The sequence below is a fragment of the Ranitomeya variabilis genome, chromosome 5 (genome assembly GCF_051348905.1).
Source record: "Ranitomeya variabilis isolate aRanVar5 chromosome 5, aRanVar5.hap1, whole genome shotgun sequence".
NCBI lineage: Eukaryota > Metazoa > Chordata > Amphibia > Anura > Dendrobatidae > Ranitomeya > Ranitomeya variabilis.
This window is the reverse complement of record NC_135236.1, coordinates 8,113,506-8,185,594: the sequence shown is the minus strand read 5'-3', so window position 1 is coordinate 8,185,594 and position 72,089 is coordinate 8,113,506. Positions and strand designations below refer to the sequence as shown.

General features: G+C 49.5%; 1 protein-coding gene across 1 annotated transcript; it reads right to left on the bottom strand.

Moving 5' to 3' along the window:
• Positions 1-30,464: 30,464 nt before the first annotated feature.
• On the bottom strand, positions 30,465-50,593 carry SLC12A9 (solute carrier family 12 member 9). The gene is made up of 14 exons (XM_077261535.1): positions 50,440-50,593; positions 45,208-45,414; positions 44,193-44,327; positions 43,749-43,880; positions 43,357-43,650; positions 39,470-39,577; positions 37,239-37,350; positions 35,930-36,087; positions 35,767-35,849; positions 35,544-35,668; positions 35,261-35,453; positions 33,489-33,663; positions 32,822-32,968; positions 30,465-32,713 (listed from the first exon to the last, which is right to left on the bottom strand). The coding sequence occupies exons 1-14, from the start codon at positions 50,456-50,458 to the stop codon at positions 31,878-31,880; spliced, it is 2,724 nt and encodes a 907-aa protein (XP_077117650.1). The 5' UTR covers positions 50,459-50,593; the 3' UTR covers positions 30,465-31,877.
• Between the last annotated feature and the right edge of the window lie 21,496 nt (positions 50,594-72,089).

Sequence of the window (72,089 nt, the reverse complement as noted above, 5' to 3'; positions counted from 1 at the left end):
CGAGAGGACCCTGCCCGCGAGGGCTCACAATCTACAAGGGATGGGTTCCATGAGTCTCTGATCAATTCGGATGCACAATTGAATAAAGTCCTCTAAATTATCAGTGGTCTCGACCCTCGTAAGTTCATCCTTTATTAGCGCTGATAATCTTCGGCGAAATTGACTCCTCTGGGCAGCTAAATTCCATGTGGTGTCTGCCACCCAGCGGCAGAATTCAGAGGTATGTTCAGCGACAGAGCGCAGCCCTTGACGTAGCTTATGCAATTTGGTTTCAGCTGTAGCACAACAAATCAGATCATCAAACACTTGATCCATAGCAATGATTAAAGAAACTAAGTCATTCAGGAGGTCAGAATTCTTCTCCACATAAGGTCAGGTCCATGTGCAATACCCCAGGTAACCGGTTGTTACAGTGATGTTGCCTTCCCTTCGGGGAGGGTGAGGTCACGCTTGGAGGCAAGGGGGACTCTTTCTATCAGGTAAGGCACTCGCATTCAACACATCTGAATCTAGGCCAGGAGGGGGAGCTCAGCACCTAGATTCAGGGGAGCTTCCTTACACTTTATGTATCGTGGTCTGGAGGAGGAGCCAGTCAGTTTGTAGTGAGTCTGAGAGGAGTGAGGAGAGGAGAAGGACGTCTGGAGCAGACATAGGGACCGATCAGCCACGAGGGAGCTGCTACCCCTGGAAAGAGTGAGAAGTAGAAGGAGAGTTGAATTGTGGAGGAGCTTAGAGGGAAGAAGCACAGAGGAGGAAGAGGCTCAGCAGGGGAACAGCGGAAGGACACCCTAGAAGCCAGAGCGCAGATGCCGGGTACCGGGAGCCCGAGGTTGTGTTGCTCTCCAGGACGCGCGACAGAACTGGAGGGCATAGGACTGTATGTCATTTGCCTACATCAAGTCTGAGGTGAAGCAGTAACCTTAGAGCCCAGGTCATGATAGAGACCCTATAAACAGGCTCAAACTGCCTATCGTACAGACATCTGTCTTAGGACAGGAGAGAGGGGACTTGCACTGAGCTTCAAGCGGCAGGGACCTTGCCAACTAAACAGTGCAAGAAGGAAAGGCTTACGGACCTCACCTGGGAGGCCTCCAAGCCAGCCGGACCACAGCTACCCTGCGCTTGGTACCCTGGACTGAGGACTACTACTACCATCAGTAAACCAGGTAAAGACTTTGCAAACCTGTGTCCTCATTCTATGCTCATTTATCGGCTTACACCATCTTGCCATACACTTGGGAAGCCCTAGAGACCCCGCTTCACCTGTGGGAAGCATCACTATCTTGCTGCATACCATCACCCCAGAGGACCCCTTTAAGCAGTGTCGGTCCTCACTGAAAGAAAACCACAGGTAGCATCACGAACATAGACATTACAAATTCCCTTAAAAAACCTTCCCCTTTAACCCCTTTCTGACATTGGACGTACTATCCCGTCGAGGTGGGGTGGGCCCGTATGACCACCGACGGGATAGTACGTCCAGCGCGATCGGCGGCGCTCATGGGGGGAGCGCGGCCGATCGCGGCCGGGTGTCAGCTGACTATCGCAGCTGACATCCGGCACTATGTGCCAGGAGCGGTCACGGACCGCCCCCGACACATTAACCCCCGCCACACTGCGATCAAACATGATCGCGGTGTGCCGGCGGTACAGTGAAGCATCGCGCAGGGAGGGGGCTCCCTGCGGGCTTCCCTGAGACCCCCGGAGCAACGCGAAAAAAATTCCTAAAAAAAAATTCCTAAATAAAGGAAAAAAAAAAAAAATATTCCCATAAATACATTTCTTTATCTAAATAAAAAAAAAACAATAAAAGTACACATATTTAGTATTGCCGCATCCATAACGACCCGACCTATAAAACTGTCCCACTAGTTAACCCCTTCAGTGAACACCGTAGGAAAAAACGAGGCAAAAAACAACACTTTATTATCATACCGCCGAACAAAAAGTGGAATAACACGCGATCAAAAAGACGGATATAAATAACCATGGTACCGCTGAAAACGTCATCTTGTCCCGCAAAAAACGAGCCGCCACACAGCATCATCAAAGAAAAAATAAAAAAGTTATAGTCCTCAGAATAAAGTGATGCCAAAATAATTATTTATTCTATAAAATAGTTTTTATCGTATAAAAGCGCCAAAACATAAAAAAATGATATACATGAGGTATCGCTGTAATCGTACTGACCCGACGAACAAAACTGCTTTATCAATTTTACCAAACGTGGAATGGTATAAACGCCTACCCCAAAAGAAATTCATGAATAGCTGTTTTTTTGTCATTCTGCCTCACAAAAATCGGAATAAAAAGCGATCAAAAACTGTCACATGTCCGAAAATAGTACCAATAAAAACGTCAACTCGTCCTGCAAAAAACAAGACCTCACATGACTCTGTGGACCAAAATATGGAAAAATTATAGGTCTCAAAATGTGGAGACGCAAAAACTTTTTTGCTATAAAAAGCGTCTTTTAGTGTGTGACGGCGGCCAATCATAAAAATCCGCTATAAAAAATGCTATAAAAGTAAATCAAACCCCCCTTCATCACCCCCTTAGTTAGGGAAAAATAATAAAATAAAAAAATGTATTTATTTCCAATTTCCCATTAGGGCTAGGGTTAGGGCTAGGGCTAGGGTTGGGGCTAAAGTTAGGGTTAGGGTTGGGGCTAAAGTTAGGGTTTGGATTACATTTACGGTTGGGATTAGGGTTGGGATTAGAGTTAGGGGTGTGTCAGGGTTAGGGGTGTGGTTAGGGTTACCGTTTGGATTAGGGTATCAGTTATAATTGGGGGGTTTCCACTGCTTAGGCACATCAGGGGCTCTCCAAACGCGACATGGCGTCTGATCTCAATTCCAGCCAATTCTGCATTGAAAAAGTAAAACAGTGCTCCTTCCCTTCTGAGCTTTCCCGTGCGCCCAAACAGGGGTTTATCCCAACATATGGGGCATCAGCGTACTCGGGACAAATTGCACAACAACTTTTGGGGTCCAATTTCTCCCGTTACCCTTGGGAAAATACAAAACTGGGGGCTAAAAAATCATTTTTGTGGAAAAAAATATTTTTTATTTTCACGGCTCTGCGTTGTAAACTGTAGTGAAACACTTGGGGGTTCAAAGTTCTCACAACACATCTAGATAAGTTCCTTGGGAGGTCTAGTTTCCAATATGGGGTCACTTGTGGGGGGTTTCTACTGTTTAGGTACATCAGGGGCTCTGCAAATGCAACGTGACGCCTGCAGACCAATCCATCTAAGTCTGCATTCCAAATGGCGCTCCTTCCCTCCTGAGCTCTGCCATGCGCCCAAACAGTGATTCCCCCCCACATATGGGGTATCAGCTTACTCAGGAGAAACTGGACAACAACTTTTGGGGTCCAATTTATCCTGTTACCCTTGTGAAAATACAAAACTGTGGGCTAAAAAATCATTTTTGTGAAAAAAAAAAGAATTTTTATTTTCACGGCTCTGCGTTATAAACTGTAGTGAGACACTTGGGGGTTCAAAGCTCTCAAAACACATCTAGATAAGTTCCTTAGGGGGTCTACTTTCTAAAATGGTGTCACTTGTGGGGGGTTTAATGTTTAGGCACATCAGGGGCTCTACAAACGCGACATGGCGTCCCATCTTAATTCCAGTCAGTTTTGCATTGAAAAGTCAAATGGCACTCCTTCCCTTCTGAGCTCTGCCATGCGCCCAAACAGTCGTTTACCCCCACATATGGTGTATCGTTGTACTCAGAACAAATTGTACAACAACTTTTGTGGTCTAATTTCTTCTCTTACCCTTGGGAAAATAAAAAATTGGGGGCGAAAACATAATTTTTGTGAAAAAATATGATTTTTTTTTTTACGGCTCTGCATTATAAACTTCTGTGAAGCACTTGGTGGGTCAAAGTGCTCTCCACACATCTAGATAAGTTCCTTAGGGGGTCTACTTTCCAAAATGGTGTCACTTGTGGGGGGGTTTCAATGTTTAGGCACATCAGGGGCTCTCCAAACGCAACATGGCGTTCCATCTCAATTCCAGTCAATTTTGCATTGAAAAGTCAAATGGCGCTCCTTCGCTTCCGAGATCTCTCATGCGCCCAAACAGTGGTTTACCCCCACATATGGGGTATCGGCGTACTCAGGACAAATTGTACAACAACTTTTGGGGTCCATTTTCTCAAGTTACCCTTGGTAAAATAAAACAAATTGGAGCTGAAATAAATTTTGTGTAAAAAAAAAGTTAAATGTTCATTTTTATTTAAACATTCCAAAAATTCCTGTGAAACACCTGAAGGGTTAATAAATTTCTTGAATGTGGTTTTGAGTACCTTGAGGGGTGCAGTTTTTAGAATGGTGTCACACTTGGGTATTTTCTATCATATAGACCCCTCAAAATGACTTCAAATGTGATGTGGTCCCTGATAAAAAAAGGTGTTGTAAAAATGAGAAATTGCTGGTCAACTTTTAACCCTTATAACTCCCTAACAAAAAAAAATTTTGGTTCCAAAATTGTGCTGATGTAAAGTAGACATGTGGGAAATGTTACTTATTAAGTATTTTGTGTGACATATCACTGTGATTTAAGGGCATACAAATTCAAAGTTGGAAAATTGAAAAATTTTCTAAAGTTTCGCCAAATTTCTGTTTTTTTCACAAATAAACGCAAGTTATATCGAATAAATTTTACCATTATCATGAAGTACAATATGTCACGAGAAAACAATGTCACAATCGCTAAGATCCGTTGAAGCGTTCCAGAGTTATAACCTCATAAAGGGACAGTGGTCAGAATTGTAAAAATTGGCCCGGTCATTAATGTGCAAACCACCCTTGGGGGTAAAGGGGTTAAGTGGGCGCCAGGGCCACGGACCGGGTCGCAGCCACCGTGACATCCCCTTTAAGACCAGACCCGGTGCCGAATACCCCACGGCCCTGGCAGGCGTTCCACGTGCAAGAGTCTCATAAGTCAGGAGATTAATGATGAACAGAACCTTTTCCTATCATTGGTAAATGGAGAAGGTTACATCTGAAAATCGATACGACATTGATTAAGGAATCCATGATAATGAGAATGATCCCCACTGAACTTTGCGGGCAGCGGCATGTGTGCATTTGATTCCAGGCCTGAGTTGCACAAATTCAGAAGTTGCCTTTGTAACTCAATAATTTTCTTTATGTTGACCCAACACCTGAGTTTGCAACTTAGAAAATGTTTCTTGTTTTGTGTCCCCAAAATTCTGAAGTTCAGCGACTTGTTGCTGCAACAGACTATTTTGTGCACAAGATTATTCTGTTATGGACTAACCTGGGTTGGAGTAGTGCTATTGCAACCACTAGGGGCAGCAGTGGCAGGTAGCATCGTCAGGGATAGCCGAGGAATCGGTACACAGGAGCAGAGGTGTGATCTTAGAATGAAGGAGCAGGTGAAAGAAAGCTTGACTAGAGGCTGGTAGCTCAATAATCTTGCAAGGAAGGGAGCGCTAGGCCAGGTTTAAATAGGGTGTTCAATTAAGGTAGAGCCAATCAGGAACTTAGGGTGGAGACAATCAGAAACTACACAGGTACAAGTGTCTGGGTTAGCAAGGAACTGTCCAGTGAGCTGAATAACTCAGGAGGAAAAGCTGCCTCCTGGTGCACAAGAGCTGCTGGGTTCGAGTCCTGACAGGTACACTGACAAGGAGGGAAAAGTTTTGGAAGATGTTGAAGGAGAGCCTTGCTGACCATATCCACATCATCTGTGATTCCTCTGTGCCTTACAACTATTGGGTATCCAAGCTGGACACGTGGCATGAATGGACTCTCTATGCCTTGGAGGTCCTGGCTTGCCCTGCAGTTAGTGTTTTGTCAGAGCAGGTTTTAGTGCCTCTGGGGTATTATAACTGATAGGCACATCTGCCTGTCAACTGAAAATGCAGACAGGCTAACTTGTCAAAATGAACAAGGGCTGGATTGGCCCAGATTTCTCAACACCACCGGATGATAGCAGTGGAGCATAAACTCAAATCCTGGGTTATTTCTTTTCTGGTCTAAACCCATGTGCCCCTTCCCATCCAAACATGGATATACGCTTCAGAATTTAGTCTTTTTGATCTCATCCCCCTTCTCCACTACCATATCAACAGGGTGATCATGCTACCCTCACTATAATTTTTATTGTGAATCTCCCCCAAATGTTTGTCTGGCCTTTTCTTAACAATCTTTCAAAGCTACGGTTATCCTGGTTGCTTGTGCACCTTTTCAACTTTTTCTACCGCACTTTTTATCTATATATCGTGACGATGACTACTGTAACCGCCTGCTCTGTGAACACTCATGCTATAATAATAAATAAGAATAGGGGGCAGTATTATAGTAGTTATATTCTTGTACATGAGGGGCAGTATTATAGTAGTTATATTCTTGTACATAGGAGCAGTATTATAGTAGTTCTATTCTTGTACATAGGGGCAGTATTATAGTAGTTATATTCTTGTACATAGGAGCAGTATTATAGTAGTTATATTCTTGTACATGAGGGGCAGTATTATAGTAGTTATATTCTTGTACATGAGGGGCAGTATTATAGTAGTTATATTCTTGTACATAGGAGCAGTATTATAGTAGTTATATTCTTGTACATAGTGGCAGTATTATAGTAGTTATATTCTTGTACATAGGAGCAGTATTATAGTAGTTACATTCTTGTACATAGGAGCAGTATTATAGTAGTTATATTCTTGTACATAGGGGGCAGTATTATAGTAGTTATATTCTTGTACATAGGAGCAGTATTATAGTAGTTATATTCTTGTACATGAGGGGCAGTATTATAGTAGTTATATTCTAGTACATAGTGGCAGTATTATAGTAGTTATATTCTTGTACATAGGAGCAGTATTATAGTAGTTACATTCTTGTACATAGGAGCAGTATTATAGTAGTTATATTCTTGTACATAGGAGCAGTATTATAGTAGTTATATTCTTGTACATAGGAGCAGTATTATAGTAGTTATATTCTTGTACATGGGCAGTATTATAGTAGTTATATTCTAGTACATAGTGGCAGTATTATAGTAGTTATATTCTTGTACATAGGAGCAGTATTATAGTAGTTACATTCTTGTACATAGGAGCAGTATTATAGTAGTTATATTCTTGTACATAGGGGGCAGTATTATAGTAGTTATATTCTTGTACATAGGGGCAGTATTATAGTAATTATATTCTTGTACATAGGAGCAGTATTATAGTAGTTATATTCTTGTACATAGGAGCAGTATTATAGTAGTTATATTCTTGTACATGAGGGGCAGTATTATAGTAGTTATATTCTTGTACATAGGAGCAGTATTATAGTAGTTATATTCTTGTACATAGGAGCAGTATTATAGTAGTTATATTCTTGTACATAGGAGCAGTATTATAGTAGTTATATTCTTGTACATAGGGGGCACTATTATAGTAGTTATATTCTTGTACATAGGGGCAGTATTATAGTAGTTATATTCTTGTACATAGGAGCAGTATTATAGTAGTTATATTCTTGTACATAGGAGCAGTATTATAGTAGTTATATTCTTGTACATAGGGGCAGTATTATAGTAGATATATTTTTGTACATAGGGGCAGTATTATAGTAGTTATATTCTTGTACATAGGAGCAGTATTATAGTAGTTATATTCTTGTACATAGGGGGCAGTATTATAGTAGTTATATTCTTGTACATAGGGGCAGTATTATAGTAGTTATATTCTTGTACATAGGGGCAGTATTATAGTAGTTATATTCTTGTACATAGGGACAGTATTATAGTAGTTATATTCTTGTACATAGGAGCAGTATTATAGTAGTTATATTCTTGTACATAGGGGCAGTATTATACTAGTTATATTCTTGTACATAGGGCAGTATTATAGTAGTTATATTCTTGTACATAGGGGCAGTATTATAGTAGTTATATTCTTGTACATAGGAGCAGTATTATAGTAGTTATATTCTTCTACATAGGAGCAGTATTATAGTAGTTATATTCTTCTACATAGGAGCAGTATTATAGTAGTTATATTCTTGTACATAGGAGCAGTATTATAGTAGTTATATTCTTGTACATAGGAGCAGTATTATAGTAATTATATTCTTGTACATAGGAGCAGTATTATAGTAGTTATATTCTTGTACATAGGAGCAGTATTATAGTAGTTATATTCTTGTACATAGGAGCAGTATTATAGTACTTATATTCTTGTACATAGGGAGCAGTATTATAGTAGTTATATTCTTGTACATAGGAGCAGTATTATAGTAGTTATATTCTTGTACATAGGGGGCAGTATTATAGTAGTTATATTCTTGTACATAGGAGGCAGTATTATAGTAGTTATATTCTTGTACATAGGGACAGTATTATAGTAGTTATATTCTTGTACATAGGAGCAGTATTATAGTAGTTATATTCTTGTACATAGGGGCAGTATTATAGTAGTTATATTCTTCTACATAGGAGCAGTATTATAGTAGTTATATTCTTGTACATAGGAGCAGTATTATAGTAGTTATATTCTTGTACATAGGGGCAGTATTATAGTAGTTATATTCTTGTACATAGGGGCAGTATTATAGTAGTTATATTCTTGTACATAGGGGCAGTATTATAGTAGTTATATTCTTGTACATAGGGGCAGTATTATAGTAGTTATATTCTTGTACATAGGAGCAGTATTATAGTAGATATATTCTTGTACATAGGGGCAGTATTATAGTAGTTATATTCTTGTACATAGGGGCAGTATTATAGTAGTTATATTCTTGTACATAGGAGCAGTATTCTATTAGACACAGAACCAGCTTCAGCTCACCCAGGGTTGGATCCTCCTTGCATAGAACCTTGCAGAACACCACAGAATAAACGGCAAAGAAAAAAAGTCCAGCAAAGGGATGAGAACCATAAACTTGAAGTTTATTGATAAATCCACAAATCCATAAAACCTGTAGAGTGATTTCTGAAAAGTGCTTCTGGTTCACTATCCTACAGGCTTTTATGGATTTGTGGATTTTTCAATAAACTTCAAGTTTATGAGTTTATGGTTCTCCTCCCTTTGTTGTATTTTTTTTCTTTGCAATATTATAGTAGTAATATTCTTGAAACAGGATAAAAGTAATCATCTCACCCTTATCTAACAAAAATACATTTATTTCAGCCATCGGTGTTCCTGGACTTGGGAAAATTGGCCCAGAATCTATCAAGATCAGAGATTTGCTTAAGGCTGTGTGCACACGTTCTGGATTTTTCACATTTTTTTTCGCTATAAAAACGCGATTAAACCCGCGAAAAAACTTTCACATTAAGCATCCTATTAATAGAATGCAATCCGCATTTTGTATGAACATGCTGTGTTTTTTTCCGGAGCAGAAATGCATTTCGTAAAAAAAAAAAAGAAGCATATTCAATAATCTTGCGGAATCATGGGGATTCTGCACACATAGGCATTAGTGATGAGCGAATATACTCGTTACTCAAGATTTCCCAAGCACGCTCGGATGACCTCCGAGTATTTTTTAGTGCTCAGATATTTAGTTTTCTCACCTCAGTTGAATGATTTACATCTGTTAGCCAGCTTGATTACATGTGGGGATTCCCTAGCAACCAGGCAACCCCCACATGTACTTATTCTGGCTAACAGATGTAAATCATTCAGCTGCGGCGATGAAAACTAAATCTCCGAGCACTAAAAAATACTCGGAGGTCATCCGAGCGTGCTTGGGAAATCTTGAGTAACGAGTATATTCGCTTATCACTAATAGGCATGCATGGATCCGCTTACTTCCCGCATGAGGCTATGCCCACCATGCGGGAAGTAAGCAGATCATGTGCGGATGGTTCCCAGGGTGGAGGAGAGGAGACTTTCCTCCACGGACTGGGCACCATATCAATGTTAAAAAAAAGAATAAAAATAAAAAATAGTGATATACTCACCTTCTGATGGCCCCCGGAGTCCTCCCGCCTCTCAGCGGTGCACGCGGTACCTTCCGTTCCCAGGGAAATTTGTGCGAAGGACCTGGGATGACGTCACGGTCATGTGACCGTGATGTCATCCCAGGTCCTTCGCCCAAAGCATCCCTCGGAACGCAAGCCACCGCGTGCACCGCTGAGATCGGGGGCCGTCGGAAGGTGAGAATAACCTTTTTTTTTTTTTTTTTATCATTTTTAACATTATATCCTGAATGATTCTTCCTCAACAATCTAAGATGACTCTCATTTTGTTACTCACCAGTCCAATATGTCAGACAATAACTCAGTTTTTCCACCTACACCTAAATTGTCATCAACAAGTAAATAAACTGACAAGAAAATAGGGGAGGCATGAATAGAGGACCCAGAAGTAACCCAAACCACAGAAGAACTGCACCAAACAGTACAAATATTCACCTTCTTGGACTAGATGGGAGGATAGGTCAAGATGGACGTGTTGTTCCAGTAGTTTTGAGGCATAGGGGAAAAGTGATATAGGGCCATAGCTAGATACAGAGGATGGGTCAAGAGAGGGCTTTTTGAGGATAGGTGTGATTGAGGCATGTTTAAACCTTGAGGGGAAAACACTAGTGATGCAAGATCTTATGAAGAAGAAAGTGTAGCAGCACTGCCCCATAAGCGAGATCAAACATGAAATTCAGAGGTCACTATTAGAGCCCAGTATTCTCGGGAGGTGCTCGCATCCAGAATGAAGACGGGAATATACAGCAGAGAATAGAAAAGAATGCGGCAACACTCACCGGACCTGTGATTCAGACTTTTTCCTTTTATTGAAGAAACTGTGAACACATCTTCACGGCACGGGGGAGACGACAAACAAGTGAGGTGAGCGGGGAGAGGACGACGGCCGTTTCACGCCAACACCGGCGCTTCCACGGGTCCATTTTTCTCATTAATGTACACTCTGCACCCCATCTTGACTGAAAACAACAGAAATGTAGTAATTTTTTTATAATGCCCGAATTCTTCGTTTTTCCCCCATCTCACGCGACCCCCCCAACGAACCTATCCATTACAGTAAATGGCTTCCCACTCTCCCCAGTCCCACAAGCTCGCTGCCTCGGGGTAATCCTTGACGCTGATCTCTCCTTCAAACCACATATCCAAGCCCTTTCCACTTCCTGCCGACTTCAACTCAAAAACATTTCACGAATCCGTTCATTCCTCAACCAAGAATCTTCAAAAACCTCTAGTCCATGCCCTCATCATCTCTCGCCTTGACTACTGCAACCTCCTACTCTGTGGCCTCCCCTCTAACACTCTCGCACCCCTCCAATCTATTCTAAACTCTGCTGCCCGACTAATCCACCTGTCCCCCCGCTATTCTCCGGCCTCTCCCCTCTGTCAGTCCCTTCACTGGCGCCCCATTGCCCATAGACTCCAGTACAAAACCCTAACCATGACGTACAAAGCCATCCACACCCTGTCTCCTCCATACATCTGTGACCTCGTCTCCCGGTACTTACCTGCATGCAACCTCCAATCCTCACAAGAAAATAAATGAAATCACACTTTCCCCTGTCCCCAAAATCCGCTGCCTCGGAGTAACCCTGGACTCTGCCCTGTCCTTCAAACCGCACATCCAAGCTCTCGCCACCTCCTGTCGCCTCCAGCTCAAAAATATTTCCAGAATCCGTCCTTTCCTCAACCCACACTCTACCAAAATGCTTGTGCATGCCCTAATTATCTCCCGCCTCGACTACTACAACATCCTCCTCTGTGGCCTACCTTCTAACACTCTCGCACCCCTCCAGTCCATCCTTAACTCTGCTGCCCGTCTAATTAATCTCTCTCCTCGCTACACTCCTGCTTCCCTTCCCCACTTTGCAAATCCCTTCACTAACTCCCAATTTCCCAGCGTATCCAGTTTAAATTACTAACACTGACCTACAAAGCCATCCATAATCTTTCTCCTCCGTATATTTCCACACTAATCTCTCAATATCTTCCCTCACGTAATCTCCGGTCCTCCCAAGACCTCCTCCTCTCCTCCACGCTTATTCGCTCCTCACCCAATCGCCTCCAAGACTTCTCCCGAATATCACCCATCCTCTGGAATTCTGTGCCCCAACACATCCGGTTATCCACTACTTTTGGATCCTTCAAAAGAAACCTGAAAACCCATCTCTTCAAGGAAGCTTACAGCCTGTAATGACCACACGGCCACCTCAACACCACTGGAGCTACTGCAACCCTCGACCTACTGTCTCCTTCCCCAAAATCCTGTAGATTGTAAGCCCGCAAGGGCAGGGTCCTCTTCCCACTGTACCAGTCTGTCATTGTTAGTTTTGTTTACTGTGATATTTGTATTTTGATGTAACCCCTTCTCATGTACAGCACCATGGAATTAATGGTGCTATATAAATAAATAATAATCTCCTTCTCTACTCACCTGTTATGTCCTCTTCCCACATTCGCATAGAAGATTTCTCTCGTGCTTCCACCATACTCTGGAACTCTCTACCACAACATATCAGACTCTTGCCTACCATCGAAACCTTCAAGAAGAACCTGAAGACCTACCTCTTCCGACAGATCTACCCTCACCTACTGTATTCTCACCCATCCCTTGTAGATTGTCAGCCCTCGCGGGCAGGGTCCTCTCTCCTCCTGTACCAGTTGTGACTTGTATTGTTTAAGATTATTGTACTTGTTTTTACTATGTATACCCCTCCTCACATGTAAAGCAACATGGAAAAAATGGTGCTATAATAATAAATAATAATAATAACTCTTTTACTGGATAGTTCACCCTGACCAGACATTGTTTTATCCAGTCTACAGTGGGTACGGAAAGTATTCAGACCCCTTTAAATTTTTCACTCTTTCGTTTGCAGCCATTTGGTAAATTCAATAAAGTTCATTTTTTTCTCATTAATGTACACTCTGCACCCCATCTTGACTGAAAACAACAGAAATGTAGTAATTTTTGCAAGTTTATTAAAAAAGAAAACCTGAAATCTCACATGGTCATAAGTCTTCAGAGCTAGTACAGCCATGAGTCTTCTTGGGAATGATGTAAGAAGTTTTTCACACCTGGATCTGGGGGATCTTCGGCCATTCTTCCTTCCAGATCCTCTCCAGTTCCATCAGGTTGGATGGTGAACGTTGGTGGACGCCATTTTCAGGTCTCTCCAGAGATGCTCAATTGGGTTTAGGTCAGGGCTCTGGCTGGGCCGGTCAAGAACACCACCAGGGATAAGGCTCTCGTAAGGTCCAATTCAGAACCTTCTCCCATGACTGTGGATGTCCACTCTCAGTCTGATTCTCTACCCTCTCATCATCGGGGCCCGACCACTGAGACCTTCTTTTCTTTAGTCTCTAATGACACCCGCATCTTAACCAATTATCATAAAGCAGCAGATAATCTATCCAGAAGGAGGAACTGAGGAACGTGTCTAAGAACATAAAATTTGTGGTGAAAGCGGCAGATACAGGGGTTAGACCAGTCACCCAGAACAGGAAGGACTTTGCGGCTGAGGCTCATAGGATATTATCAGACACTGAGCTCTATGATCCTCTTCCAAGCAATCCGTTAAATCACTTCATTATTAAATATGAATATAGTGACCGACTACTAATTAAAAATAGAAAAGACACCAAAGATCCATAAATGAGCACATAACATCCCAGGATGACTGATCACTTCTGCCAAAAAGAGACCCTGATCCAATGTATCATATTGCCTGGCTCTACACAAACAGAAATGGGTGACACCATGACCTTCATATAGAAAACATTTCGAACTGCAGTCCTTCAACACCATTAGATCGGGGCCAATCAGTTTTATTACTGCAGATGTCCCAGCTGTCTACACAGACACATTGCCAGGGCTCAAGGCAGTAGATCATGTCCTGTTACTGGACTCCAATGTGCCCAAGCAGAGGAGTTCTTACTCGGTAGCATGGACTTCATTTTGGAGCATAATATTCCTGAATTCCAGACCTCGCTATATATACAGAAAAGGCTGTGCAATGGGTTCTAAATTTATACTTTATGACAACCTGTACATGGGCCTATATGAAACACAACATATATGGAACCCACAAATGTATCTGAAAATATCCTGTTATACCGTCGATACATAGATGATCTGCTATTCTTGTGACAAGGCCCCAATGAGAAGCTGCGCAGTTCACAGACCCCCTTTATAATATCACCGTTGGGGTCTCCTTAACTCATCATTTCTCTAAGTAGTGTCGGATTCCTTCACCTTTGAATCTCTATAGATAATGCAGGGTTGATAAAGATAAGTACTTTATTTCAAAAAGGTTGATGTGAATAGCTACCTCCTTTATGACCATGCACATTATTCACCTTGGCTACATAATATATCATTTGGTCAACTTAAAGGGATAATACCAAAAAAGTGGTGGTGATGCCAGAGAGGTTACCTCCAATCACCAATCCCTTCTACTCACAAATATGTATCTTCAGCAAATAAGCGAGGCTGTTAAGCTAAAATATAACTTTTAATAGTTACTTGTTAAAACATAGACAAATATAAAATGTTATCTTATAGGACAAAAAAGACAAATCGCTGAATTTTTCTCCTTTTTATGGCTATATAGGTTTACACTGTACATCGGACATTTACATCTAGACTCAGTATATATATATATATATATATATATATATATATATATATATATATGTGTGAGCTGAGCCATTGTCAATATCACACGAGCAAAGTGAGTTACACCATAACAATCTCGCTGGCAGAAAGTTGACTGAATATGCTGCGGGTTGATGATTGCTAGTCATATTGCGCACTGTGTAGGGTATCCTCCATATTAGGTGCTTCTCACAAAATCAAAAGATCATCAAAAAGTTAATTCATTTCAGTTCTTCAATACAAAAAGTGAAATACATATATTATTGGAGATCACAACGCCAGACACACAGAACACAGAATGAGCCCAAGGCTCCACACTTACCTTTAGAACACACCCTGGGGTGGAGATATGATGAACAGCCGCTCACCCACTATTCATCTGTTCACTGAAAACCCAGCCCGTTTATGGCCGATTAACCCCTCTCAGCACATAACATACAGGAGCTTCTCACAAGATTAGAATATCATCAAAAAGTTAATTTATTTCAGTTCAATACAAAAAGTGAAACTCATTATATAGTCATTACAAACAGAGTGATCCATTTCAAGTGTTAATTTTTGTTAATGTTGATGATTATGGCTTACGGTCAATAAAAACCCAAAAGTCCTTATCTCAGTAAATTAGAATACTTTATAACACCAGCTCCAAAAGTGATTGTAAAATCCGAAATGTTGGCCTACTGAAATGTATGTTCAGTGAATGCACTCAATACTTGGTTCGCAGCTCCTTTTGCATCAATTACTGCATCAATGCGGCGCGGCATGGAGGCGATCAGCCTGTGGCACTGCTGAGGGGTTATGGAAGCCCAGGTCGCTTTGATAGCAGCCTTCAACGCATTGTTGGGTCTGGTGTCTCATCTTCCTCTTGACAATATCCCATAGATTCTCTATGGGGTTAAGGTCAGGCGAGTTTGCTGCCAATCAAGCCCAGTGATACTGTTGTTTTTACACCAGGTATTTAGTTACATAGTTATTAAGGTTGAAGGAAGACTTTACACTATGTTCCAAATTATTATGCAAATTACATTTTTCTCAGATTTTCCTAAAAGGTTGGGGCAAATGACAGTCAGTCTAATAAAAGTCATCACCCGTTAAAATATACATTGAATTTTATTGAAGAAACCTCCGAATGATAACAGTATAATCTCCAAAATGAATAAAAACTCACAATGCACTGTTCCAAATTATTAGGCACAGTAGAATTTCTAAACATTTGATACGTTTTAAAGAACTGAAAAGTCTCATTTGTGGAATTTGCAGCATTAGGAGGTCACATTCACTGAACGAAAAGCTATTTAACTCCAAAACCTCCTAACAGGCCAAGTGACATGTTACCATAGGAGCCTTCTTTGTTGTCACCTTCACAATTCTTGCATCCATTGAACTTGTGAGTTTTTGGAGAGTTTCTGCTTGTATTTCTTCCCTCCCAGAGCTGCTGTTTGGATGTGAACTGCCTCCCACCCTCATAGATCTTTTGCTTGATGATCCGCTAAAGGTTCTCTATAGGGCTGAGGTCAGGGGAAGATGGTGGCCGCACCATGAGTTTATCTCCTTTTATGCCCATAGCAGCCAATGACTGAGGTTTTCTTTGCAGCATGAGATGGTGCATTGTCATGCATGAAGATGATTTTGCTCCTGAAGGCACGTTTCTCCTTTTTATACCATGGAAGAAAGTTGTCAGTCAGAAACTTTATATACTTTGCAGAGGTCATTTTCACACCTTTAGGAACCTTAAAGGGCCCTACCAGCTGTTTCCCCATGATTCCGGCCCAAAACATGACTCCTCCACTCCTTGCTGACTTCGCAGCCTTGTTGGGACATGGTGGCCATCCACCAACCATCCACTACTCCATCCATCTGGACCATCCAGAGTTGCTCAACACTCATCAGTAAACAAGACTGTTGGAAAATTAGTCTTCATGTATGTCTGGGCCCACTGCAACCGTTTCTGCTTGTGAACACTGTTTAGGGGTTGCCGAATAGTAGGTTTATGCACCACAGCAAGCCTTTGAAGGATCCTACACCTTGAAGTTCGAGGGACTCCAGAGGCACCAGCAGCTTCAAATATCTGTTTGCTGGTTTGTAATGGCTTTTTAACAGCTGCTCTCTTAATCCGAAGAACTTGACTGGCAAAAACCTTCCTCATGCTGCCTTTATCAGCACGAACACGTCTGTGCTCAGATTCAGCCACAAATCTCTTGACAGTATGATGATCACACTTAAGTTTTCGGGAAATATCTATTGTTTTCATCCCTTGACCAAGGCATTGCACTATTTGATGCTTTTCAGCAACAGAGAGATCCTTTTTATTTCCCATATTGCTTGAAACCTGTGACCTGCTTAATAATGTGGAACATCATTTTTAAGTAGTTTTCCTTTAATTAGAATCACCTGGAAAACTAATTATCACATGTGTTTCAGGTTGATTTCAGTGATCCATTGAGCCCCGAGACACAATACCATCCACGAGTTTATTTGAAAAACAAAACAATTAAATCTTTACGACACTTAAATCCAATTTGCATAATAATTTGGAACACAGTGTAGGTCCATCTAGTTCAACCCATAGCCTAACCGAACATGCCCTAACGTGTTGATCCAGAGGAAGGCAACAAAAACCCTATGTGGCAAAGAGTAAGCTCCACATTGGGGAAAAAAATTCCTTAAGGTATTGGTACTTTTGTCAGTGTGGACAGGGGCCAAGTCCTGCTGGAGAATGACATTTCCATCTCCAAAAGGCTGGTCGGCAGAGATAAGCATGAATTGCTCTAAAAATTCCTTGTAGACGGCTGCACTGACTTTGGCCTTGATAAAACACAGTGGACCTACACCAGCAGATGACATGGCTCCCCAAACCATCTCTGATTGTGGAGACTTCACATTAGATCTCCAGCAGCTTGGCCTCTCCACTCTTCCTCCAGACTCCGGGACCTTGAAGCCCATTTCAGGAGGCCAACATTTCAGATTTTACAATCATTTTTCAAGCTGGTGCTATAAAGTATTCTAATTTACTGAGATAATGACTTTTGGGTTTTCATTGGCTGTGAGCCATAATCATCAACATGAACAGAAATAAAACACATGAAACAGATCACTCTGTGTGTAATGACTAATATACGAGTTTCATTTTTTGTATTGAACTGAAATAAATTAACTTTTTGAAGATATTCTAATTTTGTGAGATGCACCTGTACATACTTCTGGGTTCAGATTAGTGAGGCTAACATCCTCAGTGACGCACATCTCTCCTTCAGTATTTTACCAGTGACCTTCACATTCTCGTTATATATGTGGTAATAAGCTGAACTTGAACCATTGGGAATTACTTTGTGAATACGAGCAGATCACAGATAGAGGAAGGAATCTGTGGATTTTGGTAAGACTGTGACCAGTTTTTAAGGAACACATTTATCACGTTTAGCACCGCCATGGGTACGACGGTAGGGCCAAATTATACAAATCTCTTCGTAAAATAGAAATGATAAAAACCATCATTAAGTCTGCCAACACAAACACCTTTCTCAAATTCAATACCTGCCAAAGAGCACCAGTCATCAGGAACGCAATGGAACCTAAGAGGTTGAAATGGCTTTCTATTTCAAAAGAGAAAGTATGAATGGATGACGTCTGCCATATTAGTGATGCCCATACTATTAGATCAGAAGGGCTGCCCAGCACTATTTAGATACATTTAGATACATCCCATGAGGGCAGACACCCTAGTTTACAAGGCCAAAAAATACCAACGACGTCCCAATGTGCCCAGTGGAGACAAGTCCGTAGATGCTGCTGGCAGCTCCTGTGTAATCACAGACTAATGATATATTTATCAACGACATTAGGGACATCATTGGTCTGTGATTACACAGGAGCTGCCGGCCGCATCTCTGGACTTGTCTCCATAGAGCGGAGCACATCGGGGATGTAATTGGTTCGGTGATTACACAGGAGCTGCCGGCAGTATCTCCAGATTTGTCTCCATTGAGGACATCAGGTATGTCATTGGTCAGCGATCATACAGGAGCTGCCAGCCATGTTTCCGGACTTGTCTTCATCGAGCACATCAGGGACAAGTCCGGAAATGCTGCTGGCAGTTCCTGTGTGATCACTGACCAATGACGTCCTCGATGTGCTAGATGGAGACACTGCTGGCAGTTCCTGTGTAATCCCCAACCAATGACTACGATGATGGAGACAAGTCATGAGACACTGCCTGCAGTTCCTATATGATCACCAACCAATGATGTTCTCGGTGTATTCAAAAAAGACCAGTCCATAGATGCTGCCGGCAGCTCCTGTGTGATCACCTACCAATGACTACCATGATGGAGACAAGTCAGGAGATGCTGCCGGCAGCTCCAATGTGATCACCAACTAATGATGTCTCCAGTGTATTCAATGGAGACAAGTCCATAGACGCTGCCGGCAACTTCTGTGTGATCACCGACCAATGACTACGATGATGGAGACAAGTCACGAGACACTGCCTGCAGTTCCTATATGATCACCAACCAATGATGTTCTCGGTGTATTCAAAAAAGACCAGTCCATAGATGCTGCCGGCAGCTCCTGTGTAATCACCTACCAATGACTACCATGATGGAGACAAGTCACGAGACACTGCCTGCAGTTCCTATATGATCACCAACCAATGATGTTCTCGGTGTATTCAAAAAAGACCAGTCCATAGATGCTGCCGGCAGCTCCTGTGTGATCACCTACCAATGACTACCATGATGGAGACAAGTCACGAGACACTGCCTGCAGTTCCTATATGATCACCAACCAATGATGTTCTCGGTGTATTCAAAAAAGACCAGTCCATAGATGCTGCCGGCAGCTCCTGTGTGATCACCTACCAATGACTACCATGATGGAGACAAGTCAGGAGATGCTGCCGGCAGCTCCAATGTGATCACCAACTAATGATGTCTCCAGTGTATTCAATGGAGACAAGTCCATAGACGCTGCCGGCAACTTCTGTGTGATCACCGACCAATGACTACGATGATGGAGACAAGTCACGAGACACTGCCTGCAGTTCCTATATGATCACCAACCAATGATGTTCTCGGTGTATTCAAAAAAGACCAGTCCATAGATGCTGCCGGCAGCTCCTGTGTGATCACCTACCAATGACTACCATGATGGAGACAAGTCACGAGACACTGCCTGCAGTTCCTATATGATCACCAACCAATGATGTTCTCGGTGTATTCAAAAAAGACCAGTCCATAGATGCTGCCGGCAGCTCCTGTGTGATCACCTACCAATGACTACCATGATGGAGACAAGTCAGGAGATGCTGCCGGCAGCTCCAATGTGATCACCATCTAATGATGTCCCCAGTGTATTCAATGGAGACAAGTCCATAGACGCTGCCGGCAGCTTCTGTGTGATCACTGACCAATGACTACGATGATGGAGACAAGTCACGAGACACTGCCTGCAGTTCCTATATGATCATCAACCAATGATGTTCTCGGTGTATAAGACAAGTCCATAGACGCTGCCGGCATCTCCTGTGTGATCACCGACCAATGACTACCATGATGGAGACAAGTCAGGAGATGCTGCAGGCAGCTCCTATATGATCACCAACCAACGATGTCCCCGGTGTATTCAATGGAGACAAGTCCTGAGACACTGTCGGCAGCTCCTATATGATAACCAACCAATGACATCCCCAATGTGCTTGATGCAGACAAGTCCGGAAATGCTGCCAGCCGCTCCTGTGTGATCAGCGACCAATTACATCCCCGATGTCCTGAATGGAGACAAGTCCGGAGACGCAGCCGGAAACTCCTGTGTAATTATCAACCAATTACCACCTTGATGGAGACAAGTCCAGAGACGCTGCTGGCAGTTCCTATGTTATCACCGACCAATGATGTCCCTGGTGTATTGAATGGAGACAAGTCTAGAGAAGCTGCAGCCACGGGAGCAGTTGTCGCTCATGCAGGCGACTTACAGCAGTGACTGGGGTTATGGTGTTGGGAAACAGCTCCAGGGACACTTTAGAGAAATGGTCGAGCCACTGCTTTCAGCACCAAATCAGTGTAACCCCGAGCTGTTAGTGCACCAGAAATGAAGACGAGGGGTCCGGCTATCAGACATTATACCTCCCACACACACCATAATCCAGGTACTAGGACCGGTGTGACATTCATTGACCTCACCCCGCAGCTCTTTAACCCCTCTCTGACCTTAGACGTACTATCCCGTCGAGGTGACCTGGGCCTATCTGACCCTCGACGGGATAGTACGTCATAGCGATCGGCCGCGCTCTCAGGGGGTTATCGGCCGGGTGTCAGCTGACTATCGCAGCTGACATCCGGCACTATGTGCCAGGAGCGGTCACGGACCGCCCCCGGCACATTAACTCCCGGCAGACTGCGATCAAACATGATCGCAGTGTTCCGGCAGTATAGGGAAGCATCGCGCAGGGAGGGGGCTCCCTGCGGGCTTCCCTGAGACCCCCGGAGCAACATGATGTGATCGCGTTGCTTCGAGCGTCTCTTACCTCCTATCCCTGCAGGCGCCGGATCCAAAATGGCCGCGGGGCTGCATCCGGGTCCTGCAGGGACTACTTCCGGGTCCAGAGCAAGCGCTGGTAAGCCTGCAGCGCTGTAAGTCAGATCGCTGATCTGACAGAGTGCTGTGCAAACTGTCAGATCAGCGATCTGTGATGTCCCCCCCTGGGACAAAGTAAAAGAAAAAAAAATTCTACATGTGTAAAAAAAATAAATAATTCCTAAATAAAGAAAAAATATATATATTATTGCCATAAATACATTTCTTTATCTAAATAAAAAAAAACCAAAACAATAAAAGTACACATATTTAGTATCGACGCGTCCGTAACGACCGAACCTATAACACTGTCCCACTAGTTAACCCCTTCGGTGAACACCGTAAGAAAAAAAAAACGAGGCAAAAAAACAACGCTTTATTATTAAAAGTGGAATAACACGCGATCAAAAAGATGGATATAAATAACCATGGTACCGCTGCAAACGTCAACTCGTCCCGCAAAAAACAAGACCTCACATGACTCTGTGGACCAAAATATGGAAAAATTATAGGTCTCAAAATGTGGAGACGCAAAAACTTTTTTGCTATAAAAAGCGTCTTTCAGTGTGTGACAGCTGCCAATCATAAAAATCCGCTATAAAAAACGCTATAAAAGTAAATCAAACCCCCCCTTCATCATCCCCTTAGTTAGGGAAAAATAATAAAATTAAAAAAATGTATTTATTTCCATTTTCCCATTAGGGTTAGGGCTAGGGTTAGGGTTGGGGCTAGGGTTAGGGTTGGGGCTATAGGGTTAGGGTTGGGGCTATAGGGTTAGGGTTGGGGCTAGGGTTGGAGCTAAAGTTAGGGTCAGGGTTGGGGCAAAAGTTAGGGTTAAGGTTGGGGCTAAAGTTAGGGTTAAGGTTGGGGCTAAAGTTAGGGTTAGGGTTTGGATTACATTTATGGTTGGGATTAGGGTTGGGATTAGAGTTATGGGTGTGTCAGGGTTAGGGGTGTGGTTAGGGTTACCGTTGGGATTAGGGTTAGGGGCGTGTTTGGATTAGGGTTTCAGTTATAATTGGGGGGTTTCCACTGTTTCGGCACATCAGGGGCTCTCCAAACGTGACATGGCGTACGATCTCAATTCCAGCCAATTCTGCGTTGAAAAAGTAAAACAGTGCTCCTTCCCTTCCGAGCTCTCCCGTGCGCCCAAACAGGGGTTTACCCCAACATATGGGGTATCAGCATACTCGGGACAAATTGGACAACAACTTTTGGGGTCCAAGTTCTCTTGTTATCCTTGGGAAAATAAAAATTTGGGGGGCTAAAAATCATTTTGTGGGAAAAAAAGGATTTTTTATTTTCACAGCTCTGCGTTGTAAACTGTAGTGAAACACTTGGTGGTTCAAAGTTCTCACAACACATCTAGATAAGATCCTTGGGGGGTCTAGTTTCCAATATGGGGTCACTTGTGGGGGGTTTGTACTGTTTGGGTACATCAGGGCCTCTCCAAACACATGGTGTCCCATCTCAATTCCAGTCAATTTTGCATTGAAAAGTCTAACGGCGCTCTTTCCGAGCTCTGCCATGTGCCCAAACAGTCGTTTACCCCCACATATGGGGTATCAGCGTACTCAGGACAAATTGCACAACAACTTTTGTGGTCCAACTTCTTCTCTTACCCTTGGGAAAATAAATTGGAGGCGAAAAGATCATTTTTGTGGAAAAATATGATTTTTTATTTTTACGGCTCTGCATTATAAACTTCTGTGAAGCACTTGGGGTTCAAAGTGCTCACCACACATCTAGATGAGTTCCGTAAGGGATCTACTTTCCAAAATGGTGTCATTTGTGGGGAGTTTCATTGTTTAGGCACATCAGGGGCTCTCCAAACGCAACATGGCGTCCCCATCTCAATTGCAGTCAATTTTGCATCGAAAAGTCAAACGGCGCTCCTTCGCTTCCGAGCTCTGTCATGCGCCCAAACAGTGGTTTACCCCTACATATGGGGTATCGTCGTACTCAGGACAAATTGTACAACAACTTTTGGGGTCCATTTTCTCCTGTTACCCTTGGTAAAATAACACAAATTGGAGCTGAAATAAATTTTGTGTGAAAAAAAGTTAAATGTTCATTTTTATTTAAACATTCCAAAAATTCCTGTGAAACACCTGAAAGGTTAATAAATTTCTTGAATGTGGTTTTGAGCACCTTGAGGGGTGCAGTTTTTAGAACGGTGTCACACTTGGGTATTTTCTGTCATACAGACCCCTCAAAATGACTTCAAATGAGATGTGGTCCCTAAAAAAAAAATGGTGTTGTAAAAATGAGAAATTGCTGGTCAACTTTTAACCCTTATAACTCCCTAACAAAACAAAATTTTGGTTCCAAAATTGTGCTGATGTAAAGTAGACATGTGGGAAATGTTACTTATTAAGTATTTTGCGTGACATATCTCTGATTTAAGGGCATAAAAATTCAAAGTATGCAAGTTATATCGAATAAATGTTACCACTATCATGAAGTACAATATGTCACGAGAAAACAATGTCAGAATCATCAGGATCCGTTGAAGCTCCAGAGTTATAACCTCATAAAGGGACAGTGGTCAGAATTGCACAAATTGGCCCGGTCATTAACGTGCAAACCACCCTCGGGGGTAACGGGGTTAAAAGGCATTTATGGTGCAGCACAATACAGCAATGGAAGCCGTAATGGAGGTCTGTCTTGGATGCAATGATAGTCGGAGATTGGTCTGGAGCCCACATGGGCCACGCCATGAAGAGGCCACGTCACACCGGTCCTACTCCTAGGATTATGGTGTGTGTGTGTGGGGGGGGCATAATGTCCAATAGCCGGACCCCTCTAGTCTTCCTTCCAGATGCACTAACAGCTCGGCGTTGCAAGGGGCGATGTGCTGCCGAGAATGATGATCTTTAAGCAGCCTCACACCTAATCGCACCTGATGAATGTTTCGCCCGTTCGTTGGGGCAATTACCGGCCTCTTTAAATGTCTCGATAGTTCCAATGAACAATTTTCTCACAATTATTAGATCTTCTAAATCCTCCAGCTCCAAACACGTGATCCTAGACTATGTGGATCCGCAAGATCTCCACTATACAAAGGCGCCATCTAGTGGAGTCACTGGTCACGGCGGATGGCCAGGTGACTGCTCCGCTCCGGCTCTGGTGGTGCTGGTGTTCTACTTGATACTGTACATGAGCAATGAAAGCTGCAGGAGAAGAGGGGCCGCTGGTTAAAGAGGGGCCGCTGGTTAAAGAGGGGCCGCTGGTTAAAGAGGGGCTGCAGGAGAAGAGGGGCCGCTGGTTAAAGAGGGGCCGCTGGTTAAAGAGGGGCTGCAGGAGAAGAGGGGCCGCTGGTTATGGGAGGGTCCGCTGGTTACAGAGGGTGCGTCGATTACTGAAGGGCCGCAGGGATTCGTTTTGGTGCCCATCTTTTCTTCGGACCCCATAATAAGTATCGGCCCGTCTGCTTCCGTTTGTGTTACTGATGCACAGGACCGCACGCTCGGCGCAGCCGTCTGCCGCAGGATCCAGTCTACACAGCTTCTTGTTACTTTTTTTTTTTATTAAGTGTCAAATTGTTACATAAAAACTCAGGTTAAAAAATAATAAACAACAACAACAACAATGTAACAGTCACAACTGGGAATAAGCCTCCGACCCGCACCCCCGGGGCAAAGGCAGAAACAAGAAGGCACTGACCATCCACAAAGCCCCCCGGACCCCACTGTACAGGAGCAGGTCTGAGGTGGGGGGAAGAAACGAAAAGCAACAACTACCGCACCTTCTCCAGGCAGCACAGCCAGCAGCGATGCAAGGGTTAATCCTCCGTATATCACCGAGCAGAAGTATGGGACTGATTCCGAGTCACATCGGGTCACCAGTCACCCCCAGAGCTGCGGTCACTATTCTGCTGTTACATCAGGTCTTATCCTCCAGAGCAGCACTCACTATTCTGCTGTTACATCGCGTCTTATCCTCCAGTCACCTCCAGAGCAGCACTCACTATTCTGCTGTTACATCGCGTCTTATCCTCCAGTCACCTCCAGAGCAGCACTCACTATTCTGCTCTAACTGCATATGACTGTAGATCTGATGTAACAGCAGAATAGTGACTGCAGCTCTGGAGGTCCGTGGAGCATAGGGTTTGATGCAACCTGGGATTAATACATGGTTATGGATCCGGGTATATACCGACGGCCGGGTGTACACAGTGCACTGGATCCGGGTACATACCAACGGCCGGGTGTACACAGTGCACTGGATCCGGGTATATACCAACGGCTGGGTGTACACAGCGCACTGGATCCGGGTATAAACTAACGGCTGGGTGTACACAGCACACTGGATCCGGGTATATCCCAACGGCCGGGTGTACACAGCGCACTGGATCCGGGTATAAACTAACGGCCGGGTGTACACAGCGCACTGGATCCGGGTATATACCGACGGCCGGGTGTACACAGTGCACTGGATCCGGGTATATACCAACGGCTGGGTGTACACAGCGCACTGGATCCGGGTATATACCAACGGCTGGGTGTACACAGCGCACTGGATCCGGGTATATACCAACGGCTGGGTGGACACAGCGCACTGGATCCGGGTATAAACTAACGGCTGGGTGTACACAGCGCACTGGATCCGGGTATAAACTAACGGCTGGGTGTACACAGCGCACTGGATCCGGGTATATACCAACGGCCGGGAGTACACGGCGCACTGGATCCGGGTATATACCAACGGCTGGGTGTACACAGCGCACTGGATCCGGGTATAAACTAACGGCCGGGTGTACACAGCGCACTGGATCCGGGTATATACCGACGGCCGGGTGTACACAGTGCACTGGATCCGGGTATATACCAACGGCTGGGTGTACACAGCGCACTGGATCCGGGTATATACCAACGGCTGGGTGTACACAGCGCACTGGATCCGGGTATATACCAACGGCTGGGTGGACACAGCGCACTGGATCCGGGTATAAACTAACGGCTGGGTGTACACAGCGCACTGGATCCGGGTATAAACTAACGGCTGGGTGTACACAGCGCACTGGATCCGGGTATATACCAACGGCCGGGAGTACACGGCGCACTGGATCCGGGTATATACCAACGGCTGGGTGTACACAGCACACTGAATCCGGGTATATACCAACGGCTGGGTGTACACAGCGCACTGGATCCGGGTATAAACTAACGGCTGGGTGTACACAGCGCACTGGATCCGGGTATATACCAACGGCCGGGAGTACACGGCGCACTGGATTTGCTTTAATAGAAAACAACAAAAACAGAGAAAAATTAGAAAACTGACAAAAATCCAAAACGTGTTAGTAATTAGCAAACGTGAAGTGATGCGAGCGCCGGAGGGGCACCGATGAGAAATGTACATGAGGCGGCGGGACCCCCTGTGCGTACGGAGAAGTGAGTACATGTCATGTGACTGTCGGCCATCTTCACCAGGACCAGGGTGGACGGCGCGCTGCCATCAGGACCCCACCCCATCACCGCGCCTTGTGCAGGGACTAGAGTACAGGGGATCGGGGTCACCCATGAAGACTGTCGGCCATCTTCGCCAGGACCAGGGTGGACGGCGCGCTGCCATCAGGACCCCACCCCACACCATCACCGCGCCTTGTGCAGGGAGTAGAGTACAGGGGATCGGGGTCACCCATGAAGACTGGAGGCCATCTTCGCCAGGACCAGGGTGGACGGCGCGCTGCCATCAGGACCCCACCCCACACCATCACCGCGCCTTGTGCAGGGAGTAGAGTACAGGGGATCGGGGTCACCCATGAAGACTGGAGGCCATCTTCGCCAGGACCAGGGTGGACGGCGCGCTGCCATCAGGACCCCACCCCACACCATCACCGTGCCTTGTGCAGGGACTAGAGTACAGGGGATCGGGGTCACCCAGGAAGACTGGAGGCCATCTTCACCAGGACCAGGGTGGACGGCGCGCTGCCATCAGGACCCCACCCCACACTATCACCGTGCCTTGTGCAGGGACTAGAGTACAGGGGATCAGGGTCACCCATGAAGACTGTCGGCCATCTTCGCCAGGACCAGGGTGGACCGGCGCGCTGCCATCAGGACCCCACCCCACACCATGCCTTGTGCAGGGACTAGAGTACAGGGGATCGGGGTCACCCATGAAGACTGGAGGCCATCTTCACCAGGACCAGGGTGGACGGCGCGCTGCCATCAGGACCCCACCCCACACCATTACCATGCCTTGTGCAGGGAGTAGAGTACAGGGGATCGGGGTCACCCATGAAGACTGGAGGCCATCTTCGCCAGGACCAGGGTGTACGGCGCGCTGCCATCAGGACCACCCCACACCATCACCGCGCCTTGTGCAGGGACTAGAGTACAGGGGATCGGGGTCACCCATGAAGACTGTCGGCCATCTTCGCCAGGACCAGGGTGGACGGCACGCTGCCATCAGGACCCCACCCCACACCATCACCGCGCCTTGTGCAGGGACTAGAGTACAGGGGATCGGGGTCACCCATGAAGACTGGAGGCCATCTTCACCAGGACCAGGGTGGACGGCGCGCTGCCATCAGGACCACCCTACACCATCACTGTGCCTTGTGCAGGGACTAGAGTACAGGGGATCGGGGTCACCCATGAAGACTGGAGGCTATCTTCGCCAGGACCAGGGTGGACGGCGCGCTGCCATCAGGACCACCCCACACCATCACCGTGCCTTGTGCAGGTACTAGAGTACAGGGGATCGGGGTCACCCATGAAGACTGTCGGCCATCTTCGCCAGGACCAGGGTGGACGGCGCGCTGCCATCAGGACCCCACCCCACACCATCACCGCGCCTTGTGCAGGGACTAGAGTACAGGGGATCGGGGTCACCCATGAAGACTGTCGGCCATCTTCGCCAGGACCAGGGTGGACGGCGCGCTGCCATCAGGACCCCACCCCACACCATCACCGTGCCTTGTACAGGGACTAGAGTACAGGGGATCGGGGTCACCCATGAAGACTGGAGGCCATCTTCACCAGGACCAGGGTGGACGGCGCGCTGCCATCAGGACCCCACCCCATCACCGCGCCTTGTGCAGGGACTAGAGTACAGGGGATCGGGGTCACCCATGAACACTGGAGGCCATCTTCGCCAGGACCAGGGTGGACGGCGCGCTGCCATCAGGACCACCCCACACCATCACCGCGCCTTGTGCAGGGACTAGAGTACAGGGGATCGGGGTCACCCATGAACACTGGAGGCCATCTTCGCCAGGACCAGGGTGGACGGCGCGCTGCCATCAGGACCACCCTACACCATCACCGTGCCTTGTGCAGGGACTAGAGTACAGGGGATCGGGGTCACCCATGAAGACTGGAGGCCATCATCGCCAGGACCAGGATGGACGGCACGCTGCCATCAGGACCACCCTACACCATCACGCCTTGTGCAGGGACTAGAGTACAGGGGATCGGGGTCACCCAGGAAGACTGGAGGCCATCTTCACCAGGACCAGGGTGGACGGTGCGCTGCCATCAGGACCCCACACCATTACCGTGCCTTGTGCAGGGACTAGAGTACAGGGGATCGGGGTCACCCATGAAGACTGGAGGCCATCTTCGCCAGGACCAGGGTGGACGGCACGCTGCCATCAGGACCCCACCCCACACCGCGCCTTGTGCAGGGACTAGAGTACAGGGGATCGGGGTCACCCATGAAGACTGGAGGCCATCTTCGCCAGGACCAGGGTGGACGGCACGCTGCCATCAGGACCCCACCCCACACCGCGCCTTGTGCAGGGACTAGAGTACAGGGGATCGGGGTCACCCATGAACACTGGAGGCCATCTTCGCCAGGACCAGGGTGGATGGCGCGCTGCCATCAGGACCCCACACCATCACCGCGCCTTGTGCAGGGACTAGAGTACAGGGGATCAGGGTCACCCATGAAGACTGGAGGCCATCTTCACCAGGACCAGGATGGACGGCGCGCTGCCATCAGGGCCACCCCACACCATTACCGTGCCTTGTGCAGGGACTAGAGTACAGGGGATCGGGGTCACCCATGAAGACTGGAGGCCATCTTCGCCAGGACCAGGGTGGACGGCACGCTGCCATCAGGACCACCCTACACCATCACCACGCCTTGTGCAGGGACTAGAGTACAGGGGATCGGGGTCACCCAGGAAGACTGGAGGCCATCTTCACCAGGACCAGGGTGGACGGCGCACTGCCATCAGGACCCCACACCATCACCGCGCCTTGTTCAGGGACTAGAGTACAGGGGATCAGGGTCACCCATGAAGACTGGAGGCCATCTTCGCCAGGACCAGGGTGGACGGCGCACTGCCATCAGGACCACCCCACACCATCACCGTGCCTTGTGCAGGGACTAGAGTACAGGGGATCGGGGTCACCCATGAAGACTGGAGGCCATCTTCACCAGGACCAGGGTGGACGGCGCGCTGCCATCAGGACCCCACCCCACACCATCACCGTGCCTTGTGCAGGGACTAGAGTACAGGGGATCGGGGTCACCCATGAACACTGGAGGCCATCTTCGCCAGGACCAGGGTGGACGGCGCGCTGCCATCAGGACCACCCCACACCATCACTGTGCCTTGTGCAGGGACTAGAGTACAGGGGATCGGGGTCACCCATGAACACTGGAGGCCATCTTCACCAGGACCAGGGTGGACGGCGCACTGCCATCAGGACCCACCCTACACCATCACCGTGCCTTGTGCAGAGACTAGAGTACAGGGGATCGGGGTCACCCATGAACACTGGAGGCCATCTTCGCCAGGACCAGGGTGGACGGCGCGCTGCCATCAGGACCACCCCACACCATCACTGTGCCTTGTGCAGGGACTAAAGTACAGGGGATCGGGGTCACCCATGAACACTGGAGGCCATCTTCACCAGGACCAGGGTGGACGGCGCGCTGCCATCAGGACCCCACCCCACCACCGCGCCTTGTGCAGGGACTAGAGTACAGGGGATCGGGGTCACCCATGAAGACTGGAGGCCATCTTCGCCAGGACCAGGGTGGACGGCGCACTGCCATCAGGACCCACCCTACACCATCACCGTGCCTTGTGCAGAGACTAGAGTACAGGGGATCGAGGTCACCCATGAAGACTGGAGGCCATCTTCACCAGGACCAGGGTGGACGGCGCGCTGCCATCAGGACCCCACCCCACACCATCACCGTGCTTTGTGCAGGGACTAGAGTACAGGGGATCGGGGTCACCCATGAACACTGGAGGCCATCTTCGCCAGGACCAGGGTGGACGGCGCGCTGCCATCAGGACCACCCCACACCATCACTGTGCCTTGTGCAGGGACTAGAGTACAGGGGATCGGGGTCACCCATGAACACTGGAGGCCATCTTCGCCAGGACCAGGGTGGACGGCGCGCTGCCATCAGGACCACCCCACACCATCACTGTGCCTTGTGCAGGGACTAGAGTACAGGGGATCGGGGTCACCCATGAACACTGGAGGCCATCTGCTGCTGCTAACTCTCCGGCTGCGAACCTCCCGCGTCGCTGCGGCCTCCATCCAGAACAGAGCTGCTGCGAAGCATTGTGGGAGATGGAGTGCGGGTTCTCCACTTCCCAGTGCATTGTGGGAGCTCAGCGGTTTGCCCAATAGATTCATGCAGCTTTGGGTGTAATTGGAGTGCAAAAAACTAGAAAGAATTATGCATGAAGTTCTGGCTGTGAACGGAACACAAGACGAGGAGTGTAAGAAGTGACTGCAACAGCAGAAATCTAAACGCAGCTCTGGGTGTGATGCAGTCAAATAGCAAAATGGTGATTCCAGCTCTGGCTGTGATTGTGAGACCCAGCAGAGGAGGACATGTTGTGACTAGAGCAGGAGACATCTTGTAAGAGCAGAATTCTGAACGCAGTGCATGTGACAAGATTAAATTGTAGTATTGTGTCTGCAGCTCTGGCTGTGAATGGGATGTGACTTAACGAATGCAGCTCTGGATGAGCACAGAAGAGGAACGTATGCTGCGACGTCTGAATGCTGCTCTACGTGTAAATGGAGAGTGAGAGAGGAGTGACTCAAGTGCTGCTTCGGGTGTGACTGGAGTATCAGACATATAACAGAAGAATTGTAAACTTTGTGACACGTTTGATCAGTGGAACCGTGACTGCAGCTCTGGCTGCGAAACATTAGAAATACTAGTGCTGCAGATTTGGGTGTGATTGGAGTATAGGCATGATATAACACTATGTTAAAAGATGAGGTTCCTGTTCATCCATAAATAAATAAAACAGCCTGAACCCCTGGGGGGCGCTCTCACGCCTGGAAATACAGGGGGCTGTGCCACTCATTCTTTGCAGCCCGGCCTTCAACCAATGACCGAACAAAAAAAAAAAAAAATTACAAAATCCAAAACTCTCCGTCCGTGTGAAGTGCAAAAAGAACACCGTTCATAATGCAAATAAAGGCGAAACGCAGAAACCGAGACTGAATCCTGGGCAAAACGCACGACTCCCCCACCATCGGGACCAGCTACGGGCATGTACAGCCTCGGGCGGGATCAGGAGCACTGGCCACTGATCTCCAGCTCCACATCCATGGGATGATCACTGGGGACCAGCAGTGGTTTCCAAGGGGAGAACTACAACCAAATATGGAGGATGGAGTGGCATCGAAACGGGGATCATTATTGCACTGGAAGGTTCTAGAAGCCGTCGGAATGGTTGATGCAGTGGGTCCGTCACAGTTCGGTGCAGGTAACGGGGGTGAGGCCATGGATCAGTAGAGTGGGGCCTAGCCCCTCTGTCAGAGTGTTCAGTTCCTCCAAGTATCGGTCATGTATGGTGGGGTCAGCAGGAGGCCGGGGGAGATAGAGGAACCGCACAGCGGACTCCACGCCTCCTTCCTCCAGCACCGCCTGGTTGGCCGCCTTCAGATACTCCACAGAGATGGGCTCCCGCGTAAGGCCTGTGTGCGCTCCACCCTGGCCCCGCAACACTGCCACCCTATCCCAGTCCACCATCCGGATAGCCGCCCGGATGCGCAACTTGACAAGCAGCTCGCGGAACTTGATTTCTGCTGCTAACAAGCCATTTCCACCAGCACTGCTGCCACCTGATGACTCCACACAGAGAAAGACCCGCAGCTGGTACCGACGCCACGAGGCTGCCATGTTCAGAATGCATGCCATCTGTAGCAAAAATAAACTGCAAACATCCACGTAAGCAGAAGCCTGAGGCCGGAGGAGGTCCAGGGGCCACACGTCAATGTACAAGGCGGCATTAGAGCCGCAGGTCTCCGGCCTCACCAGTGAGGGGAAACCCCGCGCCAACACAATGTTCTTATGCATCTTCAGGGCATCGCAGATCATGGCTACATACTCCATAGGTGGCAAGTGGTGAGGAGTCTCTGGACCCCGAACAGGGGGAAAGTGGGCCTGCAAAGACGTGGCATCTACACCAAAGGGGTCGTCATGTGGAGAGAGACCAGGAGTGAAGGCCGAGTCCTGTAGAAAAAAGTCTTCTGGGGTCGTGTCATCGTAGAACCCAAGCACCAGGGTGTTGGGCTTCATCCCACCTGCAAGGAGGGAAAACAAAAGGGTGAGGGGAATACAATACGGAGGTGATCGAGCATGTGAGGTCAGTGCAGGAAACGAGTGGGCGATGTAACGTGCACTGTACATACCAAGCCCTGTGATACGTAGAAGCTGTTGGGTCCCGTGTCGTACTGATGAACTCAGGGTCAAATCCACAAAAGCTTTAACATTTAATTTATCCACCAGACTCATCCAGAAGCTGTAATGTGCCTGAACAGGGTCAGAAGGGAGCATATCTGAAGACGGAAGAAGAGGAGAACGTCGCATCAGAGCAGCTAACTTATCAGGCTGCCCATCATGTCCTAACACCTGTACTGTCAAAGCACCCGTCCTACCAAACCGCCCAACGTGTCAGAGCGCCCATCCTTACAAACCACTCAACATGTCAGAACACCCATCCGGTCAGACTGCCCAACGTGTCAGTGCGTCCATCCTACCAGATTGTCCATATCAGAGCACCAATCCTATCAGGTTGCCCAACGTGTCAGAGCAGCCATCCTATACGACTGCCAAACTTCTCAGAATACCCAACGCATCATGACATCTATTCATGAATCAAAGCATTCATCCAATAAGAACAACCAACAAATCAGGCAAAGTATCAGTGCACCAATCCTGTAACACTGCCCAACTTACCGCCCAAGAACACTGTATATCCTGACAGATGACCCAACATATCAGAGCACCTGTCCTATGGAACCACCTAAATTATCACTTGTGCCTCAGGACCCGCTAACACAAAATGGACCATCTCACCTAGATCTCCAGTTTCTACGTGACCCATAATGTACAATCCCCCTTTCTTCAGATCGTTGATGAACTTTATGAGTTGGCATGAACTCCGTGGGTTGGACACCATGAGCAGAATCTGTGGCCTCCAGAATTTTACATGCTCTTTACGTACATCCAAAAGAAGTAGATATTTCCTGACCTGAGGAGAGAAGCAAGGAGACCAACTGTCTTAGAATTAAAAGAAAAACAAAGAAATCTGCTGCTTCTATTTCCATTTTATCATTCATAATAGTGTGACCATAAAGTGTTCTTTAACCAAAATAATATCCCTCTTCAAGGTGGACCTCACGAGTCTCATCGCTATCATTGTTCATGATGGACTTCCTCGTGTCTCATCACTATACTTCATCATGGTGGACATCGTCATGGATCATCTAACTCATCACTATTATTCTTCATGGTGTGTAGTGAAATATGTATAGGTTCACATGTGTAACTTGCAGTGGTTTAGCATCTGCCCTGAAGGCTGCAGGTCTCACCAAGGTGTTAATATGTATTATCCTGAGAAAGCAGCCTTCTGTCTCCAATCTCGCCAGGGGACCTAGCTAAGGACCATGCCAGGAAGGAGAGGAAGCGCTTCACATCTTCGGCTCTTTTGAAGAGAGCTGTCAATTACAGCCTGACACTATCTATCTGTGAGAAACTTGCACACAGGGAATCCCAGAAGAAAATAATATATTCATTGGAGGCGCGGCCATGGTCCAATCAGAGACAAGCAATTATAATATCAACATGAGGGGCTGGTATAGAAATCTGACCTCCAGAGTAACTCTATAAATTAGGCTTGTATAAATACAAAATTGTTCACAGATTGAGGGGCAGCCTAGCTGATGTGATCCAGTCCATATTCACCCCCTCAGGGAGCAGAAGCAGACAAGTTAGCTATTTCTGTAAGTTTTCTCCTGTTTATTTTATACTGTTTTGCATATTTGTATGTCTTTTTATTACCATATTTTTATATTCTTTTTATTTGTAAGCACTGTACCTTTTATATTAAAGCATAAAACTTTAATAAGTTGAACCTTGTATGTTCTAAAGAATCCATAGCCTTAAACTGTTTGATCCTTATGAGTGGTAGACAGTAGTAGTAATATTTCCAGGAATCACGCGTGTGTTCAGCGAGTGGTGGCAGCGTGTATGAGCGGGTGTGTGGCCTGGGTCGGTGTGTGATGTATGCTCCCATTACAGCATAGAACAGAGGTTGAATGCTGGACTGAGAGGGGAGATAAGATTAACCCTTGAAGGCACGACCCCAAGTCACGTGCTGGGAGCGGGTACGTGACAAATTAGTTACACCACGGAGGGATCCGTGACATGGTGGATTTCCACGTGTCATCAATAGTATTCTTCACGGTGAACCTTCTCAATGCTCAACTTCCTCACCACTATCATTCTTCATGGTGGACCTAATATCATTTATCATCTACCTCATCACCATTATTCTTCATCGAGGACCTCCTGGTGTTTCATCTACATCACCACTATCATTCTTCATGGTGGACCTCATGTCTAATCTGCCTCATCACTACCATTCTTCATGGAGGACCTCCTAATGTCTCATCTGCCTCATTACTATCATTTTTCATGGTGGACTTACACATGTCTCATCTACCTCATCACTATCATTCTTCATGGTAGATCTGCTCATATCTAATCTGCCTCATCACCATCATTCTGCATGGTGGATCTTTCCATGTCTCATATGCCTCCACTTTCATACTATGGCCAGGTCTCACCTGATGGAAGATAAGTGCTTGGCTGATGTATCCCCAACTGCTGCTGCTACTCCTGAAGTGAATAAATCCCAGCAGGAGGAGAAGGAGGACAATGCTGCCAGAGGCATAGGCAGGGTTAATGAGAAACATCATTACCAGGCAGCTCACTATGCCAAGCAGGCACGTGTGCCAGGAGAAGAATCGGAATGTGGGTCTAAGGAGAATAAGGAAAAAATCAGCACAATATGAAGCTTGAAAAAAGAAAAGGAAACCTAAAAAAGAAATTGCAAGTCAGAAAACTTACCTAAAATTTGGAGCAGACGCCCATTCAAGTGCCAAACAGGCAAGGTCTATTGCTGCATATGCCATGAGGTAGAAAACAGTCACTATTCCAGCAATGGTGTTCAACTTTCCGGCCAGCAAGACCAGCTAAGAAGGATAGAGATGAGGCAGATTGTGCAGCTGATTTTCTGTGGAGACATTACTTAGCAACCAACAGCACAAAAAGGATCCAGGAAACATCTCACCTGCACCAATGCCCAGGTGTACACCACCGCACCCAAAGGATTGCCTCCCTTTGTCACAAGCTTTGCAGGAGCTAGAAGGATTCCTGAAAAAGCCACAAAGTTAGATGGACTGGAAACCACAGAGCTCTGAAAATAACAGAGTATCAACAAATAGAAGTCTCACCAAACAGGTCATCCTTGGCGAGAGCGTGCAAGATGCGAGATGCCCCAATAAGTGTGCTCATGGATGCTGACAGAGAGGTGGCGTAAACTCCAATCAAGACAAACGGAGGCCAGAAATTGATTGGACGGAAGAAGCCATAGTCTTCTCTAAGTAACGTCCTGAGATAGGGGAAAATGATCACAAATAATGTCAAGAGTGGACCTCAAGAATCATGTCCACTGGTGGTGCCGCCAGGTCTCAATCCAATCTCACTACTTATACTTTACTAGAAGTACAGGACTGATGTATTCAACTCTTAAAATAATCAGATCTACTGAAGTACAAGTGTAAAAATGATGGGAGCTCGGCTGATCTACTGGGAACCCTTTATCAGGATGGGCACTAGATCTTCTCATCAGTACAACCATGCATTCTCTCATTTCTACATGGGCGCGTCCTAGAGCAAGCTTAGAAAAGAATCTGATTTCACAATACTCTGCCGAGAAAGGTTTATGCTACGTGTGTCTGCGTGTAGACTCTTAGTGATTGTGATGTAAATGGTAGCACATCATGTGTTTTGCAGGTATGTCATGATGATGTAGTACAATTATATCAAGAGCTACTGATGTCCTTAAAGGGAACCTGTCAGTTGTTTCATCCTTCCCTTACCATGGTCATCATGAATCAGATCCTGGCACCACAAATGCAGTCAGGTCTTACTCTATAACGTTCCGGCATCTCAAGGAAAACATTGAAGAACCAACCCAGCTTCAACCACAACTGCAGTCAGGTCTTACTCTACAACGCTCTGGCATCTCAAGGAAAACATTGAAGAACCAACCCAGCTTCAACCACAACTGCAGTCAGGTCTTACTCTACAACGCTCTGGCATCTCAAGGAAAACATTGAAGAACCAACCCAGCTTCAACCACAACTGCAGTCAGGTCTTACTCTACAACGCTCCGGCATCTCAAGGAAAACATTGAAGAACTAACCAGCTTCTCCCACAACTGCAGTCAGGTCTTGTGCTACAACGCTCCGGCATCTCAAGGAAAACATTGAAGAACCAACCCAGCTTCAACCACAACTGCTGGCAGGTCTTACTCTATAATGCTCCGGCATCTCAAGGAAAACAATGAAGAACCAACCAGCTTCAACTGATCAGTCTCTCCAATTTATGTACTTCAGGAAAGACCCATCAATTACCCAAAACAGAACGCGGAGAAGTTGGCGGCGAGCTCGCCGGACCGGTCATGTCTATTACTATAGTCCTTGGAAAGGAGCAAAAATTTAAGGGAGGACACAACTGTGATCAGCAGCAATCACAGACCTATCACAAGTCAAAGCTGTAAGGAGGAAGAGGATCAGGTAGACGAAGAGCGTGATGATCACCGCTATGATGGTCCCGATAGGAATGGCACGGCTTGGCTGTTTCAGTTCGCCTGAAAAAATAAAAACACGTCTCATGAGAACATGGTGGACCTGGCTGCTTTTTCCCCCAGGATTCCTACAATTGTATCTCTATGACACTAATCCCCAACTCTGATTGGTCACAAATTCTGGTTCCTCTTGACTGCCACTTGATCAAAAATAAATCAATATTCCTTCTTTACCCAAACACTAGTGAAATTCACCATATTGAGTCTCAGAACAGACCAATGAATTGTGCAGATGTTTGAGGCTGTGTGCACGCGGTACGTTTTTGGTGCATTTTTACAGCGTTTTTTAGAGCACGGAATTGGGTCAAAATCTGCAGTGAAACCCCAGGTATAAAAATGTTCAATGTTAAAGGTCAGCAGTTGCCGGCTGATGAGAGACTACTACCCCAAACAGGTTACGTCTGCAGTCTGTCAGCCGGTGCTCAAACTTTAGAACAAACCCCACACATTTAAAATAATTAAATACGTATTAAAAAAACACATTATGCTCACCTAACGCCAAATCCACGATGCTCATGTCTCCTGTAAACAATCAAAAATAATAAACCACCAAATACTCTCCTGTCCGCTGTAGTCCACGTAGTCTCATGGCGTTCTCACGTGTACCACTGTGACATCGGACCGACTGTACACTGTCAGTAGCATCATCGCTCCAGCAGTGTGTATCGCCGAGCTGCCATGAGAGGTCACACGAGTTCATCAGCTGATGAGCTTCTGCGATCTCACATATGGCACCACCGCTGCGTGAGAAAGTTCTCCAGTGACATCACCGTGGGACACACTGGGTTACGTGGACTTCGGTGGATAGGAGAGATATGATTGTTTATTATTTCTCATTGTTTACAGGGGACAAGGACATCAGGGATTAGGCGTTTGGCGAGTATGGTAAATTTAGATTTAATAAAAGAGTCTGGATCATATTTATTCAAATAAAGGATTTTATTCTGGGTGTGGGATTAGTAATGGGGCGGCTTATGGACGCCTCGCCATTACTAACTTGGACTTCATGTCAGCTGCCAATTCAAGACTGACATGAATCCCAATACTATCACCCCACCTGCCAACGCACCAAGGCCAGTGGGAAGAGCAAGACTAAGCACCAGACTTGGTGCATTTTATAGATGCGCCATTTCTGGGGGAGCTGAGAGCTGATCATTTTAGTCTGGGAGGTGGCCAATATCCATGGCCCCTTCCTAGGCTATTAATATCAGTCCGCAGCTGTCTGCCTAGCCTTTGACATTTTTTTTCTGGGGTCCCTCTGAAAACTAGCCAGTAAAGGATAAGCAAACAGCTGTGAGTGGATAATAGCCATGAAGGTTCCCAAGCCATTAACTCCTTCCCAAAATATTAACATCAGCTCTCACCAGTCGGCTTTCCTTCTGCTGGTTATGAAAATTACGCGGGAGCCCATGCTAATTTTTTTTTCATTTTTTTTGTAACAATTAGCGGTTGCTGTTTGATTCCAGCCTATGTTGGTTCATTCTGTCAATGCTCCTACATAGGCTGGTGACAGTGCGTGTGTGTTCATTTAACTTATTACATTTCTTCATTACTATGCCTAGTGCTTGGTGTCAATGACAGCTGCTTACACCAAGCCCTAATCCCATTACCCTAATGCCACTGCATCAGAATGTAAAAGGTTTTGAACTAGGAAATATCACAAAACGTTTTATTTCTTTTCTAAACATCTAAATTATTTAACTAAAAAAAAAAATTCATCAAGCGTTTTTGCTGACAAAAGATGCAGAAATCTTGCAAAAATTTCTGCATGCAAATACTCAACGTGCGCACGTACCCCTAAAGTTACTTATAAAAGAGGAAATTTGTGACATGAAAGAAACAAAAGCATTACAGAGACCAGACAAAAAAACGGCTGCAGATGTAGTAACCTTCAAGACTATGAACGTCAAAAGCCTACTCCATCTGGGGTCATTAATGGATCAGCAAAGGTGGAGCTTCATGGTAGATCCCACCCATAAATGGCCATCGAGCATGCAGACTAAACCCCTGCCCATGGTTTAGATCCTATCACCTGATAAGTCACAGCCCTAAACCTATAATCTCAGACAATGGTGACCAGAATGTGGAGGTCTGCAGAGAAGATCTACACTCTCAGTCTTACCAGACATATTACATCCCGCCATGATACCGGTGCATCCATTAAACATGACAGCAAAGACGGTGGCGAAATTCATGAGGTTTCCAGTGGTGTAATCCAGGGAGTAGTCCGCTAATAGAAAACAGAAGAGATGGACGTGAAGAAGTGACAAAAGGGCACCAGACATTGCAGCTGCCCACCCAAACCTTGTGTTACACCTCAAGGACAGAGGTCAGAAGACCTACATCCTATACTCCATAAATTGAGGGGTTTTTTTCCAGTCACCTAAGAATCTATGTCTATAGATCCATACCTAAAGCTTTCCCGATTACAAATGCCGCCCGTTATTAGGGCCACTGACACAGGACATCATAGAAAATCAACTTCCGTTTGACTTCTATAACTTCCAGATTGTGTGAAGCATCTGGAAACTTCTATATAGTCGTCATACTGTTGGTGTGATACCCTGTTTTGCATGTCTGAGGGGTTTGTGAAGACTTCTAGTGAATGCTGTAGATGTCGGAGGGAGGCTGAAACAACCATATACACTACACACAAATAGTTAGGGATATTTGGCTTTCAGAGCAATTTATAGAAAGTGTAAAAAGTTCATGCTCCAGTTATATTTTATCGTGAAAGTTGGGCATTTAGTAGAAGTAGCGATGGTGATTTCCTCATATCAAGCCAGTTACTGAAACAAAACCCAACAACAGTGGTGGGTACACCCCAACAAAAATGTCAATGTCTCAATAACTTGGCCTTCAACATCAATTACAGCTTACAGTTCACAAGTGGAGTTATTGTCGCTGAGGCATGGTGTCCCACTCTTCATGAAGGGTGGCCCTCAGGTCATTGACGTTCTGGGGTACAGAGTTACGAGCCTCTACACGGTGACTCCGCTGATCCCAGAGGTTTTCTATAGGATTCAGGTCTGGAGAAAGTGCAGGCAGCTCCATGTGAGGTTCCCCAGTCTCCAGCAGCCATTCCCTAATGATGTGACCTCGATGAGTGGAGCTTGATCGTCCACAATGATGAAATTAGACCTGTGTTTGTGCAGAGGCACAATGACTGGATTAGTGAGGTTAGTCAGTACTATGGGCTTATCACACAGTGTAGGGCTGTTCTGTACTGACAACACTTATCTGCCCACACTAACACCACAGGCTCGTAAGGTGACCACAGTGGCTGATGCATAGCACTCTCTGTGATGTCGCCAACATCGTTGGTGCCATCATTTCTGCTCAGTGTGAATAGACTTTCATCAGTGACCAGCACGGAGGCCCACTGGTCCTTCGTCCAGCGTAAATTCTCCCAGGCCCATGGTGGTGTGGTCAGGTACCTTGCAGATCATCTACCACGCAGACCATGTTGATGTAAACGTTTTCGCATGGTCTGAGGTGACACTTGGATGCCTCTCACCTCCCTTACATGCCCCTGGAGTTGTGGGTCCTTTATCATCCGGTTCCGAAGGGCACTGTTCACAATGAAGCGTCATCAGTGTGGCATGTGGCAGAGGACGTCCACTTTTCTGCGACTCTTCTAGTTTCTCTGTTGGCACCTGATGACTGTGACTCTCTAGCTCAGAGGCCTCTTCCGTCTGAGAACATCTTGCATGAAGCCTCGCAATAGTGAGGTCCTGTTGATCAACGGTTCGGTGTCGTCTTGGTCTCATGATGTCACAATGTGAACAGCCCGATGAGGAGGACTGATTAATATCAATTCTAATTGATCCCCCAAATATATTGGCTGATTCATGGATCAAACACCTGTTGTGAATTTTGCCATTAAGCTTCTTGTTAGACAACAGCACTTGAATTATTGCAATTTGTTTTGAATCATAACGTTTTTACTTTTAAAAATCGGTTCTATTTGCAGAAGTGTGGCACTGCCATGGGTGCGGCATGTGCCCCAACCTACGCAAATCTCTTTCTCGACTTTTGGGAGAGTGAGATCATCCATGGCGATGGGGCATGTGCCGCTGACCATGTGCTTCGCTATATAGACGATCTGTTTATCATTTGGCAGGGATCTGAGGTCGAGTTGGATAATATGTCCAATCTCAATCAATATGATATTAAGTTGACTCACAAATGGCATAAGAACTGTATTGATTTTTTGGATATTGCACTGCCAGTTGACGGGTGGGGGTCTGTCCAGACTGACATTCATCACAAGGAAACGTCTGAACTCGGTACGGCATTCCTCTTCGGCACACATGTATTCTACCATCAAGGCCTGTTTTTGAGAATGGAGCGCACTTGCTCAACTGAGGATAAAAATTCGAACTACGGGCCAAAGATCTTACAGACCGATTCCTCCGACACAGATACCACAGGGTTAAACATACCCCACATGATAAACTTCTTACTCCATTTAACAACAAGAAAAAGGAGGATCATAAAACAAGATTTATTACCACCTTCAATTGAGAATGGCACAATTCTCTATATCTTAAGTAAGCACTGGCCAGTGCTAAAAACTGATCCCATACTTACTAAGGAAAATTCCGAGAACTCCCCACCCCCCCTTATGACAGCAAGAAGGGAAAAAAAAAATCTTAAAGACCATCTGGTGAGAAGACACTATGCGGCTTCCTCAAAAAATCCCTTTGGAGCCAAAAAACAGAGATGGGGACGTTTCCTCTGTGGTAACTGCTTGGCCTGTAATCACAACAACATTACACGAGCTAGGTCATTTTCTTCGGCTGACGGTTCTCGTGAGTTAACTATTACGAATTACATTTCGTGTAGTACATCTTTTGTTATCCACCATGCTCAAAAATATATGTAGGCCTAACCTCTGGGGAGTTACGTGTCAGGACAAGAGGACACGCGAGGTAAATCATTGAGGCGGGAGAGGTGGACAATCCTTCACTGCTCCAGATAGTACCAAACATTGGATCACAACTCCGATCCCCGGGGCTTCCATGTTAGAGGTATCGATAGGGTTTATGGTGGCATCAGAGGAGGGAATCTCTAACAAATTCTGACGCCACTCGAAGCCAGGTCCATTGTGGATCTGAGCACCATTCCATCCATTGCTCCGTTCTTGTAATCTCTGCCTTTTCATTGATGTGCGTGTCTTTCTATGCGTTTATTAATATTTTCTTTTCCTATCATACTCATCCCCTTTTTTCGACTCTCCGTGCCAGTTCTTGGGAGGTGGGATCCTTTTAGTTAGATGCAGCCAACTAGGCGCCGTACCGGAGAGTTCAGGCATCTCTAGTGTGATGGGACCAACCATATGCCACCATTTTGGATGAAGAAACGGAGATTGACTTCTTGACATGCAGAAGACTTTTCCTTACCCTAAGGACTCCACAATTATGGGACATTCAACACTGAGAGACCTGTATGTGCAATTCTTCAAGATTGGACTACATATCACCTTTTATGATTATTTTTATGTGAATAATTGTCATCCCTGTTTTCTTTCTTTTTCCATATATTCTAATTATTTTTTCTCCCCACTATTTTATTGCTTAGGATCATCCTGAAATTTCTCCCAAAAGCCAAATATCCCTAACTTTTAGTGAGAAGCATTTACAGTGGATAGAAAAAGTCCACAAACCTAAAAAAAAAACAAAAAAAAAAAAAACAGGTTTTTGTCAGCGATTCTGATCAGAAAAAGTGTTGCTGCTCTAGGAGGATTTTTCTGACATTTTCTGATCTTTAAATAGCTGACAACACAGCAAAGGATCTCATTGTGGAAAGTAGTCAGTCAGGAGAAGGGACAAAGAAAAAAAAAAAATATATATTCTCAAGGTCTAGGCATTACATCTACCACATATAGTGTGCAGACATTATCGAGAAGGGGCTGAAATCTGGCAGAACTGGGTCATTACCTGAACATCCCTCAAAAATTCATGAAAAGTCAAGAAGAACATTGGTCTAGGAGGAGGAAGCTCTCACCTTGTAAGTTGTTATGTAAGGTGGTACTATTGATTCCGGTGTACTCTCCGATCAGAGTCACATTCCCTCCATGGCGAATAGTAATTTGGCGTGGTCCCACTGCTAAAAAACTGATCAAAATGGACAAAAGAACCAAAGTGACCAGAATGAAGATGAAGAAAGCCGCTTGGGAATAGATGGATGCTCCAACCAGACAGACTGACAGACAGACCAGGAGCACCACGCTAGCGTACAGGAAACTGTATCCATAGCCTTGTGGCAGGGATCGTAGAGGGTTGGTGGGATCAGATGAGTCTGGAGGGACATGAGACATGATTGGTTATGGAACTACAGACAAAAAGAACATGAGGGTGAGCAATGGAGTTGAAGTCGGAATCAAAGAAAGAACTGACCTTTCCCAAAGATATCCAGAACGCCCTCCACCAGACCGAGAACATAGACGCCACATGCACACACGTTGGCCAAGTAGAACATGAGTCCGATGCTGCCACCGAACTCTGGGCCAAGTGTCCTCGAGATCATAACTAGGAGAAGTCAAGGAAAAATCATGTGGCGACTTACCATCCCCTTCTTCTCACTGGTCATGACGGGTCTAATGGTCACATAAGCTCAAAATCCTACCTGAAGCCCAACAATTAATGGTTGACTACACACTGGTAATCTTAGAGCTCAATGTCAGGCTGCAGATGCATGTTAGGACAGATGTTCCTTCAAGATATGAAACGCGTTGTATGAATTATGTGACTGCTCTGGGACATTTGCGTAAAAAAAAAATACAAACAACTTGCATGGACAGTAACAAAAACATGAACTGTGGTATGCGAATATGAGGATACAATAGGCTCCACCACCTTGAACTGCGCCGTTGGTAGAAATGGCACAAACACTGAGCACTGTCAACCAGATGATGGCGTAGGCTACAAAGAGCATGAGAAGAGACTGCAGGAGACCGGCTTGGCCCACTACGAAACCTGAGGAGCAGAGAGAGAGGAGAATGAGACAGCAGGGGAGGGGGGCTGAATACAAACCAATATTCTGGTGGCAGACAACTTTAATAACGTCTATCGAGGGATCAGTGGTCTGTAAGATAGGACCATACGTCTGTCTAGGGAAGATCAGTCTGTACATCTGTCCAGGGATCATTAATCTGCACGATACGACTGTACGTCTGTCCTGGGATCAGTAGTCTGCACGATACGACTGTACGTCTGTCTATGGATGATGATGTTGTGCGATACGACTGTCCGTCCATCCGTCTGTGCAATACGTCTGTACGTCCATCAGGCTGTGCAATATGACTACGTCCATCAGGCTGTGCAATATGACTACGTCCATCAGGCTGTGCAATATGACTACGTCCACCCTGGGATCATCAGGCTGTGCAATACGACTACGTCTCTCCTGGGAAGATCAGTCTGCATGATACAACCAAGACTACCCTAGGATCATCACTCTGTGCAATACAACTGAATGTCTATCATAGGATCATCAGTCTGTATGATATTGTCCAGGGTTCATCCGTCTGCACAATACGACTCTACGTCTGTCTTGGGACCATCGATTCCGTCACATGTTTCATGCTCATTCCTTTATTGACAAAGGAAAATTTCAAAAGCAGAAAAATGGTTTGGACGTGGTAATTATCTGTTGTAATCAATGATACAAACTGGAACCATGTGATGAGAAGGACACAGGCAGCCATTGTGCGAGGCCCCAGGGACAAGAAGAAGAAGACACGAAGAGTAGACACAACATCAGTGGAGGAAGCCGATGACATTACAGAATATAAAACACCATTTATACCGTACACTGACCACATGCCACTGCCAATAACAGGCAGCGAGCACTCACCTATCCTCATGAAGACCACAATACTGAACATGGAGAGGACGGTTGGGACCACAACCCCAAAGAAGGTGGAGAGCTTGCGGGGTGCAGGGCCGGTGCCCACCGTGGTTGGCTCACCATCACAGATGGTGGAGGATGCGGGTCCCAGGGCTCCATCGGAAAGACTAAAGAGGCGGTAATGTAAGAGGGGAGAATTTTCTGTGGTCATCACTGCGGAAAGACATTGAAATATTTAGAAGAATAGCCAGAAATAAGTATATTGTCATGTGGTACACCTTATATATACTGGATCTATATATACCCCATATATACAGACACTATATACACCCCATATATACAGGCACTATATATACACCCCATATATACAAGCACTATGTATACACTCCATATATACAGGCACTAAATGTACACCCCATATATACAGGCGCTATATACACCCCATATATACAGGCACTAAATGTACACCCCATATATACAGGCACTATGTATAAACTCCATATATAGAGGCACTATATATACACCCCATATATACAGGCGCTATATACACCCCATATACAGGCACTATACACACCCCATGTATACAGGCACTATATATATACCCCATATACAGGCACTATACACACCCCATATATACTGGATCTATATATACACTCCATATAAACAGGCACTATACACACCCCATATATAAAGACACTATACACACCCCATATATACAGGCACTAAATGTACACCCCATATATACAGGCACTATATATACACCCCATATATACAGGCACTATATATACACCCCATATATACAGGCACTATATATACACCCCATATATACAGGCACTATATATACACCCCATATATACAGGCACTATATATACACCCCATATATACAGGCACTATATATACACCCCATATATACAGGCACTATATGTACACCCCATATATACAGGCACTATATATACACCCCATATATACAGGCACTATATATACACCCCATATATACAGGCACTATATGTACACCCCATATATACAGGCACTATATGTACACCCCATATATACAGGCACTATATATACACCCCATATATACAGGCACTATATATACACCCCATATATACAGGCACTATATATACACCCCATATATACAGGCGCTATATACACCCCATATACAGGCACTATACACACCCCATGTATACAGGCACTATATATACACCCCATATACAGGCACTATACACACCCCATATATACTGGATCTATATATACACTCCATATAAACAGGCACTATACACACCCCATATATACAGACACTATACACACCCCATATATACAGGCACTAAATGTACACCCCATATATACAGGCACTATATATACACCCCATATATACAGGCACTATATATACACCCCATATATACAGGCACTATATGTACACCCCATATATACAGGCACTATATACACACCCCATATATACAGACACTATACACACCCCATATATACAGGCACTATATATACACACCCCATATATACAGGCACTATATACACACCCCATATATACAGGCGCTATATACACCCCATATATACAGACACACCAAAAGTTTGGACACACCTTCTCATTTAAAGATTTTTCTGTATTTTCATGACTATGAAAATTGTACATTAACACTGAAGGCATCAAAACTATGAATTATCACATGTGGAATTATTTACTTAACAAACAAGTGTGAAACAACTGAAATTATGTCTTATATTCTAGGTTCTTCAAAGTAGCCACCTTTTGCTTTGATGACCGCTTTGCACACTCTTGGCATTCTCTTGATGAGCTTCAAGAGGTAGTCACCGGGAATGGTCTTCCAACAATCTTGAAGGAGTTCCCAGAGATGCTTAGCACTTGTTGGCCCTTTAGCCTTCACTCTGCGGTCCAGCTCACCCCAAACCATCTCGATTGGGTTCTTTAAATGAGAAGGTGTCTGTACTGTATACAGGCACTATAAGCAGTATCTACACCCCACATATACGGGCACAAAAAAAAAAAAAAACATATCCAGGCACTACATACACCCTATATACACAGATGCTACATACACCCCATATATACAGGCGCTATATACACCCCATATATACACCTCATATATAAAGGCGCTATATATACACCCCATATATACAGGCACTATATATACACCCCATATATACAGGCACTACATATACACCCCATGTATACAGGCACTATATATACACTCCATATATACAGACACTATATATACACCCCATATATACAGGCACTATATGTACACCCCATATATACAGGCACTATGTATAAACTCCATATATAGAGGCACTATATACACCTCATATATACAGGCGCTATATACACCCCATATATACAGGCACTATATACACCCCATATATACAGGCACTATATATACACCCCATGTATACAGGCACTATATATACACTCCATATATACAGGCACTATATATACACCCCATGTATACAGGCACTATATACACACCCCATATATACAGGCACTATATATACACTCCATATATACAGGCGCTATATATACATCCCATATATACAGGCACTATATATACACCTCATATATACAGGCACTATATACACCTCATATATACAGGCACTATATATACACCCCATATATACAGGCACTATATACACCCCATATATACAGGCACTATATATACACCTCATATATACAGGCACTATATACACCCCATATATACAGGCACTATATATACACCTCATATATACAGGCACTATATACACCCCATATATACAGGCGCTATATATACACCCCATGTATACAGGCACTATATACACACCCCATATATACAGGCACTATATATACACCCCATATATACAGGCGCTATATATACACCCCATATATACAGGCACTATATACACCCCATATATACAGGCACTATATATACACCCCATATATACAGGCACTATATACACTCCATATATACAGACACTATATATACACCCCATGTATACAGCCACTATATACACCCCATATATACAGGCGCTATATATACACCCATATACACAGGCACTATATACACCTCATATATACAGGCGCTATATATACACCCCATATATACAGGCGCTATATACACCCCATATATACAGGCACTATACATACCCCATATATACAGGCACTATATGCACCCCATATATACAGGCACTATATATACACCCCATATATACAGGCGCTATATACACCCCATATATACAGGCACTATATACACCCCATATATACAGGCACTATATACAGGCACTATATACCCCCCATATATACAGGCACTATATACACACCATATATACTGGCACTATATACACCTCATATATACAGGCACTATATACACACCATATATACTGGCACTATATACACCCCATATATACAGACAATATATATATACACACCCCATATATACAGGCACTATATACACCCCATATATACAGGCACTATATACACCCCATATATACAGGCACTATATACAGGCACTATATACCCCCCATATATACAGGCACTATATACACACCATATATACAGGCACTATATACACCCCATATATACAGGCACTATATACAGGCACTATATACACACCATATATACAGGCACTATATACACCCCATATATACAGGCACTATATACACACCATATATACAGGCACGATATACACCCCATATATACAGGCACTATATACCCCCCATATATACAGGCACTATATACACACACCATATATACAGGCACTATATACACCCCATATATACAGGCACTATATACACACCCCATATATACAGGCACTATATATACAGGCACTATATATACAGGCACTATATATACACCCCATATATACAGGCACTATATACAGGCACTATATATACATCCCATATATACAGGCACTATATACACCCCATATATACAGGCACTATATACAGGCACTATATACACCCCATATATACAGGCACTATATACACCCCATATATACAGGCACTATATACACCCCATATATACAGGCACTATATACACCCCATATATACAGGCACTATATACACACCCCATATATACAGGCACTATATATACAGGCACTATATATACACCCCATATATACAGGCGCTATATATACATCCCATATATACAGGCACTATATACACCCCATATATACAGGCACTATATACAGGCACTATATACACACCATATATACAGGCACTATATACACCCCATATATACAGGCACTATATACACCCCATATATACAGGCGCTATATACCCCCATATATACAGGCACTATATACACCCCATATATACAGGCGCTATATACCCCCATATATACAGGCACTATATATACACCCCATATATACAGGCGCTATATATACACCTCATATATACAGGCGCTATATATACACCTCATATATACAGGCACTATATACACACCCCATATATACAGGCACTATATATACAGGCACTATATATACACCCCATATATACAGGCGCTATATATACATCCCATATATACAGGCACTATATACACCCCATATATACAGGCACTATATACAGGCACTATATACACACCATATATACAGGCACTATATACACCCCATATATACAGGCACTATATACACCCCATATATACAGGCGCTATATACCCCCATATATACAGGCACTATATACACCCCATATATACAGGCGCTATATACCCCCATATATACAGGCACTATATATACACCCCATATATACAGGCGCTATATATACACCTCATATATACAGGCGCTATATATACACCTCATATATACAGGCACTATATACACACCCCATATATACAGGCACTATATATACAGGCACTATATATACACCCCATATATACAGGCGCTATATATACATCCCATATATACAGGCACTATATACACCCCATATATACAGGCACTATATACAGGCACTATATACACACCATATATACAGGCGCTATATACCCCCATATATACAGGCACTATATACACCCCATATATACAGGCGCTATATACCCCCATATATACAGGCACTATATATACACCCCATATATACAGGCACTATATACACCCCATATATACAGGCACTATATACCCCCCATATATACAGGCACTATATACCCCCCATATATACAGGCACTATATACACCCCATATATACAGGCACTATATATACCCCCCATATATACAGGCACTATATACACCCCAGTATACCGCTGCTGTACCTGTATCCACATCACACATGGGTCACGTGTTGGCTGCAGACGATCCTCATACACTGTAGCCGCCGCTCCCGAGCACCGAGCCTCAGCACTTCCTGATCAGCTGACCGGTCACGTGACTCCTCCTCCTCCTCCTCCGGCGCCGCCGGGGGCTGCTGTGTCCTGAGCGCCCAGTGGTGACGGCGGCTCCGAGCTCGGCCCCGGTGCTCCCGCCTCCTGCCTCCCACTGCGGCTGCGCAGAACTGACACCGGGAGGAAGGAAGACGCCGTTCACACAAGGGCAGAATGAATCACTGGACCCTGCTGGTGGGAGAGGAGGGAGCGAGCGATCCTGGGGGGCATTATATGAGGGGAGCGATCCTGGGGGGCGAGGCATTATATGAGGGGAGCGATCCTGGGGGGCGAGGCATTATATGAGGGAGCGATCCTGGGGGGCGAGGTATTATATGAGGGAGCGATCCTGGGGGGCGAGGCATTATATGAGGGAGCGATCCTGGGGGGCGAGGTATTATATGAGGGGAGCGATCCTGCGGGGCGAGGTATTATATGAGGGGAGCGATCCTGGGGGGCGAGGTATTATATGAGGGAGCGATCCTGGGGGGTGAGGCATTATATGAGGGGAGCGATCCTGGGGGGCGAGGTATTATATGAGGGAGCGATCCTGCGGGGCGAGGCATTATATGAGGGAGCGATCCTGGGGGGCGAGGTATTATATGAGGGAGCGATCCTGGGGGGCGAGGCATTATATGAGGGAGCGATCCTGCGGGGTGAGGTATTATATGAGGGAGCGATCCTGCGGGGTGAGGTATTATATGAGGGAGCGATCCTGGGGGGCGAGGTATTATATGAGGGAGCGATCCTGGGGGGCGAGGTATTATATGAGGGAGCGATCCTGGGGGGCGAGGTATTATATGAGGGAGCGATCCTGGGGGGCGAGGCATTATATGAGGGAGCGATCCTGGGGGGCGAGGTATTATATGAGGGGAGCGATCCTGCGGGGTGAGGTATTATATGAGGGAGCGATCCTGGGGGGCGAGGTATTATATGAGGGAGCGATCCTGGGGGGCGAGGTATTATATGAGGGAGCGATCCTGGGGGGCGAGGCATTATATGAGGGAGCGATCCTGGGGGGCGAGGTATTATATGAGGGGAGCGATCCTGGGGGGCGAGGCATTATATGAGGGGAGCGATCCTGCGGGGCGAGGTATTATATGAGGGGAGCGATCCTGGGGGGCGAGGTATTATATGAGGGGAGCGATCCTGGGGGGCGAGGCATTATATGAGGGAGCGATCCTGGGGGGCGAGGCATTATATGAGGGAGCGATCCTGCGGGGTGAGGTATTATATGAGGGAGCGATCCTGGGGGGCGAGGTATTATATGAGGGAGCGATCCTGCGGGACGAGGCATTATATGAGGGAGCGATCCTGGGGGGCGAGGTATTATATGAGGGAGCGATCCTGGGGGGCGAGGCATTATATGAGGGAGCGATCCTGGGGGGCGAGGTATTATATGAGGGGAGCGATCCTGGGGGGCGAGGCATTATATGAGGGGAGCGATCCTGCGGGGCGAGGTATTATATGAGGGGAGCGATCCTGGGGGGCGAGGTATTATATGAGGGGAGCGATCCTGGGGGGCGAGGCATTATATGAGGGAGCGATCCTGGGGGGCGAGGCATTATATGAGGGAGCGATCCTGGGGGGCGAGGCATTATATGAGGGGAGCGATCCTGGGGGGCGAGGCATTATATGAGGGGAGCGATCCTGGGGGGCGAGGCATTATATGAGGGGAGCGATCCTGGGGGGCGAGGCATTATATGAGGGGAGCGATCCTGGGGGGCATTATATGAGGGAGCGATCCTGGGGAGCGAGGCATTATATGAGGGGAGCGATCCTGCGGGGCGAGGCATTATATGAGGGGAGCGATCCTGGGGGGCGAGGCATTATATGAGGGAGCGATCCTGGGGGGCGAGGCATTATATGAGGGAGCGATCCTGGGGAGCGAGGCATTATATGAGGGGAGCGATCCTGCGGGGCGAGGCATTATATGAGGGGAGCGATCCTGGGGGGCGAGGCATTATATGAGGGAGCGATCCTGGGGGGCATTATATGAGGGAGCGATCCTGGGGGGCGAGGCATTATATGAGGGAGCGATCCTGGGGGGTGAGGCATTATATGAGGGGAGCGATCCTGGGGGGCGAGGCATTATATGAGGGAGCGATCCTGGGGGGCGAGGTATTATATGAGGGGAGCGATCCTGGGGGGCGAGGCATTATATGAGGGGAGCGATCCTGGGGGGCGAGGCATTATATGAGGGAGCGATCCTGGGGGGCGAGGTATTATATGAAGGAGAGATCCTGGGGGGCGAGGTATTATATGGGGGAGCGATCCTGCGGGGCGAGGCATTATATGAGGGAGCGATCCTGGGGGGCGAGGCATTATATGAGGGAGCGATCCTGTGGGGTGAGGTATTATATGAGGGTAGCGATCCTGGGGGGCGAGGCATTATATGAGGGAGCGATCCTGGGGGGCGAGGTATTATATGAGGGAGCGATCCTGGGGGGCGAGGTATTAAATGAGGGGAGCGATCCTGCGGGGCGAGGCATTATATGAGGGGAGCGATCCTGGGGGGCGAGGCATTATATGAGGGAGCGATCCTGTGGGGTGAGGTATTATATGAGGGTAGCGATCCTGGGGGGCAAGGCATTATATGAGGGAGCGATCCTGGGGGGCGAGGTATTATATGAGGGAGCGATCCTGGGGGGCGAGGTATTATATGAGGGGAGCGATCCTGGGGGGCGAGGCATTATATGAGGGGAGCGATCCTGGGGGGCGAGGCATTATATGAGGGGAGCGATCCTGGGGGGCGAGGCATTATATGAGGGGAGCGATCCTGGGGGGCATTATATGAGGGAGCGATCCTGGGGAGCGAGGCATTATATGAGGGGAGCGATCCTGCGGGGCGAGGCATTATATGAGGGGAGCGATCCTGGGGGGCGAGGCATTATATGAGGGGAGCGATCCTGGGGGGCGAGGCATTATATGAGGGAGCGATCCTGGGGGGCATTATATGAGGGAACGATCCTGGGGAGCGAGGCATTATATGAGGGGAGCGATCCTGCGGGGCGAGGCATTATATGAGGGGAGCGATCCTGGGGGGCGAGGCATTATACGAGGGAGCGATCCTGGGGGGCGAGGCATTATATGAGGGAGCAATCCTGGGGGGCGAGGCATTATATGAGGGAGCGATCCTGGGGGGCGAGGCATTATATGAGGGGAGCGATCCTGGGGGGCGAGGCATTATATGAGGGAGCGATCCTGGGGGGCGAGGTATTATATGAGGGAGAGATCCTGGGGGGCGAGGCATTATATGAGGGAGCGATCCTGGGGGGCGAGGCATTATATGAGGGAGCGATCCTGGGGGGCGAGGCATTATATGAGGGGAGCGATCCTGGGGGGCGAGGCATTATATGAGGGGAGCGATCCTGGGGGGCGAGGCATTATATGAGGGAGCGATCCTGGGGGGCGAGGTATTATATGAGGGAGAGATCCTGGGGGGCGAGGTATTATATGGGGGAGCGATCCTGCGGGGCGAGGCATTATATGAGGGAGCGATCCTGGGGGGCGAGGCATTATATGAGGGGAGCGATCCTGGGGGGCGAGGCATTATATGAGGGGAGCGATCCTGGGGGGCGAGGCATTATATGAGGGAGCGATCCTGGGGGGCGAGGCATTATATGAGGGAGCGATCCTGGGGGGCGCGGCATTATATGAGGGGAGCGATCCTGGGGGGCATTATATGAGGGAGCGATCCTGGGGAGCGAGGCATTATATGAGGGGAGCGATCCTGCGGGGCGAGGCATTATATGAGGGGAGCGATCCTGGGGGGCGAGGCATTATATGAGGGGAGCGATCCTGGGGGGCGAGGCATTATATGAGGGAGCGATCCTGGGGGGCATTATATGAGGGAACGATCCTGGGGAGCGAGGCATTATATGAGGGGAGCGATCCTGCGGGGCGAGGCATTATATGAGGGGAGCGATCCTGGGGGGCATTATATGAGGGGAGCGATCCTGGGGGGCGAGGCATTATACGAGGGAGCGATCCTGGGGGGCGAGGCATTATATGAGGGAGCGATCCTGGGGGGCGAGGCATTATATGAGGGAGCGATCCTGGGGGGCGAGGCATTATATGAGGGGAGCGATCCTGGGGGGCGAGGCATTATATGAGGGAGCGATCCTGGGGGGCGAGGTATTATATGAGGGAGAGATCCTGGGGGGCGAGGCATTATATGAGGGAGCGATCCTGGGGGGCGAGGCATTATATGAGGGAGCGATCCTGGGGGGCGAGGCATTATATGAGGGGAGCGATCCTGGGGGGCGAGGCATTATATGAGGGGAGCGATCCTGGGGGGCGAGGCATTATATGAGGGAGCGATCCTGGGGGGCGAGGTATTATATGAGGGAGAGATCCTGGGGGGCGAGGTATTATATGGGGGAGCGATCCTGCGGGGCGAGGCATTATATGAGGGAGCGATCCTGGGGGGCGAGGCATTATATGAGGGGAGCGATCCTGGGGGGCGAGGCATTATATGAGGGGAGCGATCCTGGGGGGCGAGGCATTATATGAGGGAGCGATCCTGGGGGGCGAGGCATTATATGAGGGAGCGATCCTGGGGGGCGCGGCATTATATGAGGGGAGCGATCCTGGGGGGAGCGGCATTATATGAGGGAGCGATCCTGGGGGGCGAGGTATTATATGAGGGAGCGATCCTGGGGGGCGAGGCATTATATGAGGGAGCGATCCTGGGGGGCGAGGCATTATATGAGGGGAGCGATCCTGGGGGGCGAGGCATTATATGAGGGAGCGATCCTGGGGGGCGAGGTATTATATGAGGGAGAGATCCTGGGGGGCGAGGTATTATATGAGGGAGAGATCCTGGGGGGCGAGGCATTATATGAGGGGAGCGATCCTGGGGGGCATTATATGAGGGGAGCGATCCTGGGGGGCGAGGCATTATACGAGGGAGCGATCCTGGGGGGCGAGGCATTATATGAGGGAGCGATCCTGGGGGGCGAGGCATTATATGAGGGAGCGATCCTGGGGGGCGAGGCATTATATGAGGGGAGCGATCCTGAGGGGCGAGGCATTATATGGGGGGAGCGATCCTGGGGGGCGAGGCATTATATGAGGGGAGCGATCCTGGGGGGCGAGGCATTATATGAGGGAGAGATCCTGGGGGGCGAGGTATTATATGAGGGAGCGATCCTGGGGGGCGAGGCATTATATGAGGGAGCGATCCTGGGGGGCGAGGCATTATATGGGGGGAGCGATCCTGGGGGGCGAGGCATTATATGGGGTGAGCGATCCAGGGGGGCGAGGTATTATATGAGGGAGAGATCCTGGGGGGCGAGGCATTATATGAGGGAGCGATCCTGGGGGGCGAGGCATTATATGAGGGAGCGATCCTGGGGGGCGAGGTATTATATGAGGGGAGCGATCCTGGGGGGCGAGGTATTATATGAGGGGAGCGATCCTGGGGGGCGAGGTATTATATGAGGGGAGAGATCCTGGGGGGCGAGGCATTATATGAGGGGAGCGATCCTGGGGGGCGAGGCATTATATGAGGGGAGCGATCCTGGGGGGCGAGGCATTATATGAGGGAGCGATCCTGGGGGGCGAGGTATTATATGAGGGAGCGATCCTGGGGGGCGAGGTATTATATGAGGGGAGCGATCCTGGGGGGCGAGGTATTATATGAGGGAGAGATCCTGGGGGGCGAGGCATTATATGAGGGGAGCGATCCTGGGGGGCATTATATGAGGGGAGCGATCCTGGGGGGCGAGGCATTATACGAGGGAGCGATCCTGGGGGGCGAGGCATTATATGAGGGAGCGATCCTGGGGGGCGAGGCATTATATGAGGGAGCGATCCTGGGGGGCGAGGCATTATATGAGGGGAGCGATCCTGAGGGGCGAGGCATTATATGGGGGGAGCGATCCTGGGGGGCGAGGCATTATATGAGGGGAGCGATCCTGGGGGGCGAGGCATTATATGAGGGAGAGATCCTGGGGGGCGAGGTATTATATGAGGGAGCGATCCTGGGGGGCGAGGCATTATATGAGGGAGCGATCCTGGGGGGCGAGGCATTATATGGGGGGAGCGATCCTGGGGGGCGAGGCATTATATGGGGTGAGCGATCCAGGGGGGCGAGGTATTATATGAGGGAGCGATCCTGGGGGGCGAGGCATTATATGAGGGAGCGATCCTGGGGGGCGAGGTATTATATGAGGGGAGCGATCCTGGGGGGCGAGGTATTATATGAGGGGAGCGATCCTGGGGGGCGAGGTATTATATGAGGGGAGAGATCCTGGGGGGCGAGGCATTATATGAGGGGAGCGATCCTGGGGGGCGAGGCATTATATGAGGGGAGCGATCCTGGGGGGCGAGGCATTATATGAGGGAGCGATCCTGGGGGGCGAGGTATTATATGAGGGAGCGATCCTGGGGGGCGAGGTATTATATGAGGGGAGCGATCCTGGGGGGCGAGGTATTATATGAGGGGAGCGATCCTGGGGGGCGAGGCATTATATGAGGGAGCGATCCTGGGGGGCGAGGTATTATATGAGGGAGAGATCCTGGGGGGCGAGGTATTATATGGGGGAGCGATCCTGCGGGGCGAGGCATTATATGAGGGAGCGATCCTGGGGGGCAAGGCATTATATGAGGGAGCGATCCTGTGGGGTGAGGTATTATATGAGGGTAGCGATCCTGGGGGGCGAGGCATTATATGAGGGAGCGATCCTGGGGGGCGAGGTATTATATGAGGGAGCGATCCTGGGGGGCGAGGTATTATATGAGGGGAGCGATCCTGGGGGGCGAGGCATTATATGAGGGGAGCGATCCTGGGGGGCGAGGCATTATATGAGGGGAGCGATCCTGGGGGGCGAGGCATTATATGAGGGGAGCGATCCTGGGGGGCATTATATGAGGGAGCGATCCTGGGGAGCGAGGCATTATATGAGGGGAGCGATCCTGCGGGGCGAGGCATTATATGAGGGGAGCGATCCTGGGGGGCGAGGCATTATATGAGGGGAGCGATCCTGGGGGGCGAGGCATTATATGAGGGAGCGATCCTGGGGGGCATTATATGAGGGAGCGATCCTGGGGAGCGAGGCATTATATGAGGGGAGCGATCCTGCGGGGCGAGGCATTATATGAGGGGAGCGATCCTGGGGGGCGAGGCATTATATGAGGGAGCGATCCTGGGGGGCATTATATGAGGGAGCGATCCTGGGGAGCGAGGCATTATATGAGGGGAGCGATCCTGCGGGGCGAGGCATTATATGAGGGGAGAGATCCTGGGGGGCGAGGCATTATATGAGGGAGCGATCCTGGGGGGCGAGGCATTATATGAGGGAGCGATCCTGGGGGGCGAGGCATTATATGAGGGAGCGATCCTGGGGGGTGAGGCATTATATGAGGGGAGCGATCCTGGGGGGCGAGGCATTATATGAGCGAGCGATCCTGGGGGGCGAGGCATTATATGAGGGGAGCGATCCTGGGGGGCGAGGCATTATATGAGGGGAGCGATCCTGGGGGGCGAGGCATTATATGAGGGAGCGATCCTGGGGGGCGAGGTATTATATGAGGGAGAGATCCTGGGGGGCGAGGTATTATATGGGGGAGCGATCCTGCGGGGCGAGGCATTATATGAGGGAGCGATCCTGGGGGGCGAGGCATTATATGAGGGAGCGATCCTGTGGGGTGAGGTATTATATGAGGGTAGCGATCCTGGGGGGCGAGGCATTATATGAGGGAGCGATCCTGGGGGGCGAGGTATATGAGGGAGCGATCCTGGGGGGCGAGGTATTATATGAGGGGAGCGATCCTGGGGGGCATTATATGAGGTGAGCGATCCTGGGGGGCGAGGTATTATATGAGGGGAGCGATCCTGGGGGGCATTATATGAGGTGAGCGATCCTGGGGGGCGAGGCATTATATGAGGGAGCGATCCTGGGGGGCATTATATGAAGGGAGCGATCCTGCGGGGCGAGGCATTATATGAGGGGAGCGATCCTGGGGGGCGAGGCATTATATGAGGGAGCGATCCTGGGGGGCGAGGCATTATATGAGGGAGCGATCCTGGGGGGCGAGGCATTATATGAGGGGAGCGATCCTGGGGGGCGAGGCATTATATGAGGGAGCGATCCTGGGGGGCGAGGTATTATATGAGGGAGAGATCCTGGGGGGCGAGGCATTATATGAGGGAGCGATCCTGGGGGGCGAGGTATTATATGAGGGAGCGATCCTGGGGGGCGAGGCATTATATGAGGGGAGCGATCCTGGGGGGCGAGGCATTATATGAGGGGAGCAATCCTGGGGGGCGAGGCATTATATGAGGGAGCGATCCTGGGGGGCGAGGTATTATATGAGGGAGAGATCCTGGGGGGCGAGGTATTATATGGGGGAGCGATCCTGCGGGGCGAGGCATTATATGAGGGAGCGATCCTGGGGGGCGAGGCATTATATGAGGGGAGCGATCCTGGGGGGCGAGGCATTATATGAGGGGAGCGATCCTGGGGGGCGAGGTATTATATGAGGGAGCGATCCTGGGGGGCGAGGTATTATATGAGGGGAGCGATCCTGGGGGGCGAAGCATTATATGAGGGAGCGATCCTGGGGGGGCGAGGTATTATGAGGGGAGCGATCCTGGGGGGCGAAGCATTATATGAGGGAGCGATCCTGGGGGGCGAGGCATTATATGAGGGAGCGATCCTGGGGGGCGCGGCATTATATGAGGGAGCGATCCTGGGGGGCGAGGCATTATATGAGGGGAGCGATCCTGGGGGGCGAGGCATTATATGAGGGAGCGATCCTGGGGGGCGAGGTATTATATGAGGGAGAGATCCTGGGGGGCGAGGTATTATATGAGGGAGAGATCCTGGGGGGCGAGGCATTATATGAGGGGAGCGATCCTGGGGGGCATTATATGAGGGGAGCGATCCTGGGGGGCGAGGCATTATACGAGGGAGCGATCCTGGGGGGCGAGGCATTATATGAGGGAGCGATCCTGGGGGGCGAGGCATTATATGAGGGAGCGATCCTGGGGGGCGAGGCATTATATGAGGGGAGCGATCCTGAGGGGCGAGGCATTATATGGGGGGAGCGATCCTGGGGGGCGAGGCATTATATGAGGGGAGCGATCCTGGGGGGCGAGGCATTATATGAGGGAGAGATCCTGGGGGGCGAGGTATTATATGAGGGAGCGATCCTGGGGGGCGAGGCATTATATGAGGGGAGCGATCCTGGGGGCGAGGCATTATATGAGGGGAGCGATCCTGGGGGGCGAGGCATTATATGAGGGAGCGATCCTGGGGGGCATTATATGAGGGAACGATCCTGGGGAGCGAGGCATTATATGAGGGGAGCGATCCTGCGGGGCGAGGCATTATATGAGGGGAGCGATCCTGGGGGGCATTATATGAGGGGAGCGATCCTGGGGGGCGAGGCATTATACGAGGGAGCGATCCTGGGGGGCGAGGCATTATATGAGGGAGCGATCCTGGGGGGCGAGGCATTATATGAGGGAGCGATCCTGGGGGGCGAGGCATTATATGAGGGGAGCGATCCTGGGGGGCGAGGCATTATATGAGGGAGCGATCCTGGGGGGCGAGGTATTATATGAGGGAGAGATCCTGGGGGGCGAGGCATTATATGAGGGAGCGATCCTGGGGGGCGAGGCATTATATGAGGGAGCGATCCTGGGGGGCGAGGCATTATATGAGGGGAGCGATCCTGGGGGGCGAGGCATTATATGAGGGGAGCGATCCTGGGGGGCGAGGCATTATATGAGGGAGCGATCCTGGGGGGCGAGGTATTATATGAGGGAGAGATCCTGGGGGGCGAGGTATTATATGGGGGAGCGATCCTGCGGGGCGAGGCATTATATGAGGGAGCGATCCTGGGGGGCGAGGCATTATATGAGGGGAGCGATCCTGGGGGGCGAGGCATTATATGAGGGGAGCGATCCTGGGGGGCGAGGCATTATATGAGGGAGCGATCCTGGGGGGCGAGGCATTATATGAGGGAGCGATCCTGGGGGGCGCGGCATTATATGAGGGGAGCGATCCTGGGGGGCATTATATGAGGGAGCGATCCTGGGGAGCGAGGCATTATATGAGGGGAGCGATCCTGCGGGGCGAGGCATTATATGAGGGGAGCGATCCTGGGGGGCGAGGCATTATATGAGGGGAGCGATCCTGGGGGGCGAGGCATTATATGAGGGAGCGATCCTGGGGGGCATTATATGAGGGAACGATCCTGGGGAGCGAGGCATTATATGAGGGGAGCGATCCTGCGGGGCGAGGCATTATATGAGGGGAGCGATCCTGGGGGGCATTATATGAGGGGAGCGATCCTGGGGGGCGAGGCATTATACGAGGGAGCGATCCTGGGGGGCGAGGCATTATATGAGGGAGCGATCCTGGGGGGCGAGGCATTATATGAGGGAGCGATCCTGGGGGGCGAGGCATTATATGAGGGGAGCGATCCTGGGGGGCGAGGCATTATATGAGGGAGCGATCCTGGGGGGCGAGGTATTATATGAGGGAGAGATCCTGGGGGGCGAGGCATTATATGAGGGAGCGATCCTGGGGGGCGAGGCATTATATGAGGGAGCGATCCTGGGGGGCGAGGCATTATATGAGGGGAGCGATCCTGGGGGGCGAGGCATTATATGAGGGGAGCGATCCTGGTGGGCGAGGCATTATATGAGGGAGCGATCCTGGGGGGCGAGGTATTATATGAGGGAGAGATCCTGGGGGGCGAGGTATTATATGGGGGAGCGATCCTGCGGGGCGAGGCATTATATGAGGGAGCGATCCTGGGTGGCGAGGCATTATATGAGGGGAGCGATCCTGGGGGGCGAGGCATTATATGAGGGGAGCGATCCTGGGGGGCGAGGCATTATATGAGGGAGCGATCCTGGGGGGCGAGGCATTATATGAGGGAGCGATCCTGGGGGGCGCGGCATTATATGAGGGGAGCGATCCTGGGGGGAGCGGCATTATATGAGGGAGCGATCCTGGGGGGCGAGGTATTATATGAGGGAGCGATCCTGGGGGGCGAGGCATTATATGAGGGAGCGATCCTGGGGGGCGAGGCATTATATGAGGGGAGCGATCCTGGGGGGCGAGGCATTATATGAGGGAGCGATCCTGGGGGGCGAGGTATTATATGAGGGAGAGATCCTGGGGGGCGAGGTATTATATGAGGGAGAGATCCTGGGGGGCGAGGCATTATATGAGGGGAGCGATCCTGGGGGGCATTATATGAGGGGAGCGATCCTGGGGGGCGAGGCATTATATGAGGGAGCGATCCTGGGGGGCGAGGCATTATATGAGGGGAGCGATCCTGAGGGGCGAGGCATTATATGGGGGGAGCGATCCTGGGGGGCGAGGCATTATATGAGGGGAGCGATCCTGGGGGGCGAGGCATTATATGAGGGAGAGATCCTGGGGGGCGAGGTATTATATGAGGGAGCGATCCTGGGGGGCGAGGCATTATATGAGGGAGCGATCCTGGGGGGCGAGGCATTATATGGGGGGAGCGATCCTGGGGGGCGAGGCATTATATGGGGTGAGCGATCCAGGGGGGCGAGGTATTATATGAGGGAGAGATCCTGGGGGGCGAGGCATTATATGAGGGAGCGATCCTGGGGGGCGAGGCATTATATGAGGGAGCGATCCTGGGGGGCGAGGTATTATATGAGGGGAGCGATCCTGGGGGGCGAGGTATTATATGAGGGGAGCGATCCTGGGGGGCGAGGTATTATATGAGGGGAGAGATCCTGGGGGGCGAGGCATTATATGAGGGGAGCGATCCTGGGGGGCGAGGCATTATATGAGGGGAGCGATCCTGGGGGGCGAGGCATTATATGAGGGAGCGATCCTGGGGGGCGAGGTATTATATGAGGGAGCGATCCTGGGGGGCGAGGTATTATATGAGGGGAGCGATCCTGGGGGGCGAGGTATTATATGAGGGAGAGATCCTGGGGGGCGAGGCATTATATGAGGGGAGCGATCCTGGGGGGCATTATATGAGGGGAGCGATCCTGGGGGGCGAGGCATTATACGAGGGAGCGATCCTGGGGGGCGAGGCATTATATGAGGGAGCGATCCTGGGGGGCGAGGCATTATATGAGGGAGCGATCCTGGGGGGCGAGGCATTATATGAGGGGAGCGATCCTGAGGGGCGAGGCATTATATGGGGGGAGCGATCCTGGGGGGCGAGGCATTATATGAGGGGAGCGATCCTGGGGGGCGAGGCATTATATGAGGGAGAGATCCTGGGGGGCGAGGTATTATATGAGGGAGCGATCCTGGGGGGCGAGGCATTATATGAGGGAGCGATCCTGGGGGGCGAGGCATTATATGGGGGGAGCGATCCTGGGGGGCGAGGCATTATATGGGGTGAGCGATCCAGGGGGGCGAGGTATTATATGAGGGAGCGATCCTGGGGGGCGAGGCATTATATGAGGGAGCGATCCTGGGGGGCGAGGTATTATATGAGGGGAGCGATCCTGGGGGGCGAGGTATTATATGAGGGGAGCGATCCTGGGGGGCGAGGTATTATATGAGGGGAGAGATCCTGGGGGGCGAGGCATTATATGAGGGGAGCGATCCTGGGGGGCGAGGCATTATATGAGGGGAGCGATCCTGGGGGGCGAGGCATTATATGAGGGAGCGATCCTGGGGGGCGAGGTATTATATGAGGGAGCGATCCTGGGGGGCGAGGTATTATATGAGGGGAGCGATCCTGGGGGGCGAGGTATTATATGAGGGGAGCGATCCTGGGGGGCGAGGCATTATATGAGGGAGCGATCCTGGGGGGCGAGGTATTATATGAGGGAGAGATCCTGGGGGGCGAGGTATTATATGGGGGAGCGATCCTGCGGGGCGAGGCATTATATGAGGGAGCGATCCTGGGGGGCAAGGCATTATATGAGGGAGCGATCCTGTGGGGTGAGGTATTATATGAGGGTAGCGATCCTGGGGGGCGAGGCATTATATGAGGGAGCGATCCTGGGGGGCGAGGTATTATATGAGGGAGCGATCCTGGGGGGCGAGGTATTATATGAGGGGAGCGATCCTGGGGGGCGAGGCATTATATGAGGGGAGCGATCCTGGGGGGCGAGGCATTATATGAGGGGAGCGATCCTGGGGGGCGAGGCATTATATGAGGGGAGCGATCCTGGGGGGCATTATATGAGGGAGCGATCCTGGGGAGCGAGGCATTATATGAGGGGAGCGATCCTGCGGGGCGAGGCATTATATGAGGGGAGCGATCCTGGGGGGCGAGGCATTATATGAGGGGAGCGATCCTGGGGGGCGAGGCATTATATGAGGGAGCGATCCTGGGGGGCATTATATGAGGGAGCGATCCTGGGGAGCGAGGCATTATATGAGGGGAGCGATCCTGCGGGGCGAGGCATTATATGAGGGGAGCGATCCTGGGGGGCGAGGCATTATATGAGGGAGCGATCCTGGGGAGCGAGGCATTATATGAGGGGAGCGATCCTGCGGGGCGAGGCATTATATGAGGGGAGCGATCCTGGGGGGCGAGGCATTATATGAGGGAGCGATCCTGGGGGGCGAGGCATTATATGAGGGAGCGATCCTGGGGGGCGAGGCATTATATGAGGGAGCGATCCTGGGGGGTGAGGCATTATATGAGGGGAGCGATCCTGGGGGGCGAGGCATTATATGAGCGAGCGATCCTGGGGGGCGAGGCATTATATGAGGGGAGCGATCCTGGGGGGCGAGGCATTATATGAGGGGAGCGATCCTGGGGGGCGAGGCATTATATGAGGGAGCGATCCTGGGGGGCGAGGTATTATATGAGGGAGAGATCCTGGGGGGCGAGGTATTATATGGGGGAGCGATCCTGCGGGGCGAGGCATTATATGAGGGAGCGATCCTGGGGGGCGAGGCATTATATGAGGGAGCGATCCTGTGGGGTGAGGTATTATATGAGGGTAGCGATCCTGGGGGGCGAGGCATTATATGAGGGAGCGATCCTGGGGGGCGAGGTATATGAGGGAGCGATCCTGGGGGGCGAGGTATTATATGAGGGGAGCGATCCTGGGGGGCATTATATGAGGTGAGCGATCCTGGGGGGCGAGGTATTATATGAGGGGAGCGATCCTGGGGGGCATTATATGAGGTGAGCGATCCTGGGGGGCGAGGCATTATATGAGGGAGCGATCCTGGGGGGCATTATATGAAGGGAGCGATCCTGCGGGGCGAGGCATTATATGAGGGGAGCGATCCTGGGGGGCGAGGCATTATATGAGGGAGCGATCCTGGGGGGCGAGGCATTATATGAGGGAGCGATCCTGGGGGGCGAGGCATTATATGAGGGGAGCGATCCTGGGGGGCGAGGCATTATATGAGGGAGCGATCCTGGGGGGCGAGGTATTATATGAGGGAGAGATCCTGGGGGGCGAGGCATTATATGAGGGAGCGATCCTGGGGGGCGAGGTATTATATGAGGGAGCGATCCTGGGGGGCGAGGCATTATATGAGGGGAGCGATCCTGGGGGGCGAGGCATTATATGAGGGGAGCAATCCTGGGGGGCGAGGCATTATATGAGGGAGCGATCCTGGGGGGCGAGGTATTATTTGAGGGAGAGATCCTGGGGGGCGAGGTATTATATGGGGGAGCGATCCTGCGGGGCGAGGCATTATATGAGGGAGCGATCCTGGGGGGCGAGGCATTATATGAGGGGAGCGATCCTGGGGGGCGAGGCATTATATGAGGGGAGCGATCCTGGGGGGCGAGGTATTATATGAGGGAGCGATCCTGGGGGGCGAGGTATTATATGAGGGGAGCGATCCTGGGGGGCGAAGCATTATATGAGGGAGCGATCCTGGGGGGGCGAGGTATTATATGAGGGGAGCGATCCTGGGGGGCGAAGCATTATATGAGGGAGCGATCCTGGGGGGCGAGGCATTATATGAGGGAGCGATCCTGGGGGGCGCGGCATTATATGAGCGAGCGATCCTGGGGGGCGAGGCATTATATGAGGGGAGCGATCCTGGGGGGCGAGGCATTATATGAGGGGAGCGATCCTGGGGGGCGAGGCATTATATGAGGGAGCGATCCTGGGGGGCGAGGTATTATATGAGGGAGAGATCCTGGGGGGCGAGGTATTATATGGGGGAGCGATCCTGCGGGGCGAGGCATTATATGAGGGAGCGATCCTGGGGGGCGAGGCATTATATGAGGGAGCGATCCTGCGGGGCGAGGTATTATATGAGGGGAGCGATCCTGGGGGGCGAGGTATTATATGAGGGGAGCGATCCTGCGGGGCGAGGCATTATATGAGGGAGCGATCCTGGGGGGCGAGGTATTATATGAGGGAGAGATCCTGGGGGGCGAGGCATTATATGAGGGAGCGATCCTGCGGGGTGAGGCCTTATATGAGGGGAGCGATCCTGCGGGGCGAGGTATTATATGAGGGAGCGATCCTGCGGGGCGAGGTATTATATGAGGGGATCGATCCTGCGGGGCATTATATGAGGGGAGCGATCCTGGGGGCCGAGGCATTATATGAGGGGAGCGATCCTGGGGGGCGAGGCATTATATGAGGGGAGCGATCCTGGGGGGTGAGGTATTATATGAGGGAGCGATCCTGGGGGGCGAGGTATTATATGAGTGAGCGATCCTGGGGGGCGAGGCCTTATATGAGGGGAGCGATCCTGCGGGGCGAGGCATTATATGAGGGAGAGATCCTGGGGGGCATTATATGAGGGAGCGCTCCTGGGGGGCATTATATGAGGGGAGCGATCCTGGGGGGCATTATATGAGGGAGCGATCCTGCGGGGTGAGGCCTTATATGAGGGGAGCGATCCTGCGGGGCGAGGCATTATATGAGAGAAGCGATCCTGCGAGGCGAGGCATTATATGAGGGAAGCGATCCTGCGGGGCGAGGTATTATATGAGGGAGCGATCCTGCGGGGCGAGGTATTATATGAGGGAGCGATCCTGGGGGGCGAGGTATTATATGAGGGAGCGATCCTGGGGGGCGAGGCATTATATGAGGGGAGCGATCCTGGGGGGCGAGGTATTATATGAGGGAGAGATCCTGGGGGGCGAGGTATTATATGAGGGAGAGATCCTGGGGGGCGAGGCATTATATGAGGGGAGCGATCCTGGGGGGCATTATATGAGGGGAGCGATCCTGGGGGGCGAGGCATTATACGAGGGAGCGATCCTGGGGGGCGAGGCATTATATGAGGGAGCGATCCTGGGGGGCGAGGCATTATATGAGGGAGCGATCCTGGGGGGCGAGGCATTATATGAGGGGAGCGATCCTGGGGGGCGAGGCATTATATGGGGGGAGCGATCCTGGGGGGCGAGGCATTATATGAGGGGAGCGATCCTGGGGGGCGAGGCATTATATGAGGGAGAGATCCTGGGGGGCGAGGTATTATATGAGGGAGCGATCCTGGGGGGCGAGGCATTATATGAGGGAGCGATCCTGGGGGGCGAGGCATTATATGAGGGAGCGATCCTGGGGGGCGAGGCATTATATGGGGGGAGCGATCCTGGGGGGCGAGGCATTATATGGGGGGAGCGATCCAGGGGGGCGAGGTATTATATGAGGGAGAGATCCTGGGGGGCGAGGTATTATATGAGGGAGCGATCCTGGGGGGCGAGGCATTATATGAGGGAGCGATCCTGGGGGGCGAGGCATTATATGAGGGAGCGATCCTGGGGGGCGAGGTATTATATGAGGGGAGCGATCCTGGGGGGCGAGGTATTATATGAGGGGAGCGATCCTGGGGGGCGAGGTATTATATGAGGGGAGAGATCCTGGGGGGCGAGGCATTATATGAGGGGAGCGATCCTGGGGGGCGAGGCATTATGTGAGGGGAGCGATCCTGGGGGGCGAGGCATTATATGAGGGAGCGATCCTGGGGGGCGAGGTATTATATGAGGGAGCGATCCTGGGGGGCGAGGTATTATATGAGGGGAGCGATCCTGGGGGGCGAGGTATTATGAGGGGAGCGATCCTGGGGGGCGAGGCATTATATGAGGGGAGCGATCCTGGGGGGCATTATATGAGGTGAGCGATCCTGGGGGGCGAGGCATTATATGAGGGAGCGATCCTGGGGGGCGAGGCATATGAGGGAGCGATCCTGGGGGGCGAGGCATTATATGAGGGGAGCGATCCTGGGGGGCGAGGCATTATATGAGGGGAGCGATCCTGGGGGGCGAGGCATTATATGAGGGAGTGATCCTGGGGGGCGAGGCATTATATGAGGGGAGCGATCCTGGGGGGCGAGGCATTATATGAGGGGAGCGATCCTGGGGGGCGAGGCATTATATGAGGGAGCGATCCTGGGGGGCGAGGCATTATATGAGGGAGCGATCCTGGGGGGCGAGGCATTATATGAGGGGAGCGATCCTGGGGGGCGAGGCATTATATGAGGGAGCGATCCTGGGGGGCGAGGTATTATATGAGGGAGAGATCCTGGGGGGCGAGGTATTATATGGGGGAGCGATCCTGCGGGGCGAGGCATTATATGAGGGAGCGATCCTGGGGGGCGAGGCATTATATGAGGGGAGTGATCCTGGGGGCGAGGCATTATATGAGGGAGCGATCCTGGGGGGCGAGGCATTATGTGAGGGAGCGATCCTGGGGGGCGAGGCATTATATGAGGGGAGCGATCCTGGGGGGCGAGGCATTATATGAGGGAGCGATCCTGGGGGGCGAGGTATTATATGAGGGAGAGATCCTGGGGGCGAGGTATTATATGAGGGAGAGATCCTGGGGGGCGAGGCATTATATGAGGGGAGCGATCCTGGGGGGCATTATATGAGGGGAGCGATCCTGGGGGGCGAGGCATTATATGAGGGAGCGATCCTGGGGGGCGAGGCATTATATGAGGGAGCGATCCTGGGGGGCGAGGCATTATATGAGGGAGCGATCCTGGGGGGCGAGGCATTATATGAGGGGAGCGATCCTGGGGGGCGAGGCATTATATGGGGGGAGCGATCCTGGGGGGCGAGGCATTATATGAGGGGAGCGATCCTGGGGGGCGAGGCATTATATGAGGGAGCGATCCTGGGGGGCGAGGTATTATATGAGGGAGCGATCCTGGGGGGCGAGGTATTATATGAGGGAGAGATCCTGGGGGGCGAGGCATTATATGAGGGGAGCGATCCTGGGGGGCATTATATGAGGGGAGCGATCCTGGGGGGTGAGGCCTTATATGAGGGGAGCGATCCTGCGGGGCGAGGTATTATATGAGGGGAGCGATCCTGGGGGCGAGGTATTATATGAGGGGAGCGATCCTGGGGGCGAGGTATTATATGAGGGGAGCGATCCTGCGGGGCGAGGTATTATATGAGGGAGCGATCCTGCGAGGCGAGGTATTATATGAGGGGAGCGATCCTGGGGGCGAGGTATTATATGAGGGGAGCGATCCTGCGGGGCGAGGTATTATATGAGGGGAGCGATCCTGCGGGGCGAGGTATTATATGAGGGGAGCGATCCTGGGGGGCGAGGCATTATATGAGGGGAGCGATCCTGCGGGGCGAGGCATTATATGAGGGAGAGATCCTGGGGGGCGAGGCATTATATGAGGGAGCGATCCTGGGGGGCGAGGCATTATATGAGGGGAGCGATCCTGCGGGGCGAGGTATTATATGAGGGGAGCGATCCTGGGGGGCGAGGTATTATATGAGGGGAGCGATCCTGCGGGGCGAGGCATTATATGACGGAGCGATCCTGGGGGGCGAGGTATTATATGAGGGAGAGATCCTGGGGGGCGAGGCATTATATGAGGGAGCGATCCTGCGGGGTGAGGCCTTATATGAGGGGAGCGATCCTGCGGGGCGAGGTATTATATGAGGGAGCGATCCTGCGGGGCGAGGTATTATATGAGGGGATCGATCCTGCGGGGCATTATATGAGGGGAGCGATCCTGGGGGGCGAGGCATTATATGAGGGGAGCGATCCTGGGGGGCGAGGCATTATATGAGGGGAGCGATCCTGGGGGGCGAGGTATTATATGAGTGAGCGATCCTGGGGGGCGAGGCCTTATATGAGGGGAGCGATCCTGCGGGGCGAGGCATTATATGAGGGAGAGATCCTGGGGGGCATTATATGAGGGAGCGCTCCTGGGGGGCATTATATGAGGGGAGCGATCCTGGGGGGCATTATATGAGGGAGCGATCCTGCGGTGTGAGGCCTTATATGAGGGGAGCGATCCTGCGGGGCGAGGCATTATATGAGAGAAGCGATCCTGCGGGGCGAGGCATTATATGAGGGAAGCGATCCTGCGGGGCGAGGTATTATATGAGGGAGCGATCCTGCGGGGCGAGGTATTATATGAGGGAGCGATCCTGGGGGGCATTATATGAGGGGAGCGATCCTGGGGGGCGAGGTATTATATGAGGGAGAGATCCTGGGGGGCATTATATGAGGGAGCGCTCCTGGGGGGCATTATATGAGGGGAGCGATCCTGGGGGGCATTATATGAGGGGAGCGATCCTGGGGGGCATTATATGAGGGAGCGATCCTGGGGGGCGAGGTATCATATGAGGGGAGTGATCCTGGGGGGCGAGGCATTATATGAGGGGAGCGATCCTGGGGGGCGAGGTATTATATGAGGGAGCGATCCTGGGGGGCGAGGCATTATATGAGGGGAGCGATCCTGGGGGGCGAGGTATTATATGAGGGGAGCGATCCTGGGGGGCGAGGTATTATATGAGGGAGCGATCCTGGGAGGCATTATATGAGGGAGCGCTCCTGGGGGGCATTATATGAGGGGAGCGATCCTGGGGGGCATTATATGAGGGGAGCGATCCTGGGGGGCGAGGCATTATATGAGGGGAGCGATCCTGGGGGGCGAGGTATTATATGAGGAGCGATCCTGGGGGGCGAGGTATTATATGGGGGAGCGATCCTGGGGGGCGAGGTATTATATGAGGGAGCGATCCTGCGGGGCGAGGTATTATATGAGGGGAGCGATCCTGGAGGGCGAGGCATTATATGAGGGGAGCGATCCTGGGGGGCGAGGCATTATATGAGGGAGCGATCCTGGGGGCGAGGCATTATATGAGAGGAGCGATCCTGGAGGGCGAGGCATTATATGGGGGAGCGATCCTGGGGAGCGAGGTATTATATGGGGGAGCGATCCTGGGGGGCGAGGTATTATATGGGGGAGCGATCCTGGGAGGCGAGGTATTATATGGGGGAGCGATCCTGGGGGGCGAGGTATTATATGGGGGAGCGATCCTGGGGGGCGAGGTATTATATGAGGGGAGCGATCCTGCGGGGCGAGGCATTATATGGGGGAGCGATCCTGGGGGGCGAGGTATTATATGAGGGGAGCGATCCTGGGGGGCGAGGTATTATATGGGGGAGCGATCCTGCGGGACGAGGCATTATATGGGGGAGCGATCCTGGGGGGCGAGGCATTATATGAGGGGAGCGATCCTGCGGGGTGAGGTATTATATGAGGGGAGCGATCCTGGGGGGCGAGGCATTATATGAGGCGAGCGATCCTGCGGGGCATTATATGAGGGAGCGATCCTGGGGGGCGAGGCATTATATGAGGGAGTGATCCTGGGGGGCGAGGTATTATATGAGGGGAGCGATCCTGCGGGGCGAGGCATTATATGAGGGAGCGATCCTGGGGGGCGAGGCATTATATGAGGGAGCGATCCTGCGGGGCGAGGCATTATATGAGGGGAGCGATCCTGGGGGCGAGTCATTATATGAGGGGAGCGATCCTGGGAGGCGAGGCATTATATGAGGGGAGCGATCCTGCGGGGCGAGGCATTATATGAGGGGAGCGATCCTGCGGGGCGAGGCATTATATGAGGGAGCGATCCTGCGGGGCGAGGCATTATATGAGGGAGAGATCCTGCGGGGCGAGGTATTATATGAGGGGAGCGATCCTGGGGGGCGAGGCATTATATGAGGGAGCGTTCCTGGGGGGCGAGGTATTATATGAGGGAGCGATCCTGGGGGGCGAGGCATTATATGAGGGAGCGATCCTGCGGGGCGAGGCATTATATGAGGGGAGCGATCCTGGGGGGCGAGGCATTATATGAGGGGAGCGATCCTGCGGGGCGAGGCAGTATATGAGGGGAGCGATCCTGCGGGGTGAGGTATTATATGAGGGGAGCGATCCTGCGGGGCGAGGCATTATATGAGGGAGCAATCCTGGGGGGCGAGGCATTATATGAGGGAGCGATCCTGCGGGGCGAGGCATTATATGAGGGGAGCGATCCTGGGGGGCGAGGCATTATATGGGGGAGCGATCCTGCGGGGCGAGGCATTATATGAGGGAGCGATCCTGCGGGGCGAGGCATTATATGAGGGAGCGATCCTGGGGGGCGAGGCATTATATGAGGGAGCGATCCTGCGGGGCGAGGCATTATATGAGGGGAGCGATCCTGGGGGCGAGGCATTATATGAGGGGAGCGATCCTGCGGGGTGAGGAATTATATGAGAGGAGCGATCCTGCGGGGCGAGGCATTATATGAGGGGAGTGATCCTGGGGGGCGAGGTATTATATGAGGGGAGCGATCCTGCGGGGCGAGGCATTATATGAGGGGAGCGATCCTGCGGG

Coding starts and splice junctions, on each gene's coding strand:
- SLC12A9 (XM_077261535.1), bottom strand. Junction 37,351..39,469: donor GGCGGGATGTAATATGTCTG/GTAAGACTGAGA, acceptor TTATTTTTTCAG/GCGAACTGAAACAGCCAAGC. Junction 32,714..32,821: donor TCTACGTATCACAGGGCTTG/GTATGTACAGTG, acceptor CCCTCCTTGCAG/GTGGGATGAAGCCCAACACC.